The 72089-nt window shown below is 36.8% G+C and overlaps 2 protein-coding genes across 4 annotated transcripts; both read left to right on the top strand.

Annotated features, from left to right (window-relative positions):
• The first annotated feature begins 18392 nt into the window (after positions 1-18392).
• On the top strand, positions 18393-36523 carry LOC124501626 (NKG2-A/NKG2-B type II integral membrane protein-like). Its single transcript, XM_047065973.1, has 6 exons — positions 18393-18579; positions 18984-19061; positions 19543-19596; positions 20117-20268; positions 36076-36179; positions 36412-36523. Exons 1-6 carry the CDS (start codon positions 18393-18395, stop codon positions 36521-36523), a joined length of 687 nt encoding a protein of 228 aa, XP_046921929.1.
• A 14036-nt stretch (positions 36524-50559) lies between these two features.
• On the top strand, positions 50560-65591 carry KLRK1 (killer cell lectin like receptor K1). 3 transcript variants are annotated; one of them, XM_047067169.1, is made up of 8 exons: positions 50560-50640; positions 51874-51978; positions 54193-54297; positions 55489-55581; positions 56838-56873; positions 57253-57404; positions 57687-57790; positions 63705-65591. In XM_047067169.1, the coding sequence occupies exons 2-8, from the start codon at positions 51939-51941 to the stop codon at positions 63820-63822; spliced, it is 648 nt and encodes a 215-aa protein (XP_046923125.1). In that variant the 5' UTR covers positions 50560-50640; positions 51874-51938; the 3' UTR covers positions 63823-65591. The 3 variants fall into 3 exon arrangements, with proteins under 3 accessions (XP_046923125.1, XP_046923126.1, XP_046923127.1); XM_047067170.1 differs by lacking the exon at positions 55489-55581; XM_047067171.1 differs by lacking the exons at positions 55489-55581; positions 56838-56873.
• Positions 65592-72089: the final 6498 nt, after the last annotated feature.

Raw genomic sequence — 72089 nt, 5'->3', positions numbered from 1 at the left:
GCCGCCGTGCACCTTGCCTTCCCACCCCAGCTAATACGCCAGATCCCCAGCATCACAAGGCTGGCAGTGTGCAAGTAGCCCAGACGGGCCACACCACCCCACAGTGAATCCCGCCCCTAGGAGAGGGGAAGAGAAGGCACACACCAGTCTGACTGTGGCCCCAGCGGTGGGCTGGGGGCAGACATCAGGTCGGACTGCGGCCCCGCCCACCAACTCCAGTTATACACCACAGCACAGGGGAAGTGCCCTGCAGGCCCTCACCACACCAGGGACTATCCAAAATGACCAAGCGGAAGAATTCCCCTCAGAAGAATCTCCAGGAAATAACAACAGCTAATGAGCTGATCAAAAAGGATTTAAATAATATAACAGAAAGTGAATTTAGAATAATAGTCATAAAATTAATCGCTGGGCTGGAAAACAGCATACAGGACAGCAGAGAATCTCTTGCTACAGACATCAGGGGACTAAGGAACAGTCACGAGGAGCTGAAAAACGCTTTAAAGGAAATGGAAAACAAAATGCAAACCACCACGGCTCGGATGGAAGAGGCAGAGGAGAGAATAGGTGAACTAGAAGATAAAGTTATGGAAAAAGAGGAAGCTGAGAAAAAGAGAGATAAAAAAATCCAGGAGTATGAGGGGAAAATTAGAGAACTAAGTGATACACTAAAAAGAAATAATATACGCATAATTGGTATCCCAGAGGAGGAAGAGAGAGGGAAAGGTGCTGAAGGGGTACTTGAAGAAATCATAGCTGAGAACTTCCCTGAACTGGGGAAGGAAAAAGGCATTGAAATCCAAGAGGCACAGAGAACTCCCTTCAGATGTAACTTGAATCGATCTTCTGCACGACATATCCTAGTGAAACTGGCAAAATACAAGGATAAAGAGAAAATTCTGAAAGCAGCAAGGGATAAATGTGCCCTCACATATAAAGGGAGACCTATAAGACTCGTGACTGATCTCTCTTTTGAAACTTGGCAGGCCAGAAAGAATTGGCACGAGATTTTCAGGGTGCTAGACAGCAAAAATATGCAGCCAAGAATCCTTTATCCAGCAAGTCTGTCATTTAGAATAGAAGGAGAGATAAAGGTCTTCCCAAACAAACAAAAACTGAAGGAATTTGTCACCACTAAACCAGCCCTACAAGAGATCCTAAGGGGGACCCTGTGAGACAAAGTACCAGAGACATCACTACAAGCATAAAACATACAGACATCACAATGACTCTAAACCCGTATCTTTCTATAATAACACTGAATGTAAATGGGTTAAATACGCCAACCAAAAGACATAGGGTATCAGAATGGATAAAAAAACAAGACCCATCTATTTGCTGTCTACAAGAGACTCATTTTAGACCTGAGGACACCTTAGATTCAGAGTGAGGGGATGGAGAACTATTTATCATGCTACTGGAAGCCAGAAGAAAGCTGGAGTAGCCATACTTATATCAGACAAACTAGACTTTAAATTAAAGGCTGTAACAAGAGATGAAGAAGGACATTATATAATAGTTACAGGGTCTATCCATCAGGAAGAGCTAACAATTATAAATGTCTATGCGCCGAATACCGGAGCCCCCAAATATATAAAACAATTACTCATAAACAGAAGCAACCTTATCGATAAGAATGTGGTAATTGCTGGGGACTTTAACACCCCACTTACAGAAATGGATAGATCATCTAGACACACGGTCAATAAAGAAACAAGGGCCCTGAATGAGACACTGGATCAGATGGACTTGACAGATATATTTAGAACTCTGCATCCCAAAGCAACAGAATATACTTTCTTCTCGAGTGCACATGGAACATTCTCCAAGATAGATCATATACTGGGTCACAAAACAGCCCTTCATAAGTTTACAAGAATTGAAATTATACCATGCATACTTTCAGACCACAATGCTATGAAGCTTGAAATCAACCACAGGAAAAAGTCTGGAAAACCTCCAAAAGCATGGAGGTTAAAGAACACCCTACTAACGAATGAGTGAGTCAACCAGGCAATTAGAGAAGAAATCAAAAAATATATGGAAACAAACGAAAATGAAAATACAACAATCCAAACGCTTTGGGACGCAGCGAAGGCAGTCCTGAGAGGAAAATACATTGCAATCCAGGCCTATCTCAAGAAACAAGAAAAATCCCAAATACAAAATCTAACAGCACACCTAAAGGAAATAGAAGCAGAACAGCAAAGGCAGCCTAAACCCAGCAGAAGAAGAGAAATAATAAAGATCAGAGCAGAAATAAACAATATAGAATCTAAAAAAACTGTAGAGCAGATCAACGAAACCAAGAGTTGGTTTTTTGAAAAAATAAACAAAATTGACAAACCTCTAGCCAGGCTTCTCAAAAAGAAAAGGGAGATGACCCAAATAGATAAAATCATGAATGAAAATGGAATGATTACAACCAATCCTTCAGAGATACAAACAATTATCAGGGAATACTATAAAAAATTATATGCCAACAAATTGGACAACCTGGAAGAAATGGACAAATTCCTGAACACCCACACTCTTCCAAAACTCAATCAGGAGGAAATAGAAAGCTTGAACAGACCCATAACCAGCGAAGAAATTGAATCGGTTATCAAAAATCTCCCAACAAATAAGAGTCCAGGACCAGATGGCTTCCCAGGGGAGTTCTACCAGACGTTTAAAGCAGAGATAATACCTATCCTTCTCAAGCTATTCCAAGAAATAGAAAGGGAAGGAAAACTTCCAGACTCATTCTATGAAGCCAGTATTACTTTGATTCCTAAACCAGACAGAGACGCAGTAAAAAAAGAGAACTACAGGCCAATATCCCTGATGAATATGGATGCAAAAATTCTCAATAAGATACTAGCAAATCGAATTCAACAGCATATAAAAAGAATTATTCACCATGATCAAGTGGGATTCATTCCTGGGATGCAGGGCTGGTTCAACATTCGCAAATCAATCAACGTGATACATCACATTAACAAAAAAAAAAGAGAAGAACCATATGATCCTGTCAATCGATGCAGAAAAGGCCTTTGACAAAATCCAGCACCCTTTCTTAATAAAAACCCTTGAGAAAGTCGGGATAGAAGGAACATACTTAAAGATCATAAAAGCCATTTATGAAAAGCCCACAGCTAACATCATCCTCAACGGGGAAAAACTGAGAGCTTTTTCCCTGAGATCAGGAACACGACAGGGATGCCCACTCTCACCGCTGTTGTTTAACATAGTGCTGGAAGTTCTAGCATCAGCAATCAGACAACAAAAGGAAATCAAAGGCATCAAAATTGGCAAAGATGAAGTCAAGCTTTCGCTTTTTGCAGATGACATGATATTATACATGGAAAATCCGATAGACTCCACCAAAAGTCTGCTAGAACTGATACATGAATTCAGCAAAGTTGCAGGATACAAAATCAATGTACAGAAATCAGTTGCATTCTTATACACTAACAATGAAGCAACAGAAAGACAAATAAAGAAACTGATCCCATTCACAATTGCACCAAGAAGCATAAAATACCTAGGAATAAATCTAACCAAAGATGTAAAGGATCTGTATGCTGAAAACTATAGAAAGCTTATGAAGGTAATTGAAGAAGATTTAAAGAAATGGAAAGACATTCCCTGCTCATGGATTGGAAAAATAAATATTGTCAAAATGTCAATACTACCCAAAGCTATCTACACATTCAATGCAATCCCAATCAAAATTGCACCAGCATTCTTCTCGAAACTAGAACAAGCAATCCTAAAATTCATATGGAACCACAAAAGGCCCCGAATAGCCAAAGGAATTCTGAAGAAGAAGACCAAAGCAGGAGGCATCACAATCCCAGACTTCAGCCTCTACTACAAAGCTGTCATCATCAAGACAGCATGGTATTGGCACAAAAACAGACACACAGACCAATGGAATAGAATAGAAACCCCAGAACTAGACCCACAAACGTATGGCCAACTCATCTTTGACAAAGCAGGAAAGAACATCCAATGGAAAAAAGACAGCCTCTTTAACAAATGGTGCTGGGAGAACTGGACAGCAACATGCAGAAGGTTGAAACTAGACCACTTTCTCACACCATTTACAAAAATAAACTCAAAATGGATAAAGGACCTAAATGTGAGACAGGAAACCATCAGAACCTTAGAGGAGAAAGCAGGAAAAGACCTCTCTGACCTCAGCCGTAGCAATCTCTTACTCGACACATCCCCAAAGGCAAGGGAATTAAAAGCAAAAGTGAATTACTGGGACCTTATGAAGATAAAAAGCTTCTGCACAGCAAAGGAAACAACCAACAAAACTAAAAGACAACCAACGGAATGGGAAAAGATATTTGCAAATGACATATCGGACAAAGGGCTAGTATCTAAAATCTATAAAGAGCTCACCAAACTCCACACCCGAAAAACAAATAACCCAGTGAAGAAATGGGCAGAAAACATGAATAGACACTTCTCTAAAGAAGACATCCAGATGGCCAACAGGCACATGAAAAGATGTTCAGCGTCGCTCCTTATCAGGGAAATACAAATCAAAACCACACTCAGGTATCACCTCACGCCAGTCAGAGTGGCCAAAATGAACAAATCAGGAGACTATAGATGCTGGCGAGGATGTGGAGAAACGGGAACCCTCTTGCACTGTTGGTGGGAATGCAAATTGGTGCAGCCGCTCTGGAAAGCAGTGTGGAGGTTCCTCAGAAAATTAAAAATAGACCTACCCTATGACCCAGCAATAGCACTGCTAGGAATCTACCCAAGGGATACAGGAGTACTGATGCATAGGGGCACTTGTACCCCAATGTTCATAGCAGCACTCTCAACAATAGCCAAATTATGGAAAGAGCCTAAATGTCCATCAACTGATGAATGGATAAAGAAATTGTGGTTTATATACACAATGGAATACTACGTGGCAATGAGAAAAAATGAAATATGGCCTTTTGTAGCAACGTGGATGGAACTGGAGAGTGTGATGCTAAGTGAAATAAGCCATACAGAGAAAGACAGATACCATATGGTTTCACTCTTATGTGGATCCTGAGAAACTTAACAGGAACCCATGGGGGAGGGGAAGGAAAAAAAAAAAAAAAAAAAAAAGGACGTTAGAGTGGGAGAGAGCCAAAGCATAAGAGACTGTTAAAAACTGAGAACAAACTGAGGGTTGATGGGGGGTGGGAGGGAGGGGCGGGTGGGTGATGGGTATTGAGGAGGGCACCTTTTGGGATGAGCACTGGGTGTTGTATGGAAACCAATTTGTCAATAAACTTCATATAAAAAAAAATAAATATAAAAAAAAATATGATTACCCCCTTGTCCCATTATGGCATAGTTTCATATGTGTTACATCCTACATACACTGTATACGCTGGAAAACACTTTTGCAAACTTTGCTCTGAATACTTATGCAGACTGCATAGAAATTAACAGAAGATTGTCTTTCATATTTACCCAGAGATTTATAACTTTCCATGCTCTTCTTTTTAGAAGGATGAAATAGTAAAGATGAGAATGGAAATAATTGGAAATGAGGCTATAAAAACAATAGAAAAGATCAATGAAACCAAAAGAGCTGCTTCATGGAAAAAGTATAGAGAATTTATAAAATATTAACCAGAATTATCAGGAAAAAAAGGGTGAGGACCCAGGTAAATACCTTCAGAAACTAGGAGCAGAAGGGACAACCCACACTTCCGAAATACAGATGATCATAAGAGACATATGTGAAGAGTTATATGCCAACAAACTGGACAATCTAGAAGAATTGGACCAATACCTAGAAATATTCAAATTTTCAAGATTGCATCAGTAATAAAGTCTAAAGAGACTAATTAATAGTAGAGAAATTGAATCAGTAGGCAAAAAACTCCCAATAAAAATACATATCCAGGACCAGATGTCCACTCTTATAACTTTTATTCATCACAGTACTTCTAGCCAGAGTAATCTGAAAGAAAAAGAAATAAAAGACACCAAAATTGATAAGGGCAATGCAAAATGGTCCCTATTTTCAAATGACAGGATTCTCTAGATAGAAAAACCTAAAAGCTCGGCCAAAAAATATACAAAACACTGACAATAACAAAAAAAAAACAAAAACAAAAAACAAAAAACCAAAACCAAAACCAAAATGATTAGAATAAATAAAATCAGTTAGGTTTCAGAATACAAAATTAATATGCGGAAAACTGTGGGTTTTTTTCTGCACACTAGTAAAAAACTATGAGACAGAGAAATGAAGAAAACAATCCCATTTATGTTTATAAGAATAAATTACTGAAGAATAAATATAACTAAGGAAGTAAGTCCTACATTATGAAAACTATCAGACATTGATAAAAGAAATTCAAAGATGACATAAATCAGTAAATGGGAAGATATACCTTGCTCATGGACTGGAAGAATTAATATTGTGAAAATATCCATATTACACAAAACAACCTACGGATTCAATGTAATCCCTATGAAAATACCAATGGCATTTTTCACAGAACTAGATTAAACTACCTCAAAGATGGTATGAAATCACAAAAGACTCTGAATATCCAAACGATACTTTTTATTTAAGTTTTTGTTTAAATTCCTGTTAACTGACATACAGTGTAACGTTTCGTTACAGGTATGCAACGTAGTGATTCAACACTTCCATACATAAACTAGTGCTCATAGGAGCAAGTGCACTCCGTAATCCCCATCACGTATTTCACTCATTCCCCCACCTACATTTCCTATGGTCACCATCAGGTTGTTATATATAGTTAAGTGTCTGTTTCTTGCCTTGCCTCTCTCTCTCTCTTTATTCCCTTTGTTTGCTTTGTTTCTTAAAATCCACATATGAGTGAAAACATATTGCATTTGTCTTTCTCCACCTGACTATTTCACTTAGCATAATTGTCTCTACCTCCATCCATGTTGTTGCAAATGGAAAGATTTCTTTTTGTTGTCTCCTAAAAACATTCCATTGAATATATATATGCATATATGTATACACATATATAATCTCTTTTTTATTTTTTAATGTTTTATGTTTATTTTTTGTGAGACAGAGATAGAGCATGAGCAGGGGAAGGGCAGAGAGAGAGAGAGGGAGGCACACAATCCAAAGCAGGCTCCAGGCTCTGAGCTGTCAGCACAGAGCCCGACACGAGGCTCAAACCCATGAACTGCGAGACCATGACCTGAGCTATAAAGTCAGACGCTGAACCAACTGAGCCACCCAGGTGCCCCTATAAAACCTCTTTTTTATCCAGTCATCATTTTGTGGTTGTTTTTTTGAGATTTTTCTTGCTTCTTGAAGTAGACCCACATTGCTGTATACTTCCCCCTTATGACCACTTTTTCTGCATCCCAAAGGTTTTGCACGGTTTTGTTTTAATTTTCATTTCTTTTGATGTATTTTTTAAAATTTCTTCTTTAATTTCCTGGTTGACTCATTGTTCATTAGCATGTTGTTTAGTCCCCATGAATTTGTGTTTTTTCTAATATGTTTTTTTGGTTGATTTCTAATATCAAAGTGTTGTGGTCAGAAAAGGTGCATGTTATGATTTCAAACTTTTTGTATGATTTGGGGCCTGTTTTGTGAACTAATACGCGATCTATTCTGGACACTGTTCAATATGCACTTGAAAAAGATGTGAATTCTGCAATGTTAGGATGGATTCTGAATATATTTGTTAAGTCCATCTGATGCAGAATGTCTTTCAAAGTCGTCGTTTACTTGTTTATTTTCTGTTTGGTAATCTGTCCATTGTTGTAAGTGGGTGTTAAAGTCCCCTACCATTATCGTGTTACTATCAAACAGTTCCTTTTGTTTGTTATTAGTTGTTTTATATATTTGGGTGCTTCCACTTTGGGTGCATAAATATATACAATTGTTAGATCTTCTTGTTGGCTTGTCCCCTTTATGATTATATAATGCCCTTCTCTGTCTCTTTTTTACTGTCCAGATCCAGAAGGCACAGAGAACTCCCGTCAAAATCAACAAAAGCTAGTCAACACCACCAAGACATATTGTAATTAGACGTGCAAAATATGTTGATGAAGAAAAAAATCTTAAACACAGAAAGACAAAAGAAATCCTTAACTTATAATGGAAAACCCATAGGGGTCACTGCACTTTTCTCAACAGAAACTTGGGGAGTCAGAAGGGAGTGGCCTGGTATATTCACATGCTGAATGAGAAAAGTCTGCAGCTGTGAAAACTCTATCCAGTAAGGCTATCTTCAGAATAGAAGGCGAGGTAAAGACTCATTCAGACAAATGAAACTAAAGGAGTTCATGACCAATAACCAGTCCTGAAAGTAATGAAAATGGATCTGGAGGATTTTATCCTAAATGAAATTAGTCAGACAGAGAAACACACGCACCATATGATTTAGCTGATAGTGTGGAATCTAAAAACAAACAAAACAGAAGCAGACATATACAGAGAGGCTAAAGTTGTGATTGACATAAGGAAGGAGGGAAAAAGGAATGTCTGAAATAGGCAAAAGAAAGTAAGTGGTACAAACTTTCAGTTATACAATAAATAAATCACAGGGATGTAAATTATAACATATGGAATATAGGCAACAATATTGTATTAATTTTGTATGGTGATCGATATAAAGAGCTTTATTGTGATGATTGTATTATAATGTGGATAAATGTGGAATCACCATGACTACACCTGAAACTAATATAATATTCTATGCCAACTCTCATTAAAATCATTAAAAATAAATACATAAAAATAAAATAGCCACCCACCTTTGCAAAAACGAAAAACGAAAACCCAGAAACACAGACCAATAGAAATATACAGGCAAATATCCTCAAAAATTATTCACAAATAAAGTCCAATAATGTACAAAAAAGGAAAAGAATTCCATTGAGGCAAATTAGGTAATTTACATTTAATGTGTTTTTTTTTCTTTTGATGTTCATGTATCATTTAATTGTGTTTTAAAAGTACTTTTCTCTGCGCTCTCCCAATGTTGTCAGTTAAGTGAAATTTTTAAAAAATCACATTCATTTTCCCATCCCACCTACCTAGTTAGACTTAGGCTCTTCTCATGTACAACAAATACTCCTAATTAAATAGACACAATTAGCTATCACTGGAGGATGAAGCAATGAATAATATGAGTGATTATTTAACATTCACATTTCTCGCATGGTGCTGTTGTTCACTATTGTTCAATGTTTTATCCTTCCCACAGGCATTTACTTATCAGCAGCAACCTAAATAACTCATTTCGAATAACATTGAGTACAGGTATATTAAAACTAAGGCAGAAAAATTGAGAAGAAAGGTTCTGAAATTGTTATCTTTGTGCCAGTGACAATAAAATTGAAAATGTAGTAAGCCTTCAGAATTACTGCCAAATACCGTTAAATACCTGTTACGGGGATGATGATTTTAGAATATTCTCCGTATAATAGAAATGACATACCAAGAGCATAAAAAAAGAAGTTGGTAATGTGAAGATGTACCAAAATTGTCTAAAAGTAAAACTTAAACATCGAAGATATTTTACACGAGGCATAAGTTCTCAGTGTTTGTGTCAGATGCAAGCAAATTAACACCCTAAGTGGTCAAGTCTCTGACGTCAGTGTCTTGTGGAACACAAAAAGTTCTCAGAGGCACTTGCCAATGGACAAACTAAATGACTACAAGCTCAAAGTTCCCTACATTCTTGAGGTGTGTGAGGAGATAAAGTGTCTTCAAAATAGCCCAAGGGTAAGAATTTCCTGTCCAAATTTGAAGTGACACACTGATGAGAAATCTACTTTTTTCCACGATTGCCTCCTTCTGAGGTCTCACAGGGCCGGCAGGCTGTGAAGACCACAGATACTGTCTGGTTACAAGAGGAACCTGGTTCCTTCCAGACGATGCATGACTGTCTGGCCAACAGAAGGTATGTGTCACTACTGCCACTATTAGTCACCTCATTTAGTGGGAGATACAAATGCTGGATGGGATGCACCTGAGGCACAACTAATACACAATCACATCGCAGAAAACATTGGTATCTTACTGCAACAACTCAGGGTGAAACACAAGGATGAGTAGGAAACATATTGGAGAATTTCTTAAAATATTTAAATTCTCGCCTGTGGAAAAGTAATTAAGTGCATATACACATGTGCAATTGTGTTTGCAAATCAACATCATTTCATGTGAAACCCATGAGCATCGTGTCAAAACCCTTAATTTGCATTTGCCATTAATTATAGATACAGTTACGTTATTTGATATTTAGCTCAGCCTTAAGAAAGAGATCTTAAGATGAATCCATCAAATCATAATGGTCAAACGTAATTCCTCATACATTTGCTTAGATGAATGAAAGCGGTTTGATTTTTCATAAAAAGCAAGATGAGGCACTTTCTGTAAAATGCTAACTTAAACTGAACTATAAACAATCAAAACACTTCCTAAAAAATTGAACAAAACTTGGCAAAAAAGATATTCAATATTGAAAGACATTCCTGTCTAATGAATTATGTTACATGGTCCAAAGGATATGAATCAGTAAAGTTAATGTGGCTATTGTGTTAAAAATAGTTAAAATAACTGCTATATTATTGAGAGCTTTAAAAAGCCAGATTGACTATTAAAGGCTTTATATGCATTCTATTTAACTTATTTTCATCCCCATTTTATATTAGTAAAAACTAGGTAGCTGGACACGAAGTAACTTTTTAAAGGTCATTCTTTGTACGTTTGAGAGCCAAAAGGAATTCCAGATTTCGTTGCCTGCAGAGCTCATTGACTGAATTATTACATTACAATTATTTGATTTATTAGAATTCCTTATACAACTAAAGCTACCCTCACTGCCTTGAGAGTCATAGATCTTTCTGGAAGTTTGTACCAACAGCATTCTTCCATAAAAGTTCTACAATTTCATTTATTACTTTATGGTGTAATATATTTGCCATTATATCAATTGACTTTCTGGTGTTGTATATAAATCCTTAAAACATATTTTTTGCGGGCAGAACAGCATGGAAATTTTTGTGTGTGTCTCACTTCCATGAAATACAACCAGACCAACACTAAACCATCCTGCACACCTAGAAAACTGGTCTGAGGGGTAACACAGCAATCTGCACAACCTGAACCACAGAATTCAGCAGGTACGCGGCACAGAGAGATGAACTGGGGGAGAGAGAAACTGCAGAGGGCAGGGAGCTGTTTTTGGGTGCAGAGAGAGGATGGAGATGGGGGTGGGGGAGAAGTGGGGGACAGAATACGGGAAAAGCAACCCCCCCAAAAGCAGCTGGAGAGAAAGTGGAAAAGTGGAAACAGCCGCAGGGACTGACTAAAAAGGGAGAAGGGAGAAAGGAGAGGGTTTAAATTCCATTAAGACTATAAACAGGGAGAGCACAGAGGCTGCAACTCTGCAGCTCGATACCTGGTGGTGCTCTGGTGGGAAGAACGAGTCCCCAGGAGCAGAGTGGAGTCCGGATGTCTTCGGGCCACATGGGAAGAGCCGGTTCCCCTCCTGAGAGGACACCTGGTAGAGGGTGCGTGAGTCCCGCAAAGGCAAGGCTCCAGCGGACCCGGGAGAAAAACCACATTCGCTGGTGCTGGAACAAGATTGCTGGGGGTGAAGTCTAGTTGCCGATGCGTGTTGTGATTTGCCTTAATCCCTGAAATGCTGCTGCTACGTGATCGCGTGAACTTTTTCTGAGGCAGGCTGGCACCCGGCTGTAGGCTCTGGGCATTGGCAGCAGCACGGTCCTGCGAACGTTCCTGGGTGCAGCCGACACCCGGCCATTGCTCAGTGAGTCCTTCCCGCAGAGGGGTGGAGCGGGTCAAAGCCGCAATTCTTCAGAAGTAAGGGGCCGGTAAGAACAGGCACATCTGAGATAAAACTCAGTACGGAGATTCTGCCTGGGGCTTGGTCACAGACAGTGTAAAAACGGGGAGTGGACGGAGCCAAAGACAAAGGACAGGTGCACGATTGCTATTCGGGAAGAACACAGTTCCAATACTGGAGATTGGGTGGCTGAGGGACGCCATTTCCACTGCTTCCACGCACGCGCATGCGCATGCGCACTGATGAGCACGGCAGCAATCCACCCCAGTAGGCTAGCAGCGCCATCTAGTGGAGAGCGGAGCTGTTACACTAAGCCCTGCCCAATTGGGCCAAGCTCGCTGTTCAAGAACACAAATCTCTCTGCCTGTTTAGTTTATGGACTATAAAGTGCTTCATAGTTTGACTTTTAGGGCCAAAGAAAGTAATTTCAGTCGTATTTCAGTCTGTTTGCCGGTCCATCTATTCAATTTTCTTTCTTTTTTTTTCTTTTTTCTCTTTTTTGTTTTTCTTTTTCTTGAATACAGGAAAAGAAAAAATTCACTTTTATTTTCAATTTTTATTAAAAATATTTTTCTTTCATTTTTCTTCTACTATATTTTTTACTTTTGTGTAAATTTTTTTCAAATTCTATTTTACTTCCATCATTTTATTTTATTCTACTTCAGTGTATTCCTTTTTTCAAATTTTCTGATTTCATTTTTTTTCTTTTTCTTTTTTTTTCTCTAATCTATTAACCCCTTTCAACACCCAGACTAAAACACACTTAGGATCTAGCATCATTTATTCAATTTTTTTGTGTGTGTCTGTTTTTAATTTTTCAATTTTAATATTTTTTTAATTTTAATTTTTTAATTTTAATTTTTATCTCATTAATTCCTTTTCTCCCTTCAAACTAACAAAACAAAGGAATTTACCCCAAAAGACAGAGAGGAATCTACCCCAAATAGAAAGAGAAACAACAGCCAGGGACTTAACCAACACAGATACAGGCAAGATGTCTGAACCAAAACTTAGAATCACAATAACAAGAATACTAGCTGGAGTCAAAAATAGATTAGAATCCCTTTCTGCGGAGATAAAAGAAGTAAAAGCTAGTCAGGATGAAATAAAAAATGCTATAACTGAGCTGCAATCTAAAATGTATGCCACGGTGGCAAAGATGGATGAGGTAGAACAATCAGCGATATAAAGGACAAACTTATGGAAAATAATGAAGAGGAAAATAGAGGGATATTAAAGCAAAAGAGCATTATTTAGGAATTAGAGAAATCAGTGACTCATTAAAAAGGAACAACATCAGAATCATAGGGGTCACAGAAGAGGAAGAGAGAGAAATAGGGGTAGAAGGGTTATGTGAGCAAATCATAGTGGAAAACTTTCCTAACCTGGGGAAAGACACAGGCATCAAAATCCAAGAAGCACAGAGGATTGCCATTAGATTCAACAAAAACCAACCACCAACGAGGCATATCATAGTCAAATTCACAAAATACTCAGGTAAGGAAAGAATCATGAAAGCAGAAAGGAAAAAAAATCCCTAACCTACAAGGGAAAACAGATCAGGTTTGCAGCAGATCTATCCACAGAAACTTGGCAGGCCAGAAAGGAGTGGCGGGATATATTCAGTGTTCTATATCAGAAAAATATACAGCCAAGAATTCTTTATCCAGCAAAGCTGTCATTCAAAATAGGAGAGATAAAGTTTCCCAAACAAAAATTAAAGGAGTTTGTGACCACTAAACCAGCCCTGCAAGAAATTTTAAGGGGGACTCTCTGAGGGAAGAAAACATGAGAAAAAGAAAGAAGAAAGAAAGAAAGAAAGAAAGAAAGAAAGAAAGAAAGAAAGACCAAAAGCAACAGAGATTAGAAAGGACCAGAGAACACTACCAGAAACTCCAACTCTACAAGCAACATAATGTCAATAAATTCATTTCTTTCAGTACTCACGCTAAACATCAATGGACTCAATGCTCCAATCAAAAGACATAGGGTAACAGAATGGCTAAGAAAACAAGATCCATCTATATGCTGTTTACAAGAGACCCACTTTAGACCCAAAGACACTTTCATATTGAAAGTAAGGGGATGGAGAACCATCTATCATGCTAATCGTCAACAAAAGAAAGCTGGAGTAGCCATATTTATATAAGACAATGTAGAGTTTAAAATAAAGACTATATCAAGAGATGAAGAAGGGAAGTATATCATAATTAAGGGGTCTATCCACCAAGAAGACCTAACAATTATAAACATTTATGCACCAAATGTGAGAACACAAATACATAAATCAATTAATCACAAACATAAAGAAACTCATTGATAATAATACCATAATAGTAGGGGACTTCAACATCCCACTTACAGCAATGGACAGATCATCTAATAAAAAACTCAACAAGGAAATAACGGCTTTGAATGACACACTGGACCAGATGGACTTAACAGATATATATTCAGAACATTTCATCCTAAAGCAGCAGAATATACATTCTTCTCCAGTGCACATGGAACGTTCTCCAGAATAGACCACATACTGGGACACAAATCAGCCCTCAAACAAGTACAGAAAGACTGAGATCATACTGTGCATACTTTCAGACCACAACACTATGAAACTTGAAATCAACCACAAGAAAAAAATTTGGAAAGGTAACAAATACTTGGAGACTGAAGAACATCCTACTAAAGAATGAATGGGCTAACCAAGAAGTTAAAGAGAAAATTAAAAAGTTCATGTAATCCAATGAAAATGATAACACCACAACCCAAAACCTCTGGGATGCAGGAAAGTGGTTATAAGAGGAAAGTATATAACAATTCAGGCCTTCCTAAAGAAGGAAGAAAGATCTCACATACACAACTTAACTTTGCACCTTAAAGAGCTGGAAAAAGAACAGCAAATAAAACCCAAACCAGCAGAAGACAGGAAATAATAAAGATGAAAGCAGAAATTAATGCTATGGAAACCAAAAAACAAAAAAACAAAAAAACAAACAAAAACAAACAAACAAACAAAAAACAGTAGAACAGATCAATGAAACCAAAAGCTGGTTCTTTGAAAGAATTAACAAAATTGATAAACCACTACCCAGTTTGATCAAAAAGAAAAAGGAAAGGACCCAAATAAAGAAAATCAAGAATGAAAGAGGAGAGATCACCACCAACACAGCAGAAATAAAAACAATAATAAGAGAATATCATGAGCAATTATACACCAATAAAATGAACAATCTGGAAGAAATGGACAAATTCCTCGAAACATATACACTACCAAAACTGAAACAGGAAGAAATCAAAAATTTGAACAGACCCATAACCAGTAAAGAAATCGAACTGGTAATCAAAACTCTCCTCAAAAACAAGAGTCCAAGGTCAGATGGCTTTCCAGGGGAATTCTAACAAACATTTAAGGAAGAGTAACACCTATACCCTTGAAGCTGTGCCAAAAAATAGAAATGGAAGGAAAACTTCCAAACTCTTTCTATGAAGCCAACATTACCTTGATTCCAAAACCAGACAGAGACCACACTAAAAAGGAGAACTATAGACCAATTTCCCTGGTGAACATTAAAAAAATTATCCACCACTACCAAGTGGGATTTATACCTGGGATGCAGGACTTGTTCAATATGCACAAAACAATCAATGTGATTCAGCACACCAATAAAAGAAAGGACAAAAACCACATGATCCTCTCAATAGATGCAGAGAAAGCATTTGACAAAATACTTTCTTGATAAAAACCCTCAAGAAAGTAGGGATACGAGGATCAAACCACAAGATCATAAAAGCCATATATAAAAGACTCAACGCTAATATCATCCTCAAGGGGAAAAAACTGAGAGCTTTCCCCTAAGGTCAGAAACAAGACAGGGATGTCCACTCTCATCACTGTTATTCAACATAGTACTGGAAGGCTTAGCCTCTGCAATCAGACAACACAAAGAAATAAAAGGCATCCAAATTGGCCAGGAGGAGGTCAACTTTTCACTCTTCGCAGATGACATGATTCTCTATATGGAAAACCCAAAAGATTCCACCAAAAAACTTCTAGAACTGATTCATGAATTCAGCAAAGTTGCAGGATATAAAATCAATGCACACAAATCGGTTGCATTCCTATACACCAACAATGAAGCAACAGAAAGAGAAATCAAGGAATCTATCCCATTTCCAATTGGAACAAAAATGATAAAATACCTAGGAATAAATCTAACCAAAGAGGTGAAAAATCTCTACACTGGTAACTATAGAAAGCTTATAAAAGAAATGGAAGAAGACACAAAAAAATGGAAAAATATTCCATGCACCTGGATAGGAAGAACAAATATTGTTAAAATGTCAATACTACCCAAAGTTATCTATATATTCAATGCAATTTCTATCAAAATAACACCAGAATTCTTCACAGAGCTGGAACAAATAATCCTAAAATTTGTAGGGAACCAGAAAAGACCCCGAATAGCCAAAGCAATCTTGAAAAAGAAAACCAAAGCAGGAGGGATCACAATCCCAGACTTCAAGCTGTACTACCAAGCTGTAATCATCAAGACAGTATGGTACTGGCACAAGAACAGACACTCAGATCAATGGAACAGAATAGAGAACCCAGAAAGGGGCCCACAAACATATGGCCAACTATTCTTTGACAAAGCAGGAAAGAATATCCAAGGGAACAAAGACAGTCTCTTCAGCAAGTGTTGCTGGGAAAACTGGACAGCGACATGCAGAAGAATAAACCTAGACCACTTTATTACACCCTACACAAAAAGAAACTCAAAATGGATGAAAGACCTAAATGTAAGACAAGAAGCCATCAAAATCCTTGAGGAGAAAGCAGACAAAAACCTCTTTGATCTTGGCTGCAGCAACTTCTTACTCAGCACATCTCCAGAGGCAGGGAAACAAAAGCAAAATGAACTATTGGGATCTCATCAAAATAAAAACTTCTGCACAGCAAAAGAAGTAATCAGCAAAACTAAAAGGCAACCCACGGAATGGGAGAAGATATTTGCAAATAACATATCAGATAAAGGGTTAGTATCCAAAATCTACAAAGAACTTATCAAACTCAACACCCAGAAAATAAATAATCCAGTGAAGAAATGGGCAAAAGACATGAATAGACACTTCTCCAAAGAAGACATCCAGATGGGCAACCGACCAATGAAAAAATGCTCCACATCACTCATCATCAGGGAAATACAAATCGAAACCACAATGAGATACCACCTCACCCCTGTCAGAATGGCTAATATTAACAATTCACGCAACAACAGATGTTGGCGAAGATGTGGAGAAAGAAGATCTCTTTTGCATTGTTGGTGGCAATGCAAGCTGGTGCAGCCACTCTGGAAAACAGTATGGAGGGTCCTCAAAAAATTAAAAATACAACTGCCCTATGACCCAGCAATTGCACCTCTAGGTATTTATTCAAGGGATACAGGTATGCTATTTCAAAGGGACACATGCACCCCAATGTTTATAGCAGCACTATCAACAATAGCCAAAGTCTGGAAAGAGCCCACATGTCCATCAATGGATAAATGGATAAGGAAGTTGTGTTCATTGGAACCAGAGGGAATTATGATAAGCAAAATTAGTCAGAGAAAGACAAATATCTTATGACTTCACTCATCTGAGGACTCTAAGACACAGAACAGATGAACACAAGGGAAAGGAAACAAAAGTAATATAAAAACAGGGAAGGGAACAAAACAGAAGAGACTCATAAATATGGAGAACAAACTGAGGGTTACTGGAGGGGTTGTGTGAGGGGGGATGCACTATATGGGTAAGGGGCATTAAAGAATCTACTCCTGAAATCATTGTTGCACTATATGTTAATTAATTTGGATGTAAATTAAAAAAATAAAAATTAAAAATATATATATTTTTTGCTCTTTTGTTTTCAGTGTTGTTCAGGTTTCAGATACATTTAGTGGGTCATGTAGTATTTTGCAACATATAAAATCTTTCTTTTAAAATTTAACGATGTCACAGACTTCCAAATTTATTTAAAATAAAAGATCATTTGATAGCACATGACCTTGTGGAAAATAAATCTAAGTCCCCAAATAGAAGAAATTTACTTCAGGGAATTTCTATTTGTGCTAAAACTAGTATTCTCCAATCAGAACACTCCATTTTTAACCAATAGTGGTTTTAAATTGTCCAAAAAATCATGCAGCATTCTTTTCCTAATACTGCGTTTTAATTTTAGCCCAGTTAATAGTGTTGAAATGTTTCTGCGGAATCATAAGGACAGTATTACTCATGAATTCCTTTATTCCTCTCTCATTTATTTCTTTACATTTTTCCAACAAATACTATTGTGTCAAACATAGAATAGCATAGTAAAAACCACTTATTCTATCATGAAACACTTATTTCTATCTCTACGGAAGTTAGTACCAGACTTTATATTGTTCAACTGCAAATGAGTAGCATCCCTCACCCTGCACCCCACCCGGTGTCACTGGACTAGCAATGTCATCAGCACATGACACACGCTCTTGATCAAGACCTTCAGGGCAGTTTCATCCACATTGTAGCTGACACTACTCAGCTGCAGACATGAACAACCAAGGCGTGACTTATGTGGAACTCCACCACGCTAAGGGCTCAAAAAGACAGCAAGTGCAACCTAAGGGCACGAAAAGTTCCATTTCAGTAACTGAGGAGGAGATAGCCTATGCAGAATTAAATCTTCAAAATGCTTCTTGGGCCCTTCAAGGGAATGGCAAGAAGTCTCCCTGCAAAGGTAAAACATTTAATACACACACAGTATACCTGTTCTAGAATGTGCAGTTGGGGTACAGGGGTGTAGGGAGTGAGTAGGGAATGATCTTGCATATTTTTCATTTGTGAGAATCCGAACTTAAATTTGGAATACGGTACTGTAATTAAAATCTGAGAACTAACTTTGTTCAGGCATTGTAATTTGTAGTCTTTACCAACATGTCATGGAGTAGTATATTTACTGTAAATGCAAGGGTATATTCTGAGAGAAGATTACAATAGAAGATACAGGTTTGGAGTCCCAAGTTTTTATGTGGGATTCCACGTGCATCGTTGGTTCTGTTTGTAAATTTTCTAAATGATTATTTCTGTGCATCCTTTCTCAGTGTTTTCATTTCTCTTTCTACTATTTATCATCATGTCCAGAGAAGCTCATTGCTGGGATCCTGGGAATCATCTGTCTTGTCTTGATGTCCACTGTGGTAATACTAGCTGTTAATCCCGGTCAGTAAGTGTTTAAATGACGAAAGGGAATATTTCACTTTAGTGGTCCTCAGTGGCTCGAAATATTTCATAACATTATGGAATTTTATTCTCTTATTTTAATGCATATAAACTCTAACTTGGAATGATTATTCTGAAGCTGTCAAAGGTAGAAATAACAACAATTGTCGATAGTATTACATATTTATTCTCATAACTCGGATTTCATAACCCAAAGACAAGGTATAGGAAAGAGACCTTATGGAGAAACACAAATTAATTCTTGAGATTGGTTACCAAATACTGTAAGAGGTGGTGCGGTTTGATTCTTTTAGGCTTTTGAAATGTCTTCCCCCGTTATTCACTTTTTACTGGTAAAAGTAATTTTATTACAGTTTTCGAATTCTAAACCATACACCAAATTTCAAACTAAGAGACTCAGTCATTACGATTTGTTTAGTTTAACATTAAGTTTGTATGAGGATTACTTTAATTGTTCTAGGTACTGACACACCGGAGCAGAATAATTCTTCCCTGGAAACAAGGATCCAGAAAGGTACAACATCATTTTCAAAATTCTGCTATTAGTATAGTTTCTATTTTGTCTCCATCTGAGGCTAGGCAAAGAAGTTAATCGAGTCTATTTGGGTGAAAATCAATTAGAAGTTCACATATAAACTTTCTGAAATAAGGATTGGCAGAGAATATTACTTCTTCTGTAACAATGTGAAGAAATACTCATTTAAAATCACCATACCCATTGTTACCAATCACCTCAAACTTCCTCTTGCTATAACATGATAAGAGACAAATCATTTTACTCTCCATAAAAGTGATTTTGTTCAGTGACTCTCAGGACATGTAGAGATGGATATTTTTGTGTGTTTGCTTTATATGGGCACATAAATTAGGATGAGAACCTGACCATTCTCTGTGAGTGTGTGTGAGCCTATTTTATTTATACCATCCTGGGAGGATGCGTAGATATGTTATGTATACATATGTATATACCCATGCAAAAATTTTAATTTTGTAATATTCAAAATTTTTGATAATATCTCATAATCTTCTTCTAGCACATCACTGTGGTCATTGCCCAGAAGAGTGGGTTACGTATTGCAACAATTGCTATTACATCAGCACTGAAAAAAAAACGTGGAATGAGAGTTTGATGTCCTGTGCTTCTGAAAACTCTAACCTGCTCTCCGTAGATAATGAAGAGGATGTGGTAAGATTTCAAATGCTTCCAGAGTTTATTAAAAGCTTATCAGTTAATATTGTATTTGTAGAGCTCATCCATATTTTTGTAAATATTTGTACTTTATTTGTTTTGAAGTCTGTTTATAGTTTGGGTATGATATTTTATGTATACTTTTATATCGTTACTGCACATTTAATAATTTCCAGTTCTTGCTTTTCATAGAAAACCATGTTTCTATAAATGCCCTTTAGCATGAAATAAACTTTACTATTTAATTTTGACGCATCAAGGAAGGTAAGTACCTGATTGCACAAATTGAACACAAACTAGTTAGAACCACGCAATTACAAGTCAGATCATGATGTAGAAGTTTAGGGTCTTTATTAGCCCTACCTATTTACATTATGAAGTATCTTTGCTTAATTTTGGACTTTTTCTCAATGGAATCATGCAGTATGCATTTTTATGTGTGTCTCCCTTCGCTCTCATATGACATTTGTAAGGCACTTATATTATTGCATTTGCCTATAGTTTGTGAATTTTCACTGCTGTCTTCTATGAATATGACATTTTATTTTTTATTTTTTTTAAACGTTTATTTATTTTTGAGACAGAGAGAGACAGAGTGTGAACGGGGGAGGGGCAGAGAGAGAGGGAGACACAGAATCAGAAGCAGGCTCCAGGCTCTGAGCCATCAGCCCAGAGCCCGACGTGGGGCTCGAACCCACGGACCGCGAGATCGTGACCTCAGCTGAAGTCGTACGCTTAACCCACTGAGCCACCCAGGCGCCCCAGAATATGACATTTTAAAATTTATTTTCACAAATTTAGTTCCCTTTTAGTATGTGGATATTATGAATAACTTTTTATGGAAAGCTTTTCCATGGCTTTTTTCACATATTGTGTTGTATTTATAACTTATATATGATGCATAACTATATAGTATATGACATATTGCATTTGCTTATAAATATTACACTTATCATAAGAAAATACAAATCTAGAAGTATAAAATAATTGTCCTTATGGGTATTTATAATACATTTTCTTCTAAGCATTAGAATGAAATTACACAGTTACGTGTATATTTCAATTTATCACCTTATTCCAACATTTTTCTAATGTATTGCGTAAACACACCGTGTACAAAATAACCCCTTAATCTCACATTCACTAGTGAAAAATTAATGTAATAATTTCTGATGATTATATAACAGTACCATTTCCTGTGAGAATGCTTGAGTGTATCTCTTGCCCATTTCTCCCAGACAGTGTCACTTTTCCCTTCTTCGAAGTCCTTGTCCAATTTTAGACATGAGCTCTTTTTTGAGTTTGTAAGACGTGAATCGATTTTGGATGCTGTGACTATCATTTTTACCCTCACATTGGAGGTTTTAATGACGCAAATGCATTAATGATACTATAGTCCAATTTATCATTTTGAATGGTGGTTATTATTTTGGACCTACTTCAGAAGTTAGTCAATGTTCAGGACTATCCTGTCCTATGTTACTTTCTAAGATTTAACTTTTCTCTTCATGTCTTTATTTTTTTTACTCTTAATTAAGGTTTATGACCTACTGGAACTTTCTTTTTGGTGATGCTGTGTTTGTCATGCTGTAAGAAAAAGGTTATACTTTTCTACATCATGACCTACTTGATGGAGCATAATTTTTAGCAGAGTGGATCTTTTCTTCATAAATAACTTTACATATGTACTTATATGCTTTAATCTGCTTTATATAAATAATGTAGATATCATACATCTTTATATAGATGATTACATTTTCAGAGATCATAGTCTACGCAGTCTATCACAACCCACAGCAGTTTGAGTAAAATGTAGAGCCTTACTTTCCTTTATGGCCCCTAATGTCCCATTCATAATATAATTGTCTTAAATATTTCTCTACTAAAATTTAGAATCAAACTTATTTTATAATTTTGCTTCAACTGATTTTCCCTCAAATATGAAACAATTTAGAAAGCACGAGAGGTGAAGGAAGTCCATTAGAACCAGTGATCTTTTTATTTTCTTTTGTTCTTTCTTCCTGAGATTCCCTGATTCCTTCTGTTATCAGAAAACTGCTAAAGGGAGTTATTTTCAGAGTGGGTCTGGTGGTGACACATTTTTTTAAGCTTACTTATTTCGAGAGAGACAGAGACAGCATGATTTGGGGGAGAGGGTGGAGAGAGAGAGAGAGAGACAGAGAGAGAGAGAGAGAGAGAGAGAGAATCCCAAGCAGGCTCCACACTACCAGCACAGAACCAAGTGCAGGGTTTGAACTCACAAAACTGTGAGGTCAGAACCTGAGCGGAAACCAAGAGTGGTACACTTAACTGACTTGAGCCACCCAGATGCCCCTGGTGACAAATGTTCTTAGTTTTCCTTCACCAGACAATGTGTTGATTTCCCCTGCATGCCTGAGTGATATTTTTGTGGGTTAGTCAATTGTTTTTTTTTTTTAAATAAATTTTTTTTTTCAACGTTTATTTATTTTTGGGACAGAGAGAGACAGAGCATGAACGGGGGAGGGGCAGAGAGAGAGGGAGACACAGAATCGGAAACAGGCTCCAGGCTCTGAGCCATCAGCCCAGAGCCCGACGCGGGGCTCGAACTCACGGACCGCGAGATCGTGACCTGGCTGAAGTCGGACGCTTAACCGACTGCGCCACCCAGGCGCCCCTAGTCAATTGTTTTTGATTGGAATATGCAGTTAGTGTCGAAAACTTTTGCCATTCTGGCATGCCCTTTTTCTGTTATTTTGACTGGAGAGAAAAAAACATTTTGGGGACTTCCTTTATTTATTTATTTTTTTAATTTTTTTTTCAAAGTTTATTTATTTTTGGGACAGAGAGAGACAGAGCATGAATGGGGGAGGGGCAGAGAGAGAGGGAGACACAGAATCAGAAGCAGGCTCCAGGCTCTGAGCCATCAGCCTAGAGTCTGATGCGGGGCTCGAACTCCCGGACCGGGAGATAGTGACCTGGCTGAAGTCGGACGCTTAACCGACTGCGCCACCCAGGCGCCCCGGGACTTCCTTTATTTTTAAAAAATGTTTATTTATTTTGGAGAGAGAGGGAGAGACAGCAAAAGCAGGGGAGGGGCAGAGAGAGAGGGAGACACAGAATCCAAAGCAGGCTCCAGGCTCTGAGCTGTCAGCACAGAGCCCAACTCGGGGCTTGAACCTGTGAACTGTGAGATCATGACTGGAGCTGAAGTCAGATGCTCAACTGACTGAGCCACCCAGGTACCCTGCATCTTGGGGACTTTTGTGTGTATCTATAGGCATCTGTGGTTTTCCAGCCTCTCTGGCACCTGTCTGGGATATGTGAGGTAAAGAAAATTTCCAGGGAGCTCGCTGCCGTGTCATTCCTCAGGTCTCCAGTGCCTGATTCGGTCAGCTTTCTCATCACCTTTCTGAGTCTTCTTCTATTGTCTTCCGTTTAATGCCCAGGGTTGTAGCTGTATTTGGTGAGAGGAATAGAGAAAATTCTACCCTCTCTATCTTTCCAGAACAGGAAGTCTGGTCTGTAGTGGTTTTAATTTGAATGTTCCCAGGCTAGTAGTGTTGAGCATTGTTTCGTATTCTCTTTGCCCTCCATATATGTTTTTCGGTGAAGTTTCTATTGAAATATTTTGCACATATTTTTTACTCTTTGTTATTACATTTTGAGAATTTTTTTATGTATTCTGGCAGCAACTCTTTTATTGGATGTATGATTTGTAAATATTTCTTCCCAAGACGCTGACTTGTCTTTCTTTTCTCTTCAAATAGAGAAATTATCCTGATGAACTACACTTTATCACTTTGTTGTTTTATGGTTCATGTGGCTGGTGTTCTAAGGAATCTCTGCCCAACTTTAGGCCATGTGTTTTTTTCTGTTACATCATCTTGAAATTTTATCTTTCAGACCTATGTATGAGCCATTTTTATATTTGTGTACGTAGTATAAAGTATATATTAATAATTTTAATATCCCATTGCTTCCCAAACATTTGTTGAAAAGACTATACTTTCTCCCCTGAACGAGCTTACATCTCTGTTGAAATGTGCACTCCATATATGTGTGGATATAAATTTTCCACTCTCTAATCTGTTCCATTAATCTCATTGTATATATTTTATGTCAATTTCATATGTTAAAAACCATCATTTTTTTAAACAGTGAGTTTATATCAGTACTTTTTCAGAGTTATCATATCTATTCTAGATCTTTCATGGATGTTTCCTATTATTTTCTATCTTTCTAAAGAAATACATATAGATATAGGTATATACTTATATAGGTATATACCTATATCTATATATCTATATTAAGTATATTTATTTATTTTGAGAGACAGAGTGTGAGAGGGAGAGGGAGAGAGAGATTCCAAGCAGCCTCCTCGCTGTTCAATGCAGAGCTTAATGCAGGGCTCAAATCTCATGAACTGTGAGATCATGACCTGAGTCAAAATCAAGAGCTAGACACTTAACCAGCTGAGCCACCCAGGTGCCCCTCTAACGATATTTTTAAAATGAAGAATGAATATTAGTTTTATCATTTGCCTTCTGCATCAGAGAAATCACATCATTTGACCTTTTTTATCCTGCTAATGTGACAGATAAAATCTATGGAACTTGAAACGTAAATTCAACATGGAATTACTTCAATAAATCTACCTATGTCATTGTCCATTATTTTTATATATTGTCAGAATCTATTTATGATTGCCACTGACATGTAATTTAGGGTTTTTTTTAGTATTCCCATCAAAATGTACTTAATACATATTTCTATAACCCCTTTTTTTCTACCCTAAGGGTTATCTTTTTGTGTTTTAATTGGCATTACATTTTTTTTACTCATAAACTTCTAAATACTCTGTAACTGAGTGTGAAAAGTTTTCTGAATTACAGGTAACATTGTATTAGAAGATATAAGGCAATTCTGATATTTTTCTTTCTTTTTGTTTTGATTTTCACATGTCATGTTTGGTAGGATTTTTTTTTTCAATTTTGTGTCTGGTTTTAAGTATATTTGCCTCTTTTCATAATATTCTTTTATGGATGCACATGGTATACATGCCAACAGGTGGCTGGATTTTCAAGTGTCACCGTTGCATGGAATCAGATAATGAACTTCACCAACAGCGCAAAACGTCCCTTTCATGTTCTTATCTGCACTTAAAAAACACTTTATAGAAATGGAACCATACACTATGCATACTTTAGTACTGGATCTTTCAGGTGAAACTAAACTTGTATGATTCATCCAAAAGTTGCATGAAGTTGCAAATTGTTCATAGTCCTTGCTATCCCATTGTCTGATTTTGCTATAATGTATTCATCCATTCTATTGCCGATGCTCTTGGATATTTGGGTATTGATTCATTTAGACCTACCTTAGTTATGCTAATACACATAAATTCAGAATCAACTTTCAGCTAAATATGTTTATCATTTCTTCCTTCTATAACTTTAGTTGGCTCTTGTCTTTATAGCTTCTTGAGAGGGAAACTACTCAGATCATGCATTTTATAGAATTCTTCTTTTTGGATATAGGTGACAAAGGTACAGAAAGTCTCTAAACACTACTTTCGTTCTACCCCCCCCAAATTTTTATATATTATCATCCAGACAAGGTAATTTCCATCATCCAGTACAAGATATTTTCAAAGACTGCATCTATGAACTGTAAATTTTTCAGAAGTGAATCGCTTTCCACATGCTTGGAAATTCCCCAGATTTCTTTCTGTCGTTGCTTCTCATTGATTCCTTTGTCTTCAGAGAATATACCTTGATTTTTCCAGCCCTTAAAATTAGGTTCCCTATTTATGACCTAGAACACTTTCTATATATGTCAGTTGTCAAGACGGTTCCTAGTGTTTTGACAGTCTTCCATAGTCCTCCTGCTTTTGTGACTAGCTGTTCTATCACTTACTGAGGGAAGAGATTTAAATCTTCAACTATACTTATAATTCTGTTAGTTTCCATTACGTGTGTTTGAGGGTTCTGTTATCAGGTGACTAATATACGTTTATAATTGTTTTATTTTTCTCTTATATTGACACCCCGAACATTTTGAAATGTTTCTTTTAATTTCTACTAATACTTTGTGTTTTAACAGCTACTTTGTCTGATACTAGAATAGCCATCCCTGCTCACTTATGGGATTCCTGTTTGTAAGGTCTATCTTTTGCTATCCTTTTACTTTCACCTATTGGTGCCTTTGAATGTAAAGTGTGTCTGTTCCAGAGAACATGTAGATGGATCTTACTTTTTTAGCCAGGATGGCAATTTCTGTCTTTTGATTGGAATATTTATCTAATTCACAGAATGTCGTTATTGGGATAGTTGGATTCAGGCCTGCCATTTTGCCCTTCGCTTTACGTCTATGTATTAGTTTCTTCTTCCACCTTACCTGGCATCTTTTGTATTAAACATGTGTTATTTCATTGCTCCATTTTAATTCCACTATTGACGTCTTAACTATATTCTTAACTAATTTCTTTAGTACCTGTAAGAAACAAACGCATCCTTTGTTTGTTTTTATTAGGTAAAATTGACATATAACATTGCATAAATTTAAGGCATACAATGTGTTCATTTGATACATTTATGTATTGCAGTATAATTGCTAAGGTAATGTTAGATAACACCGTTCTCATGTCACATATTTACCATTTTGGGGTTTTTTTGTGGGTGTTCAGAACAGCTAAGATTTAGTCTTAGCAACTTCGAAGGTTATAATACAGTAATGCTGACTACAATCACTATGCTGTACATTAGATCTCCAGAACTTACTTATCTATAGTTGTACTTTGTACTCTTAAATATCTCCAGAATTCCCCACCCCTTCCCCTTGTAAACAACATTCTACCCTTAAATTTTACAGGTTCAATTTTTTCAATTCCACATGTGAGACCATACAGTTTTTGTATTCCTTGTCTGACTTTTATCTCTTACAATAATGCCTTCAAGTTTTATCCATTTGCCACAAATGGCAAGATTTCTTTCTTTCTCACAGCTGAATAATTTATATTCAGTGTGTATGAATTTGTATATTGTATATATGTAATACCTTCTTTATAATCTGTTGGCAGATACTTAAACCATTCTAACAGGCATGAGGTGACATCAGCTGGTGGTTTTAATTTTTTTTAACGTTTATTTATTTTTGAGGCAGAGAGAGACAGAGGATGAACGGGGGAGGGGCAGAGAGAGAGGGAGACACAGAATCCGAAGCAGGCTCCAGGCTCTGAGCCATCAGCCCAGAGCCCGACGTGGGGCTCGAACTCACGGACCGCAAGATCGTGACCTGAGCTGAAGTCAGATGCTTAACCGACTGAGCCACCCAGGCGCCCCCAGCTGGTGGTTTTGATTTGCATTTCCCTGATGATTAGTGACCTTACGCAACTTACCTGTATCTGCTTGCCATTTGTATGTCTTTCAAAAAATATCTACTCAAGTCCTTTGCCCATTTTTTAAATTGGATTGTGTTCTTTGCTTTTATTACATTGTAAGAGTTCTTTATATAAATGGATATTATTCCCTTATCTGATATTTGTTTACAGATATTTTCTTCTGCTGTCTACATTGTTCTTTCACTTGCTTGGTTCTTTCCTTGCTGAAAAGATGCTCTTTGGCTTAATGCAGTCCCACTTTTCTTATTTTAGTTTTTGTTGCCTGTGGTTTCGGTATCCAAGAAACCATCATCTACACCAATGTCAAAGGTATTGTTCCTTTTGCCTCTACCAGTGATTCTATATGTTTATATGTTTCATTGTTTCTAATTTTCGTCTCTCTGTTTCAGCTTCAAGAATTCCCTTTAGCATTTCAGTTAAGCAGATCAAATACTTAAAACTTGTTCTGACACATGGTGGTCTAGAGACCACCACGAGAGTCATGGTGCTGCTGTCCTCTGCCATCCGGGGCAAGCTGAACCATTGACACACCATCCTGTGAGAGGCTGGGAAAGCTTTTATCTCTTCTTCGTTTTCGAATGACAGCTTTGCTGAGTAAGGCATTCTTGGTTGGCTGTTTTTTTTCCCCTTTGACCGCCTTAAAAATATCATCCCACTCCCTCCTGCCTTATGTTTGGGAAGAAGATCTTGTCGAGATGATCTTTCTGGTATCAGGTACTGCATGCTGGCCTCAGAGCCCTCAGAGCAGTACTGGAACTGTCATCCAAGGTCAGGCACAGATAGAACTACCATCGCCACAAGGTCTCAGTGCACAGGTTCACTTACTGTGGCTGTGGCTCTGGGGTCTAAGGTGGAGACACTTGCAGATATGCCATGGAAACTGTACCTGGGTCTCAGGGGCTCATCGCTCTGACTCTGGTTGACAGAAGCTATGTAGCGGTGACCACGGAACTTAGGATGACAAGCTCTAGCAAGGATGGGTCAGAGGCTGGAGTTGCCGTGGGTGATGTCAAGTTTTCAAACAATAGCAACCTCGTGTTAGCAATGGCAGTCCAGAATCTAGGCATCGAGTGGGGATGGGGTTCAGAGCAGCAGGAGGACCCTTTACATGAAGATACAGAGTCATGACATGGAACACTATGGGTAGAATCCAGGACAGCAGCAACTTGCACCTAGAGTGGCAGCTAAAGCATTCTTAGGAGCTGTGGGCAGGGTTCAGGGCAGCAGAGTCTGCCCTGGTAATGTTGAGACAGAGCCCCAACCTGGGACCAGGAGAGGGCAAAAATCAGACCAGCTCTAGTCTTGTATAAGGGAGGCACTGTGGCACCCAGTCCCTAAAAGCAGCAATTGGCGGCCCCAAAGGCAAGTCTGACCATAGCAACAGACCCAGGCTCTGGGAGGAGATACAGAGAGAGCACTCTGGGCTGCTCCAACTAGTGGGATCAGGATCAGTATCGGTGGGACATCTCTGTTGCAAAAGCTGCAGATGTCCACATCGTTGAAGATTATTGGGTTCTCCTACTCCCCTTCTCTCCATGAGGTGACTCCCCCTAAGGGGATTCCTCCAGGTGCCAAGTGGCTCTCAGCTGCAGGGATGGGGGATGCAGGTAATATGCTTCCTTTACGTGCTATGGGACCATCCTGGATTTTTTAATTACACCCGGTGTGTGCTGCTTCTCTGTGGTCTAGATTGTTCCCTGAGCAGTTCTCAGTTTGGAGTTGTATAATTATTGTTCTTATTGCTTTTATTGGGATTTGCTCATCTTCTATCTTGCTGATAGCACTCTTTACGCATATATCATTAGCTGATCGCCATCTACTTCAAATTAATTCTAATTTCCATTAAAATATGTTATATTAACACAAATATAGCTCCTTTCCCCCCTCCTAAGTATTACAGGTATTCCTCAGCTGTTCAAAAATTTGCATTATGCCTGCGGCACCTGCGTGGCTCAGTTGGTTAAGCGTCCAACTCTTGATTTTGGCTCAGGTTGTGATCACATGGTCCATGAGATATGAAGCTTTGAGTCCAGCTCTGCCCCGACAGTGGGTAGCCTGCTTGGGATTCTCTCTCTCCCTCTCTCTGTGCCCCCTCCCCCCATGCTCTTAATAAAATAACAAACACACTTTTAGGAGAATTTGCCTTACGTCAGTTTGCTTTTGTGAAAGACCTACGTTAGTACCAGTTTTTGCTGAACAACAGAATCTGAAGGGGATTAACATATTTAGGAGAAAAGATGAAAAGCAAAAATTGTGCTCGCTGCTAGTTTTACTGTTAGAGGCAGCTCACACCCTCCAAGCAGCAAGATTGGCCCTGTCAATTTCATTCCTCAGAAAGTATACTCAGCATCTGAGTTCAGTACCAAGCATAGCTTTCAATTGTGTTTTTGAGCATCTGTGTTCAATTTATTTTTCATATCCATTCGCAAGGTGTGTCTTATATCAGAAAAACGTTAAGGGAGGTTATTTGGGGGTTATTTATTTTAGTGGGGAATGTTTTGGGGATCAGGGAATATTCAACAATTTTTCCACGTGAATTAATGTTATTTACTTCTTTAGTGTCCACCATTTCGGCTTAGGAACATTTTCATAGGGACGCTCAACTTTCAGAGAGAGCCGGAAACCTGTTCTTACAAGGTTGTACTGAAGCCAGCTACCTTCAGATTCCAAACACTGATTTCCCACTGGGGACTTGAAATGACGCACTCTTGGTGACTTTGCGCCACAGAAATTAACAAATGCTAAAAAAATAACGTACATGGTATAGATCCCACCGTACAGTGTTATAATGATTGCTTTAAATAATCTCATCTTTTGAAGCAATTCAGAGAGGAAAACATACACACAGATTTTAAAATATACGAATATATTTACCATTTCTGCCGATCATATTCCGTCTTGTAGATATGCGTTACCAACTGGCATCATTTACTTGTAGCTTAAAGAACGTTTTTAGAGGGCAGGTATACTAAGAGGAAATTGTCTTAGATTTTGTGTTCGTTGTGGGGTCTTTATGCAACTTCTTTTTTGAAAATTTGTTTTACGAATTTATAATTCTTGTTTGACAAGTGTTTTTATTTTGTTTTGTTTTGGGTTTGTGTGTGTGTGTGTGTGTGTGTGTGTAGGGAGTTGGTTTGTTTCTTGCTTTTTTTTTCAGTACTTTCAGCTCTGAATTTGACCTTCCCTGTCTTTTATTCTTTATTGTTTCTGGTAAGAACTCATCTATTAATCATATCGTTATTTTACTAAATGTAATGAGTAGGTTTTTTTTTCTTGCTTCTGTCAAGATCACCTCCTTTCTTTTGTTTGCCTTTTTATTTTATTTTTTTTTAAGTTGTGGCAAAAAAAAATGCACATAACGTAAAACTGACCACATTATCCATGTTAACAAAAATAGACTGTTTTCTTGGAGCAGTTTTAGGGTCACAGCAAAACTCAGACAAAGTACAGAGATTTTCTGTATTCCTCTACTATCTATGTGTCTGTGCACCAGTAATGCATAGACTTTCTCACTTTCAGCATCCCTCAGTGGGGTGGTTTGTTTGCTTCAATTGATACACCTATCTTGACACATCCTTGTCACCCAGAGACCATAGTTTACTTTAAGGTGTACTCCTGATGTTGTGCATTTTATGAGTTTGGAGAAATATATAATGACGTGTATCAACCATTATGGAGTTATACAGAATAGTTTCACTGCCTTCAAAGTCCTCTGTGCTCTACCTATCCAAATTTCCTTCCCCCTAAACCCTGTCAACCACTGATGTATTAATGGTCCCTGTAGTTTTGTTTCTTCCGTATTTTCACACAGTGGGAATCACATGCTATCTCACATCTTACATTGCATTTAACTAGATCATACATCTTAAGCAACTCTAAGCACCCATGCTAGAGGCGCTAACTATATCTAGAACTTCTACCTTGTAAAACTGGGACTCTATACTCATTAAACAATAATTACCTTCTCCACTTTCCCTTCAACCGTTAGCAATCGCCATTCTACTCACTGTTTCTACTAATCTGACTACTTTAGACGCTTCATGTAATTGGAATCATACACTTTTTTTTTTCTTTTTTTGAGTTTGTGTGACTGGCTTGTTTCACTTAGCATAATGTCCTGGAGTTTCATCCATATTATAGAATTGGTTAGATTTCCTTCTTTTTTAAGGCTGGATAAATACATTGTTATGTGTATAGCACGTTTTCTTGATCCATCCATCCATCAGTAGACACTTGGACTGCTTCTACTACTTGGCTTTTGTGAATAATGCTTCAGTGAGGATGGATGTACACATCTCTTTGAGGTCTTGCTTTCAATTCCTTTAGATATTTTGCAACATGTGGGATTACTGATTCAGTTGGTAATTGTATTTTTAATTTCTTGGAGAGGCTCCATACTCTCCTTCATAACAGCTGACCAATTTATGTTCCCAACAACAGTATGCAAGGCTCCTCTTTTTCACCTTCTCACCAAAACTTTTTTGATTCTATCCAGCCTAATGAGAATGAGGTGCTATCTCATCGTGGTTTTGATTTGCATTTCTCAGATTATTAGTGCTATTGAGCATCTTTTCATATGCTTTTTGACCATTTGTATATTTTCTTTGGAGATAAATCTATTCAATTTCTTTGCTCATTTTTTAACTGTGTGATTTGGTTTTTGTTGTTGTTACTGACTTGTAAGTTTCCTTATATATTTTGGAAATGAATCCCTTGTTTGATGTATGATTTGCAAGTGTTTTTGCCACTATTCATTCTGTTGATCACGCCCTCTGATGCATAGAAATGTTTTCGTTTGATGTAGCCTGTTTGTCTACAACGGACTTTTCCTTTGTAGTCTATGGTTTGGGTGGCATACCCGAGAAATCATTGCCAAACACAATGTTGTTTACTTTCCCCCCAGGTTTTCTTCATGCATTTACATAGTTTTACATTTATGTTTAGGTCCTTAGTCCTTTTTGAGTTAACTTTAGTATATGGTGGAAATGTAAGCAGCCAACTTCATTCTTTTACATGTGGATAGCCAGGTTCCCACACCATTTGTGACAGATACTGTTCTTTCCCTTCTGAATGGTCTTGGCACCCTTAAAAAAATGATGAGCTGAATATACATGGGTTTGTGTCTGAATATATCTTTAAATTATTGTTTCCATGGGAGATTCAGGGCCCGGGGCTTCCTATTCCTTCCTCTTGCTGATAGTATCCCACTTCAGTCTGAAATTGTGTGCAGGGCAGATATGGATTCTGTGGTACATGATGTGGTCCGAGGCTGATTGAGGTGGAAAATATGTCACCCGTTCCCTGATTTTCACACTGACTTAAAACACATCTTAATCCACCCTGTTACCTCAAGATTATTTCTTGGTCTATGTTTGCAAGTGTCCCTCGGTCATTTCATTATGTCATGAGATGTGGATTTGTATGCGTTCATGCTATTAGCAGTTTGCTAAGCCTCTGGTGTCCACAAATATTTATTAAACTATATCTAATAAGTTGTTCATTCATTGTGATTTACAGTTGTTCTTTTTTTCTTTTTCTGCCTCTGTTGTTCTTATCAGATTCTACTTAGACCTAAGCTGGTTTTCCTGATCCTGTTTTGAAGATCTCTGAACCCTGTTAAATTTTCTCTTTTTTTTCTCTCTCATCCTCTGGGATGAATAACTTCTGTTACTGTAACCACCATCTCATCAGTTTTGTCTACGGCATCTCCAATTTTCTGCAGAGAAAATTTAGTGAATTTTTCACTTCAGGTATGAATTTATACACTCAAAATGTCTCCGTGGTTTATTCATATAGTTTTATTTCACTGTTGGTATCACCGACTTGCTCTGTTGCTGCCATCACATTGTTCATTTAATTATTTAAAGTAACTTTTCATTATAATTTACATATATTTACGAATATTATTTGAAAATACTTTCTTCTGATAAATGTAACATCTTATCCCATAAGAGGTTTCTAATGGCCTATGAATTCTCTTACTATGGAAGACATTTTCCAACTTCTTTTTATGTGTTTTGACTTTTCAAGTAGACATTCTTTGAAATATACTTTAGCAAACATACATTCTATTTTTTTTAGATTTATTATTTTTATAATTTGCATAAACGTTACTGCAGAATCTTCTCCTCTAAAGTCTGCCTGCTGATATTTTTGTTCAGGTTTTCCAGATTCTTTTTGTTGATTTTTATTTTTCAGCCTATCTTCCTAGGGATTGCCCTTGTAATTTTGTAGCTTAGATGTCAAATACCAATTTTTTTTTATTTTTTTCAATATGTGAAGTTTATTGTCAAATTGGTTTCCATACAACACCCAGTGCTCATCCCAAAAGGTGCCCTCCTCGATACCCATCACCCAACCTCCCCTCCCTCCCACCCCCATCAACCCTCAGTTTGTTCTCAGTTTTTAACAGTCTCTTCTGCTTTGGCTCTCTCCCACTCTAACCTGTTTTTTTTCCCTTCCCCTCCCCCATGGGTTTCTGTTAAGTTTCTCAGGATCCACATAAGAGTGAAACCATATGGTATCTGTCTTTCTCTGTATGGCTTATTTCACTTAGCATAACACTCTCCAGTTCCATCCATGTTGCTACAAAGGGCCATATTTCATTCTTTCTCATTGCCACGTAGTACTCCATTGTGTATAGAAACCACAGTTTCTTTATCCATTCATCAGTTGATGGACATTTAAGCTCTTTCCATAATTTGGCTATTGTTGAGAGTGCTGCTATGAACATTGGGGTACAAGTGCCCCTATGCATCAGTACTCCTGTATCCCTTGGGTAAATTCCTAGCAGTGCTACTGCTGGGTCATAGGGTAGGTCTAGTTTTAATTTTTTGAGGAACCTCCACACTGTTTTCCAGAGTGGCTGCACCAGTTTGCATTCCCACCAACAGTGCAAGAGGGTTCCCATTTCTCCACATCCTCTCCAGCATCTAGTCTCCTGATTTGTTCATTTTGGCCACTCTGACTGGCGTGAGGTGATATCTGAGTGTAAATACCAATTTTTTTTAAAAGACCACATTCCCCAATGTTTATAGCAGTTCTACAACAATAGCCAAATTATGGAAAGAGCCTGAATGTCCACCAACTGATGAGTGGATAAAGAAGATGTGGTTTATATATACAATGGAACACTAGTCGGCAATGAAAAAGAATGAAATCCTGCCATTTGTAACAACGTCGATGGAACTGGAGGGTATTATGCTAAGTGAAATAAGTCAGGCAGAGAAAGACAGATATCATATGTTTTTCACTCATCTGTGGAATTTGAGAAACGTAACAGAAGACCATGGGGGAAGGGAAAGGGAAAAAAAAAATCGTTACAAACAGAGAGAGAGGCAAACCATAAGACAGTCTTAAATACAGAGAACAAACTGAGGGTTGATGAATGGGGGTGGGGTAGCAGGCAAAATGGGTGATGGGCATCAAGGAGGGCACTTGTTGGGATGAGCACCAGGTATTGTATGTAAGTGATGAGTCATGGGAATCTACTCCCCAAACTAAGAGCACACTGTATACATTGTATGTTAGCCAACTTGACAATAAATTATATTTAAAAAATAATAAATAATAATAATAAACAAACAAAAGACTGCATTCAAATACTGCAAATCAGGAGATTCCCCCCTCTGCCATGTGACATGTGTGCATGTGTGTGTGTTTGTGCACATGTGTGAATGTGGGAGGGGACAGCTCATAACTTTACTATGAGTTCTCAAGTCTCTTTCTGTTCTTACTTTCTCCTGGGTTCGTCTTGGCCTCCTCTCCATGTGTGCATATTCTTTTCCATCAGCCAAGAGTGTGTGGAGAGCTGATGTCACCTCTTCTGTTGTATTTTTACAGAACTATCTTCCCATTATATTTATGGGGGGGGGGTCACAGAGCTTGGCACAAAGACCAAAACCTCTGACTAGTAAGAGTATGGGTTTTCTTCAACATTACCTAGTGAAATCAGCACTTGGAGCTGAAAATCAATAGGCTAGTTTGCCCCCAACGCCACCGCTAATCAAGTCTGCCCCTGTGGCACCAACACCATTGTTTTTTTGCTGCTTCTCGAACTGTAAAAACTGTGATTCTTCTTGATCGCTGAGCTAGGGTCAACAGGTGGGGAGGCACGGGAGCATCCCAGGCAAGAAAATGACAAACGTGCTGCTTCCTACTTGAATCTCTAGGATTTTTTCCAATGTGAATATGTCACAAATTATCATTAACCTTTCGTCAATAATCAGAACCCCAAAACTATGACCTTCGTCAGCATGTCCTCCTCACTTAATCCTGCTAAGAGACTTTTATAATGTGTCCAGTGCGTAACATTATATTATAATTTGAAAGATTTTATAAAGTAGGAAAGAATTAACTTTGTTTGGTACTACAAAATCCAAATGAATACAAGAGCTTTTCTAATAAAATTTATTTTCTCATAGTATTTGTTGAATTTATTCATTCCTACTTCGTGGATTAGAGGTTGCCACAGAAGCAATAAAAATTCATCTGTGTGGTCAAGAGGCTCAACTGTCTCTTCCAAAGTGTAAGTTTCCTAAGAACTTATGTTTTTTATGCCTTCGGGGAATTAATCTTAGAAAGAAAACCAGCAATATGTGGACAATTTTATAGACACAATTGTTGAAGTGTTTCCATAGAAAAATGATAGGGGAAATATTTGCATTTCGATGCATAACTATTAATTGAAATAGTTTATCCATCAAAAGATTATTGTATATATTGCTAAGATTAATGCGATATAATTCTCTGTATTTCAGGTTGCCAGTATCTTCAGAGAGTGACCAGAATTGTCCATATTTCAATTTTAAATTAAAGAAGAGCTATTTTGAATCCTGCTTAATCACAAGACCATATGTTTGTAAGCACTAGGCATTTTAGTTACCTCATTTTGGTATAACGCTATCTCACCATCTATAAAGAGCATATCTCACATTTCTTCATACGCCATCCAATTATTTTCTCAGAATACTTTTAAGATATTCTTTGTTTGACCAATATTAGGTTCACAACAAAACTCAGAGGAAGGTACAGGGGTTTCCTACATTGTCCCTGTCTGTACACATGCATGGCCTCTCCCATTATCAAGGTCACTCACTAGAACGGTCCATTTGTTACCAAGGATGAGTCCACAGTGATGCATCATAATCACCCAAGTCCAAAGTGTACCTGAAGATTCACCCTTGGTGTTCTTCAATCTTTAGTTATATTAATGTAAAAAATACGTTCTCAAGGTACATAATATATATTCCTTAAGCTTTTGCTTTTTATTAAAATAAGTTATAAATTCCAAATCATAATATCAAGCACTGTTACTATAAAGCTCTCAATAAAGTAAACAATTCCAATCATATTTCCAAATTAATTGATTTGTCCTAGCCCTTAAAGGGGCCACAAAGGAGGGTTGAACAATGCAGAGTGGCAAGATTATCAGTCAGAATTCAATCAAGAGACAGAAACCAAAGGAAGTTTGATGTATACAATTATTCTCTATTTGTAAGGGAAAGCCTACTAAGAGGAAAGACTACTAAGATGAAAAAAATTTGTAAGAATAATTTAGAGTGAGGGGTGCCTGGCTCAATTGGTTGAGCCTCCAACTTCAGCTCAGGTCATGATCTCACAGTTCGTGGGTTCGAGCCCCATGTCGGGTTCTGTGCTGGTCACTCAGAGCATGGAGCCTGCTTCAGATTCTGTGTCCCCCTCTCTCTCTCTATCCCTCCCTGCTGGCTCTCTGTCTGTGTCTCACTCAAAAATAAATAAACAGTAAAAGGAATTTTAAATAAAAGAATATGTCAGAGTTAAAGGAGAGTACCGAAAGGAGCAATCACTGGGAAGCCAGGCTTACTCTCCGAAGACAGGATTTAGATGTCACTAAAGACATTGTTGCTACGCACAGCTTCATGGCAGACATGCTTCCTGGATTGGCCTGGGACAGAGCAGCTCCACGGTCCACTGGTGAGGATAGATCTCAGGCTGTGACCGGCAGGCAAGAAGAACCCACACCAGAGTGTTAGGAGGCACAGAGCTGAGGGCAGGAAACTGATGGACAGGCCACCAAAACTTCTTCCAGGCTGAATACACAGGACTTCCTGCAAGCATGCGGCTGGCAACCAAGCCACGGTGGCCAAAGGAGGGAAAACACCATGAAACCAGGAAGAAGAGGCCTTTCTGCTGCACCGTCTCTCCATTGTCTTTTACCGACAAAAGTCAACATCGTGTGAGATGATGAGGGCGAGAAGTTTACAGGATGTAACTCCATTATCTGAGAACGGAACACGGAGGGTAGATTTGGAGCTGAGAGTACTAAATTGTTAATGGGCACTCAGGGTTATCATGCAACAACCACAGGGTTGCTGTCTAAGAGCCATTCAGATCTGCCCACTTCCTCAGAGAATGGAACCGAGCTGTACCTTCTGAATCCATTGTAGTGCAGCGTTTTTAGTGATTAGTTTCATTTTTTGGTAAAGACTGGTATCTTCATCGGATAATAACCGGTGTCCTTCGACACGTTTTCTTGTGTGTTGTTCTCCTCACCTAGATTGTACATAGTGTGGAACATATCCTGTTTTCTTAAATGTTCCAGATCCTAACTTTTGCCACTCTTTACTACAATGCCTAGGAAATACTTTAATGGGAAAAATAGTGTTGAATAATAAAGAAAACAAGAATTAAAGGCATAAAGAGTTTTCTGTGGGTCAAGCAGCTGGTTATTGACAGAATTGGGGAGACCCTTGAGTAATTTGATAATCATTCAGAGATTGACTGAATCTACCCTAGTTCGCTCACAAGAGGGAAAGGGTTTACCTTTGATTATTGTTTGCCAAATAACTTACTGTTTCATATACATTCATCTCTCTGAATGTAGCCTTCCTTATATTCTCTGTATGTAGTCCCTGTACTCATATAGAAAAATTATATGAGTATTTAAAATTAATTTCATACAATATGTAAATGACAGCTGTAACTAATTGCTGAAGTCGTGTTACAAAAAACTCAAGATTGCATTGATGTTTACAAAGAATTTAAACTTATTTTTCATTCAACCATTTAGAGTCTGAGGGTGTTTCAGTTGATGTAGGCTGGGTAAACATGAACTTGGCTCCATACAGATTCAGCTCAGATCTTTTTTATATATTTTATTCTTAGAGGAGTGGATACCTGGTATATGACCTTTTATAACAGAGATTAGTAGCTCTCAGAGGAGTCAGCAGATATGTACTTCTTTTTTTTAATGTTTATTTATTTTTGAGAGAGAGAGAGAGAGAGAGAGAGAGCGCACAAGTGGGGGAGGAGTAGAGAGAGAGGGAGACACAGAATCCGAAGCAGGCTCCAGGCTCCGAGCTGTCAGCACAGAGCCCAACGTGGGCTTGAACTCACGAATCGCCAGATCATGACCTGAGCCAAAGTTGGATGCTTAACTGAGTCACCCAGGCACCCCAGCAGATGTGTGCTTCTTAATTCTTGGGCCCTAAACTTGTAAGGTGTCCCTTTCTTACATTATATTGTGAAAGAAGTCACATGACCAAACATGTCACTAAGTGTCTGCGAAGTATATCTCCTTTCAAAACAGTCAGATGGAAGAAATGTAGATCACTGAACTATAACCTAATCTGCTATTATAGGTATAGGAATATTTTTGTCATATTTTATGAAATAGGTAAGCATGTTTGTAAAGACAATATTGGAAAATAGTTAAAACACTTAGTACTTTAAGCAACTTCCTTTCTAGATTTTTGTTTCCTCTGTACCCAATATTCTCATAAGGTAGTTTTGTATAGTGGTAAACATCATCATATAGATGCTTTCACCAGGGTCCTTGATCAATGTAAAATGGGGAGTAAGCAGTAGAGCATAAAGTTTAAGAACGTTGGCAATGAAACCAAGTCATTTCAATGTGCTTTCAGAAGGCACATTGTTAGTCTTGTGACTCAGTTATATAACTACTCTGGCTCAGTTTCCTCTCCAGTAACATATGACAGAAATAGTATTTTATTCAGAGAGTTACTTGAAGGGTATTTGAAAGCACCTGTTGGCACTCAAACATTCACTAGACCTCAGTCATTTTTACTTAAGTCTTTAGTCTTTAGTCTTCAGTTCCACCATCTGATAGGAGGATGTTCCATCATCTGATAGGACTGTAATTGTAGCCACCTAATAAGGCTGATCTGAGGAATAAATAATGTAATGCCTAAAGATTCTTTAAATAAAGTATAACCATACCGAGTTCTTGCTGTATGTCCTCTTTTCGTATTTTGCTTCCCAAATATTCAGTAAACTCTGGTTCCAAGAGGACTCAAAGTCTCAAACTCTGCCTTCCTCTTTTCACCCATCCAAATGTCTGCCGTCAATATGTTAGTTTAATACGGCACCAAAAATATTACCTCATTTGACCAACTCAATCATATACATCAAAGATATTTGCATGTTAAACAAAGTTTTTGAGAAAGTCAACATGCCACGTATGAACACTAAACAAGAGTCGTTTTTTTACTGGGCAGGCAGTCCCATTTTGAAATCAAGTCACATTCACTGTTCCTTTTCTCGGTGATGAAGAACCCTTGTTTCCTTCCACAGTTGTTGTTTTGGATGTATTTTAAGGCCATCTTTTTCTGGAATTGAAGAAATTTGAAAGGAATTGTCAAGGTTGGACAAGATAGCCTAATTTGATTCGTAGATTTAAGAAGCCTACGGGATCCTAGGGGAAGAGGAGACTGATGTGCCCTCTTCTTTCCAATGTTGGAGTATCCCATCCACACATATGTATCTCTTACCATTAAGAATAGAGAAAGGTTAGAGAGAAGCTGCTTAATACATTCTGAGGTGGAATACCTCCCAATTTTCTCCCAGAGTACTTTTTACATGTCTAAAACTGTGCATAAAAAGGTGCCTAAAGTCTTACAAGTACCTGTAAGAATCCATGGAAACCATTTGGTAGCATGAGCTCAGGTTAGGGGATCCACCAAAACCACTGGAGATATATATATAAATATGGAAGGATATTAAGAGGGTGTTAATCAAGAGTGAATTAAGAATAGAAAGAGTCCTGCAGAAGCCAGGGATATAAAAATCAAAACGGTAGTGTTCTCTGTGACTTTCTGAGAACGCACATTAGGCGTTGAACATAATGGACTTGTTATTCTGGATCCCAGAGTGAAACAGTACTCATTTCAGTACTGAAATCAGAGGAAGAGGGGGGGCCCTTTTAAATGTTACTGTTGTCGGGGCAGAGAGGAAAGCATATTCTTTGCAGGCAGCCAGTTCCAGAGAAAATGCAAAAAGAACAGACTTGTGTCTGTTCAATCTCGTGTGCCAAATTCACTAATCCAAAAATTTTGTTTTCTGGTAACTAATGGGTGCAAAGTTAGGGATAAAATAAGACATTTAAAAAGTGTTGCTCTGCCCTGCGTTTTCTGAGGCTCTTCCCTTAATTACAACCATTGTTTCCTTGTTGTTTCCCCTAAGGCAACATGTAAATATCTAGCTTTGCCCCTCTCCTGCCCAATTATTCCGAATTAGATAAGAGTAATCATGCAATCTTTAGGGGAGCAAAAATAATTTTACAAGAGAGTTCAATGTGATAATATCAAAAGCTATGACACCTGTAATTAGGATCTTACAAGGAGAGGAAAACGTGGCAGAAAAATATTTGAAGAAATAATAGCTGAAACTAATTCCAAATCTGTTGAGAAACAAAGTTAAATTCAGGAAGCGCAGCAAAGCCCAAATGAGATCATCTAAATCACAAGTGGGTACATTGTACTCATTCTTCTGAAAGGGAGGAAAACAAAATCTTGAAAGCAACCAGAGAATAATGATACATATATGCCAGAAATTCATTATGAGTAATGAAAATAAGAAAAAATGGAATATTCCCCTGAGGAAAAAGTAATCTGCCAATCCAGAATCCTATATCATTGATAGCCTTCCAGAATGAAGGTAAATTAAGACATATTCAAACACGACTGGGAACATTCATCACCAACAGAACTGCATTACGAGTGGCAAAGGAAGGAAATTCTTTGGTACCAGATAGAAAATTGGGTATTTAGGAAGGTAAGAAGAGCATGAGAAATTATAAATATCTGGGTAAGTATTAAAGACAATCTTCTGTTAATTCTTGCAGTACGCATGACTATTCAAAGCAAATTTTATAACATTACCTTCAGTGTTTACAATATATGTAGGATGTAATACATACAACAACTTATACCATAATGGGTTGCGGAGGTGATCAATAAACCTGTTTGTTACAGGATTTTTTAAGTTGTAGAAAAATAATTCTAAAAAGACTGTGAAAAGTTAGGAGTGTGTACTGTAATCTTTAGAACAACCATTCTAAACAATCTGTTTAGAATATAATGTAAACAGATATAGCCTGGAAGCCAATACATATATATTTTTAGTGTTAATTTATTTATTTTGAAAGAGAGAGTGAGAAAGACGGAAGGGCAGAGAGAGAGGGAGACAGAGGATCTGAAGCAGGCTCTGAGCTGACAACAGAGAGCCTGATGCAGGGCTTGAACCCACAAACCACTAGATCATGACCTGGACCCAAGTCGGAGGCTTAACCAACTGAGCCACCCAGGCTCCCAGGAAGCCAATATATTAATTGAAACAGAATTCTAAAAAAAGTATTCAAATAATTCCAAAGAAGACAGGCACAAAAGGCACAAAGACAAAACAAATTATGAATCTAGAATAATTTAACTTCAAAATTAACACTTATGTAGTATAAAAGACTAAAAATAATTAAGAAAATAATTCATCTACACCAAATTCTTACTTTGTTTCTTCTCACCATAAAGTATGTTGCCTGGATTAAGTTAGTATTCTTAGGGAGATTTGGCTCAAGTCGCCTTTCCCTGAAATAGATGTAATATTTTCCAACCACAAAAAATTGGATTTAGAAACACGACAGATGGTAACTACAGTTGTGGTGAGCATAGTGTAACGTATAAACTTGTCAGATCACTGTTTTACACCTGAAACTAATGTAACATTGTGTATCAGCTGTACTCAAATAACCAAAACAAACAAAAATCTTATGTTTGTTATTTTTAAACCTTCAAAAGTGTATGAGTGCATAAAATCATCAAAACACTAATCTTTCATCCACATAATCACCATCATCATCACTGGAATCATCATCATCTTCATAATAAAACAAAATTCCTCGCCCTTAGAGTTTATCATATGCAAAATGATTTTCTTAGAGGCCAGGGATCATTGGCTCCAAAGATAATGGCGAACCTAATGATACCTCAACAGCAGGAAAATATCCTGACTTAACCTTTTTTGGGGTAACTGCTATTTTTAAATGCTAATTTTTCATTTTGCTAGGTAGATAATCTTAACTTTTTTTAAGAAATCTTTTTTATACAGTTAAATGCGTACGTAGCAGGGATAATAATAAGCCTCTAATATTCTCTCCTCTTAGATATGTAGCTTTTTCTGCAAAGTTTAGAAACGTTGTAGAAGGCTTTCAACTTAACTTACCAGGTCTTACTTGAAGTACTTTTGCTTCCACACTCAAACCCCATGAGTTATCCGTTTCGCATTGATCTCTGTAAGTCTGGACCTCTAATAATACATTGAGTGTGGATCGCTTCTAATGACATAACTTCTACATTCTCTCCGGATTTGTAGTTTTAGTCCTGACATTGGCTGTTTTGGCTGTTTGGGTTTTGGAAATATTCAGATCTAAGACATCGATGTCCCAAGGAAGATTTTCATAACACGTTCACAATTTTTGTACCTGGAATAGTCATTTTCACCACGTTTCTCACATGAAACCAATACTGATGCATATGGTGTAGTCTAGAGGCACGACACGACCTCCTTGTCTTCCTGATGCTGACTTTTCACAGCTTTTAAATTGTCTTGGTCTTGCTAGCATTTATTTCTGAGATCGATCTATCCGTCTCTCTATCTATCTACCTATCTATCTATTTATCATCTATCTGTCTATCATCTAGTTGGCCCTTGAACCATGTAGGCATTAAAGGTGTTGACCCCCACTGCAGTCAAAAATCTTCATAGAATTTTGATTTCCCCCATTAACTACTCATAGCCTACTGTTGACTGGAAGCCTTACCAATAACATAAATGGTCAATTAACACACATTTTGTATGTTATACATCTTATATGTTCTATTCTTATTATAAATTAAGCTAGAAAAAAGAAAATATTATTAAGAAAATCATAAGGAAGAGAAAATACATTTGCAGTATTGTATTGTCAAATATCCACATATGAGTAGACCCTTGTAGTTCCAACTGTGTTGTTCAAGGATCAACTGTGTATATAATATATAATATATATTATATATATATATATATATATCTTTGTATAGACAGTATTTATTTCTGAAATATTTATGTAAATATATATATTTTTTATATATATATAATATATATATATAATTATATATATTATATATATATAATTTTATGTAAATATATATAAATATATATATAAATATATATGTAAATATATAAAATATATATATTATATATCTTTGTATAGACAGTATTTATTTCTGAAATATTTATGTAAATAAATTTTTTTGTTCATTGTTATATGCTTCTAATGTTTTCTTTGTTCCATTCGCCTACTCAATTTAATGAGGCTAGCTGAATTTGTAACCAATTAATTCAGTTGAATTGCTTTGGAATATTAATGTTCCTGGTGAGAGGATTATATATCTTCATGCTGTTGGGCTCAAGTTGGGCACTTCTGAGAAGAAATACTAAGAGGAAAGTTCATGGCTTTCTGTAGCTCCTTTCTCTCTGACACCAGAACCATCAATGTTCCAGATTGAGGCTACTTAAAAAAAACCGTGTCCAGGGGTATAAGTGATCTGGGTGACACCTATATGGTATAAGTAAGAAACAAAGTTCTCTTGCTGCAGATACCTTTTTTTTGTTGATGTAATAAGACCCAATATTCTGAAATTATTTGTTACTGCATGATAACCTCACCTCTCTTGACTGATATACTGGTTTTGAGTGTTTCATTTGCTTTTTATTTCCTTTTGATTCCTGGCCAAGGCAACTAATCTTCCCTAATTGGCTTTCTCAATAACTTTCCATGTAGTAAATGCTACTTTAGTATAGAATCCCCCAAATATGCATATGTATATATATATATGCCTTTTTAATATATTTTATATATATATTTATTTTAATGTAAAATTATATATAGTATATATATGTGTGTATATATGTATATATATGTATGTGTGTATATATGTATATATGTATATATATGCAATATTATATATAGTATATATGTGTGTATATATGTATATATGTAATATTATATATAGTATATATGTGTATATATGTATATATGTATATATATGTAATATTATATATGTGTGTGTATATATACACATGCATCTTTGTTGCTGCCCACTAAAGAAGAAGTTTTCAGACACCAGACTGAGCGGACATTCAGGGCTGCCTCTGTGAGAGAGCAACAGCAACAGTAGAATGCACATAGCCTTTATTTCATATTTTATTAGCTATATGTATCAAAGAATATCAAAGCATGGAAAAAGAACACAAAGGGTCTTCAGACATTAACCAGACATACACCTGGTGGCTATGTGAAGGCATTCAGGAAGTACCTGTTACTTTCAAGGAGTGTCAGGGAGTTACAGCAGGTTTTGTATCTTCACTGTCCTCTGGGGGTCATGGGGATCTGTATCTCATAATGCTATCGCGTTTGACAGCCTGGAGACCAGAACATTGCTCACGTTTCCGCTATTGTCCCATTCACCCTCCAGGACTTACAATACATTCTCTAGAAATAACTCCACATACCCTTTCACACAAGATCTCCATATGCTTTTCCGAAGCAAAGGCATAGTTATGCCACGAGAACATTGTAATACAGGCACTATTTGACTATAAAATACTTGAATATAAAAATAATAAATGAACAAATATGCTTTTCCACTTAAAAATATTACTCCTGTGGGGGCACCTGCGTGGCTCAGTCGGTAAAGAGTCTGACTCTTGTGGTTTTGGCTCAGGTCATGGTCTCGTGGTTCATGAGTTTGAGCCCCACATTGGGCTCCACATTGTCAGTTGTTTGGGATTCTTGGGAATCCCTGCTTGGGATTCAATCTCTCTCTCTCTCTCTCTCTCTCTCTCTCTCTCTCCCCTGCTTCCATTCTCTCTCTCAAAATAAAAAAATAAACTTAAAAAATTATTACTCCTGTGTTGGATCAAGTTGAACCCAGTTAGCATATATGGCTACTTCATAACTTACTGTCCCTTTAAATCATAGTAAAAAATTTTTGTAAAATAGCTAGTTGTTTACCAGACCTTAAAAACAACATAAAATGAATACAGGAAAATATATTGTGAAATTACTTACAATAGTAAAAGCAAATGCAACGGCATTCACAGAAAATTAAAGTAAATATCAAATTAAATTACAAGGCAAAATTAAAGTAAAAGTTAAAGTACAAATTAAGTCATTTATAGGGCAAGTATAGCAAAAACCAGGACTAGGAGATACAAGATTGGCTTAAAGGTAAGAGGTCAGAGGGTATTTGGATGCTTAGGACTAATGTCAGGGTAAGAATTTACAGACTTTAATGAAATTATCTAATTTTACTTCAAGATGATATAGGCTATGTGGGCTTTTCTTGAAACTTAATGAAATAAAAATCAATAGATTTGGTCCTGTTGGTATGACTCTAAGAGAAAGGCACTCAGGAATGTGACTTGGGGGCATAGAAGATACCAGAGTGTATGCTAAGTGTGCTGAAGAGACTCGTGTACTACGTTATGACCACCTGCAGGAAGAATAGAAATCCCATAAGGCAGGGGCATATGGTGGTTCAGTTGGTTAAGCATCCAACTTCCGCTCAGGTCATGATCTGGCAGTTTGTGCGTTCCAGCCCTGCACCGGGCTCTGTGCTGACAGCTCAGAACCTGGAGCCTGCTTCAGATTCTGGGTCTCCTCCTCTCTCTGTCCCTCCCCTGCTCTCATTCTGTCTCTCTCTCTCACTCTCAAAAATAAACATTTTTTTAATTAAAAAAAAATCTTTCAGTATTGTTAACACACAGTGTTATGTTAGTATCAAGTGTACAATATAGTGAGTGATTCAACAATTCTATATATTACTCAGTGCTCATCATGATGAGCATATTCTTAACCCTCTTCACCTATTTCACCCATCCCTCCAGCCACCTTCCCTCTGGTAACCATCAGCGTGTTCTCTGTATTTCAGATATTTTTACTTCGATATGTCCATTAGCATCCAGACTCAGCTCTCTTTCTCTGTCTTGTTTGATTTACTTTCTTGTTTTGTTGACTTTAGAATTTGTCTTTTGGACCTGTCTCTGATCAGTTCAAAAATATTTACAGGAAAGTCAAGTTCCATCTGGTCCTGACCACATACCTTATACTTTCATTTCTGGGCAACTGCCCAGTAAATACCTCTGACCACATCCAGGTTCAGTGTCACATCTTGAGGTAAGCATCCTGCCGAGAGGACAGTTTCTCACCACAAAGTTGCACTGTGGCTCAACACCTCCTCCGCTTAGGATACACAGGAAGAGCTTAATACACGCTCGGCCATGTATGTCAAGACCAGTGGACTGGGGCTTGGAGGATGGTTATTCTCATTTAACAAAAGTAATTTCCCAGTAGTTTGTTGAAGTGGTGATGGGTGCTCTTAAATGACTTGAACCCAGGCTGTTTGCAAAGCACTGGTACTTTCTTTCGCCAATAGTTTTAAGAGGCCAGATAAATAATGTCCATATGAAGCCTATACGTATATTTTTGTAGTCAGATGAGCATTTCTGTATACATTTTTGTGAGTTTAATTTCATTTATTAGAAAGTATGTTTTCTGAAGATTATGTCACATCCTTTTGAATTTTACATGTCACCACATGATCACTGTTGTTCAGCAAATCCTCAATAAATGTTCCAAGGTGACAGATGAGGAGTATGTGCTTAGCATCCATTTACTTTGGAAAGGAGCGAGCTATTAACAGAGACTCCCCTTTACTTAAGGAACTTAACTGCATAACAGGGCAGCCTTTGTTGTTGTTATTCCAAACATCTCCTTTTACCTTCTTGCTAAGGAGTTTTCTTCCTTTTGTATCCTCAGGCCCTCCCCTTCTCCTTAACTTCATATGAGCTTTATGTTGCCTGATTGCCTTTGGAATTTCATATCTGTGTGGATTTCCCATTCCGACGCCTATTAAATTTGATTTTCTCCTGTTAGTCTGTCTCATGTCAATTTGATTCTAAGTTCAACTAGAAGGACCATAGCAGAGGAAGATCTTCCTCCCTGACAATAAATATATCATCAGAAAAAAATAAATAAATAAATTTAAGGCCTTATCTGTTTAATTTCCTATGGTGGTCTTAAATGTGCTGAAAAATCTCCACAATAACATTGAGAAGAAGGGATGTTAGAGACTGCTTTGTTTTATGATTTTCCAAAAGACTATTACTATCTCAAAGTTAAGAACGATATTGATATAAATCCTCTCATATGTCTGCTAATGATTGTTTTTATCATGAAAAGGTGTTGAATTACAGCAAATGTGCTTTCCACCTTGCTGTAATCATATTCTATTTCTTTAATCTATTGTTTATAGCAAATTACATTTAATGATTTTTCTTTCAAAGGAAAACTATTACACTCCTGAAATAAACTCAATTTGATCAACTATATGAGTATTATACACTGTTGGTTTTGGTTTAGTGCTGTTTTAGGATTTTGCAGCAATTTTCATAAATGAGATTGACTTTTCTTTTTCCTTTCTTAACATATTCTCACCTAATTTAGGCACCAAGATAATTCCACTTGTAGTGAAAGAAATAACAACTATTCCTTTTTTCCACACCATCTAGAAGAGTTTGTGTAAGTTATAATGCCTTTTTCTTGAAAGTTTATTATTTCTCTCCTGTAAAACTATTTGGCATTTGTGTTGACCATATGGGAAGATTTCAAATAACCTACTGATTTCATTATTTTTTCTAGCTTTATCAAATTTTGTGGAATCAGTGCTTGTGTATGTTAATTGTATGTGATACATATTGTACATAGCTTGTTACAATGTCCAATTGTTTTATTAGCTAAAGATTATTGCCTAATCATGATCTCTGATTGAATGGACTTAGATGCACTGATTGAAGTTTGTTTTCATGAGCTCATGTTCAGTGAAGAGTTAATGGGAGTGACTGCTTTTTCAGATATTTCTCTCCAGTGTCTTTTTGTTTATTTAAAGCGTCCCATGTGTATTATACTAATGAAATAATAACTATTATTATAACATTATAAAGAAGCCCCAGTACTTGCTTTTAAAATTTTTTTTTTTTCAACGTTTTTTATTTATTTTTGGGACAGAGCGAGACAGAGCATGAACGGGGGAGGGGCAGAGAGAGAGGGAGACACAGAATCAGAAACAGGCTCCAGGCCCTGGGCCATCAGCCCAGAGCCCGACGCGGGGCTCGAACCCACGGACCGTGAGATCGTGACCTGGCTGAAGTCGGACGCTTAACCGACTGCGCCACCCAGGCGCCCCCCCAGTACTTGCTTTTAAATAAACCCTTCATTTTATAATAGTCTTAAATTTATAGAAAAAATGCAAATATAGTACAGAGAGTTTCCATATACCCCATCTCCAGTTTCCTGTATTAACAGCTGACATTATGACCCATTTGTCACAATGAACGAACTGATATCGACATATTTTAAATAAAGAACATACTTTTTTCAGGTTTCCTTAGTTTTTACCTAATATCTTTTTTTCTGTTTCATTAGCCCAGCCAGGATACCATATTACATTTAGTCATTACGTCTCTTTAAGCTCCTTTTGGCTGTGACAGTTCCTTTTATCATTTCTTTTTTTTTTTTTTTTTTTTAATTTTTGGGACAGAGAGAGACAGAGCATGAACGGGGGAGGGGCAGAGAGAGAGGGAGACACAGAATCGGAAACAGGCTCCAGGCTCTGAGCCATCAGCCCAGAGCCCGACTCGGGGCTCGAACTCACGGACCGCGAGATCGTGACCTGGCTGAAGTCGGACGCTTAACCGACTGCGCCACCCAGGCGCCCTCCTTTTATCATTTCTTAATGTAACAAAAATTATGAGTAGCTAAAAACCAGAATACTAAGACATTAGTTGATTGTTGCTTTTTTGGCATACGATTTGGTGCTATTGTTCTGAATAATAGACAGTAATATAATGAGTGACGTTTAAGGAAAATAGAGAAAGGGACTTATTTAATAGGAACAGAAATGGATCTGAGATACCACGTATATCATAAATGAAATCATATTGGCTACAAATTGATAATGTTTGAGCTAGACATATGATGGTTCATCATAGAATTTTTATTTTGTAAACACTTTATATTTTTATAATTAAAAGGTTATGTATGTACACATATATGTCTATTCACATGTATGCATTTATGTGTGTGCATATACTTATACATATATATATGAAAGATATCTTTCTATAGTTCCAATTTACATGAAATATATCGCATACTTGGTTCCATTCAAATTTATAACAGCATGCACACAGGATGATTAAGAAGTTAATTTAATTTTCTTATTTGTTTTCACACCGTACTTACGGCCATATTTTAGAACAATTTTTCACTTTTAATTCAGAAAGAGATTATGTAATCCCATCATAACTCTCTTAACTCTGGGAAACTTCTTGTCACTGGATTAATCATTTTAAGTCATAAAATCGTGTTCACACCTCACATTTATTTCATCTGTTAGCAGAATTTTCTGTGCTGTGATAAGGCGGAAATACTGTGGTTATTTTGTGTTTTTTCACAAGGTGAGATTAAAATAACATCTATCATATCTCCCTCAGGGATCAAAGGTGACATCTCTAGTTTTCATTCTAAATCGGTAACCCAGGACATGTCTCAATTTTTCAGTTGTCTAGGAGGCTTTTATCCACAAGAATCAAGATCTTCCTTCTTGGATCAGGTGTGTTTCTGTGTGTGTTTTTGTTTCTGACAACTATTAGTCCAGAAATGAGAAATTCTTGAGATTTCAAACTCAAGAAAGTTTCCAAAATGATTTACACAATAAGGGAATTATAACTGCTTTTTAGCTGTTTGAATAGAATTGTGGAGGGTAAAGAATGCTTCTTACTTCTGAGGTATATACTCTTTTTTCCTGTATTCAATGATGAATAGATAGGATAAACTTACTGAAGAGTAAGTTATGGTGTTGCTATAAAGAAACATGGAGTGTTTGATGGAGTGGTATCATCAAACAAAACTCCAAGAATGAATCTACTTTTGGGATTAAAGAATGGAATTTGAACTTGAATTCTCACACCTGAGTTTTCTGGGCTGGTGCCAGGCACTTAACCTTCTGTGATACACAGCTTTATTTGCAAAATGAAAAACATGTTGTTACTTCCAACTACCGTGATCAAATATGAAATGGCTTTTTTTTTAACCTAAGCATGATATATAGTTATTAAATAGCCATTTTTTTCCTGAGAGTTCTTCTGGACATGATAAGATGTTACTATATAAATATGAGATTATTTTTGCTAATGATGGTGATGACAACTTATAGGTGATGATGATGGTGGTGGTGATGATATGGACAGAAGTTGAATTCATGTTGAATTAACAACATAAAATAACTATAGATAGAAAATTATGTGTGTTGGGGCACCTGGGTGGCTCAGTCAGTTAAGCGTCCGACTTCAGCCAGGTCATGATCTCACAGTTCGTGAGTTCAAGCCCCGTGTCAGGCTCTGTGCTGACAGCTTGGAGCCCGGAGCCTGCTTCGGATTCTGTGTCTCCCTCTCTCTCTCTGCACCTCCTCAGCTCATGCTCGCACTCTGTCTCTGTCAAAAATAAATAAACTTTAAAAAAAATTTAAAAAAAAGAAAATTATGTGTGTTGTCATTCGATATCAGTGATAAAAAATATTTCTGATTACATATCTTAATGTAGATGAATTAAAACGCCCGTTATTTTTTTGAAATAATTATTTATTATTTTGTAACCAAGAGAAGTTTAAAAAATTAATTTTACTTGGTTTATTTACCTGGCTTTGTATGAACTCTTATTTTCATTTTTTCCCTTTATATATATGAACGGTAAAAATACTGTCATGTTCTCATTTTCCTAATGAAGATATGTCATCTCACCTTAAGGAAAGAAATCAAGAAAAAATGCCCAATTTTATTTTATTCAGGATTCCTTTGTAAAACGAAGTTTTTTTGATCACCACTGGCGTAAAGAAACAGTCATAATTATACAATGAATCTGGTCCGAGATCGGTGGGCTTGTCACAGCATGGGTATGTACTTACCACTTAAATGTGCAGTTTGGTTTGTGTATAATTTTTTTTAAGTTTATTTATTTATTATGAGAGAGAGTGAGAGAGTATACCAGGGACAGAGAGAGAGAGAAGGAGAGAGAGAATCCCAAGCAGACTCTGTACTGTCAGCGCAGAGCCTGACATGGGCCTCAAACCCACAAACCATGAGATCATGACATGAGCTGAAGTCAAGAGCCAGAGATTTAACCGACTTAATCACCCAGGCACCCTGACTTGTATATAATTTTTTAATAATTTTTTTAATGTTTATTTTTGAAATAAATAGAGCACGAACAATGGAGGTGTAGAGAGAGAAGGAGACACAGAATCTGAAGCAGGCTCCAGGCTCTGGGCTATCAGCACAGAGCTGGACGTGCGGCTCGAACTCATGAACCGCAAGACCACGCCCTGAGCCGGAGTGGGTCGCTTGACTGACTGAGCCACCCAGGTGCCCCTCTGTAATTGTTAAGATACCTAGAATTTGATACAAGCACACAAGGCATAAGAAAGCAAATTACTCCAGGGGTGCCTGGGTGGCTCATTCAGTTAAGCGGCTGACTCTTGGTTTTGGTTCCGGGCATGATTTCACAGTTCTTGAATTCAACCCCACATCAGTCTCTATGTTGACTGTGCAGAGCCTGGTTGGGATTCTGTCTCTGCCTGTCTCTCTCTACCTCTCCCCTCCTCATGTTCTGTCTCTCAAAATAAATAAATGAACACTAAAAAGAAGAAAGCAAATTACTCTGATTCACTTATGTCCATTTCATATTATGTTCATGTTATATTTTAAATAAAGTTTTCAAAAACTTGAAAGATTTTTTCCTCCTTTTTTTTTTTATTAACTACCTAAAGTAAAATCTTTCACAATCTGAGGCAGCCTGAAATAGTGACAGCATAATGATTGAGAGCTGGAAGAATGTTCCACAGACTTTCATCAGTCTCTAGCTTTGAGATCTGAGGGCAATCCACAGCTTCTACGCACTTAAGTTTCCTTTTTCTATCGAGTAGAGATATAAAACACGTTATATTGACCTTAGTAGATTTCTATTTCTAGCATTATATTAAATAAGCAATATGATTTTGGCCACCTGTAACATTCAATTTCTTCATCCACAAAATAATACCTACCCTCTTCACATGTTTGATAATTAAATTACATATGGTATGTAAAAAAAATGCTTCAGTATAATTTTAAGTATAAAAGATAATTAGTATTAACATTCCATTTGTAAAAGGTAATGATTGCTATCTCAGAAAGAGAGCAAAATGATTTTTTACTTGTTTTGTTCAGGGACAAGATTCTTTTATGTTTCTTTACCTTAAAATGTTATGCCTTATTATTTTATTCATTGTATATCCCTCACTTTAAACAAAAACTAGGCATTTAGTGTTTACTACATGATGAACATTATTGATACTAAATGCATATTACTTAATTTCACTTTTTAAAATACCCATAACTAATTGTACTGATGTCCTTTGTTCTTTCCTTTTCTCTTTTTTCTTATCATTTCTTCTTCCTTCCTTCCTTCCTTCCTTCCTTCCTTCCTTCCTTCCTCCCTCTTTCTTTCTTTCTTTCTTTCTTTCTTTCTTTCAAGTTGTTAACTTAGCAAATGTGGCTCCATGAGTTAAACAGATATCTAACTCTTTAGGTCCCTGTCTTTCTTATTATACACTTTAGGTCCCTGTCTTTCTTATTATTATTAGGTCCCTGTCTGTCTTTATTTTATTTTAATTTTTTTAATTTATGTATTTATTTTGAGAGAGAGAGAGAGTGCACGTGTAAGTGAGTGGGGAAGGGTGGGAAGAAAGCGAGAGACAATCCCAAGCTGGCTCTGTGCCCCTAACGAAATGTGAGATCATTATCTGAGCCAAAACCAAGAGTCGGGCACTTAACTGACTCCCAGGCACTCCTACACTGTCATTGTTATAATGTTTCATTTCATTGCACATTAAGAATTGACTTATTTTAATAGAATGGAAGATCTTGCTGGAGAGATTTTGCCATAGAATAAATCTAATTTTAATCATCTTAAAAGTACAAAAATCATAATCATGAAGTAGTATAAAACAAAAGTAACTTGATGTTATTGAAAAGGGACATGAATAGAATGGCAAGTGAAGTTGTGAAAATGTGTGACCCAAGTGGCAGAAAGGCTATGACTCCTATTGGCCTGAATTGTTTTCGTCTAGCCATGGACGCAGTCCGTAATTCCAACTCTGAGCTGGTATATCATGGTATTTCCACACGACCAAAGAGAAGGCGTGTATTAAACACAAGCAAATATAGAGAAAACCGTAAGTTCCACATCACATCTATTTGTCTGCTCTCGGTATGTTGAGGGGAATTGTGGAATCCGTATGATTAGATCAGTGGCAAACATTCAGTTTATTTTACCTTCAGGAGGAAAGGAGAAATGAAATTCACTCTACTGTACTATTGGAATATATAATACAGTTAAGCAGAAACTGTTCAGTTTGGGATTTTTTTCATGCTCTGCAAATGATGAGATTATCATTAACATAATAATGACAATTGAGACTGTAGTTTCTTGAGTTTCTTTTCAAGTTTTCATCTAAATTCCAGTTAATTAACATAGAGTGTAATATTAGTTTCCGGTTTGGAATTTAGGGATTCATCACTTCCATGTAATATTCAGTGCTCATCACAAGTGTGTTCCTTAATCCCCATTACCTATTTAGCACGTCCTCACCCATCTCCCCTCTGGTAACTATCAGTTTATTCTCTGTAGTTAAGAGTCTGATTCTTGGTGTGTTTCTTTTTTCCCCTCTATGTTCATTTATTTTGTTTCTTAAATTCCACATATGAGTGAAATCATATGGGGGACTTCTCCCAGAGAGGAACTCAAAAAGATGTGCAATTATGTAAAAATGTATTCATCTTGTGATATCTAATAGCAAAACTAAGAAACAATTTAAATACACATTGGGAAAAAAATTAAAGACTGTCAGGAGATTTTTGTCCATATACCAATGAAAGACAATGCAAGAAGCTATGTATAAAAATTTGACAACTGTACAAGACATGACGTGGAATAATCTCCAAGATATTTCCTTAAGTGAAAAAAACTCACGGGATATTTTGCGCAGTTTCTTAAAGGTGTGTTTTTAAAAAGGGATTGAAGGGAACTGTCTGTATTTGTTATTGTATCTACATGAAAAAGTTTAAAAATTATAACCATGATTTATACTAAGGACGAAACTGGGGGACTTTTGTGGAGAAGCAGGAGGGAATATGTATGCATTTCTATAGTCTCTCTTTTTTTAATCATTTGCAAAGTACCTATGTTACTTATTCTGGGAAAAATAATTAGAGTAAAAGTACTGATACCACCCCTCCTATTAAAAAAAATCTAATGTTTATATTAAACATGAGCATACCAAAAATGTTTAATCCTTATTTTCTCATCTTTCTCACTCTTTTTTTGTTTGTTTGTTTGCTTGTTTGTTTTCTTTTGTTTCTTACAGCATCTCCATTTTTCCTAGTCCATTCCATTGCTATAGCTCTGGGGATCCACTTCATTATTATGGTAATGATATGCGGTGCCATAATCATACATTGTAAGTGACAGTAGAGAAGTAGATAGAGCATTCTTTTTTTCTAATATGAAAATTTATTGTCAAATTGGTTTCCATACAACACCCAGTGCTTATCCCAACAGGTGTCCTCCTCAATGCCCATCACCCACTTTCCCCTCCCTCCCACCCCAACATCAACCCTCAATTTATTCTCAGTTTTTAAGAGTCTCTTATGCTTTGGCTCTCTCTCTCTCTCTCTCTCTCTCTCTTTTCTTTCCCCTCCCCCATGGTCTTCTGTTAAGTTTCTCAGGATCCACATTAAAAGTGAAACCATATGGTATCTGTCTTTCTCTGTATGGCTTATTTCACTTAGCGTAACACTCTCCAGTTCCATCCACGTTGCTACAAAAGGCCAGATTTCATTCTTTCTCATTGCCAAGTAGTATTCCATTGTATATATAAACCACAACTTCTTTATCCATTCATCAGTTGATGGACACTTAGGCTCTTTCCATAATTTGGCTATTGTTGAAAGTGCTGCTATAAACATTGGGGTACAAGTGCCCCTACGCATCAGTACTCCTGTCTCCCTTGGGTAAACTCCTAGCAGTGCTATTGCTGGGTCATAGGGTAGATCTATTTTTAATTTTTTGAGGAACCTCCACACTGTTTTCCAGAGCGGCTGCACCAGTTTGCATTCCCACCAACATTGCAAGAGGGTTCCCATTTCTCCACGTCCTCACCAGCATCTATAGTCTCCTGATTTGTTCATTTTAGCCACTCTGACCAGCGTGAGGTGGTATCTCAGTGTGGTTTTGATTTGTATTTCCCTAATGAGGACTGAGGTTGAGCATCTTTTCATGTGCCCATTGGCCTACATAGAGAGTTCTTGACCTAATGGTTGCAATGCATTACTTTGATTAGCATTCAGATGCACAGCAACAAAAACTAATAATACTGGACATGTCCTTATATTTTTGCTATCTGTCTAGAAATTTGTCAACTACTTTTGCTAGAACCGTAAGTTACTAACAACACAAACCCTTTTACTAATTATCGTTTTTTGTTATTGAAATATGTCTTACATACAAGGTTTTAGATGTACAAGGTAGTGATTCGACACTTGTATACATTACTCAATGCCCACTGCGGAGAGCATAATCACCATCTGTCACTATACAAGGTCATTACAATATTATTGACTATCCTCCCTGTGCTGTACTTGTCATCTTTATAACATACTTATTTTACAACTGGAAGTTCGTACCTCTTAATCCTCTCAATGATTATTTTAATAGCATTATTCCACCAAGAAGCTCCACTTCCTTTACAAGGTAAGTGAAAGTCTTCTAATATTTTGAAGCACAAATTACATGTATCTCTGTATAATTGGGTATAGGCATGTATCCCACAGTGTTAACAAGAGCGTGTATAAGAAAATGATGAATTCTTGTCCGTAATCCGTAGCGTTCCAACATTTTTATTTTATTTGTTCATCTTTTAACAATGAAGGAGTGCTCCTAAAAAGCAGAAAATACTTAGTCTTTGGCATCTGTGTATATATACAAATGTGTGGGGCCATGTCATTGGAGATGATCAGATTGGTTCATCTGAAATGTTAGAGTTGGAATAAAAGGTATTTAATTTGTCTAGACAGAATCTGCTATAATGCGCAGACCTGTACAGAATTAATAATATATTTTCCCTTTCTAGAAAGTTATTGTGGCCCATGTCCTAAAAACTGGATATGTTATAGAAATACCTGCTACCAATTTTTTAATGAAAGCAAAAGCTGGTACCAAAGCCAAGCGTCTTGTGTGTCTCAAAATTCCAGTCTCTTGAAGATATACAGCAGAGAACACCAGGTTGAGTATTTATTTTAATTTCCCTTCCTCTATTTACTCCTAATCACTGGACTATTACCTGAAACATAAGTGGGGCGCTAACCCAGATATGTCTACCCTAAGTCTTTCTGCATTAAAAATAAGAAAGCATTTTGTAGGTATGAGGTATGGTGTTGTTTAAGTCAGAATTAGGCTAGAGGACAGAATCCATTTCCCTGAGTGTGAGGAAGAAAATGATTACATGATTATGGCCTTGAATTAACTAAAAGTCTTAGCACTGGTTCTATTTGTGGTTTCAACCAGGATTTCCTAAAATTGGTGAAGTCTTATCATTGGATGGGACTAATACAAACGCCACCAAATGGATCATGGCAATGGGAAGATGGCAGCATTCTCTTACCCGACCAGTAAGTTTATACCAATCGGTGTCTCTTCGGGGGTTTGTCCCTAAACTAGCCCTGTGGTCTCTCAACGATCACGTTACCTCACACAATCCCAGGATGCTCCCATATTCTAATAGATTCAGCAGAAAGCTCTGAGGGCCTAAATTTAGGATATTGTGGAGCCGAGCAGCCAATACCACAACAATGAGTAACATTAATTGCAATGTGCCAAGTGCAGTGCAAGGTAAGTCTAATACTACACCCTGTTTACAGATAAGGAGACTAAAGCAGAGAGGTTAAGTATCACATATATTCATTCTTTCAAGTTTTACCTGAATTGTTGAGATACAATTACATTCAAGAAACTGCATATATTTGAAATGTGCAATTTGATAAATTCTGAGAAATGTATACATCCACAAAACCGTTAATAACATCAAGATAATCAACATTTATCACCTGCCAAACTTTCCTTTGCACCCTTGTAATCTTTCCTTCCTACTCCTTTCTTTTTTATTTATTTATTTATTTTTTTAAATTTTTTTTTCAACGTTTATTTTATTTTTGGGACAGAGAGAGACAGAGCATGAACGGGGGAGGGGCACAGAGAGAGGGAGACACAGAATCGGAAACAGGCTCCAGGCTCCGAGCCATCAGCCCAGAGCCTGACGCGGGGCTCGAACTCACGGACCGCGAGATCGTGACCTGGCTGAAGTCGGACGCTTAACCGACTGCGCCACCCAGGCGCCCCTCCTTTCTTTTTTTTAATGTGTATTTATTGTAAGAGAGAGAGAGCACACACGTAAACAGAGCAGAGACAGAGAAAGAAGGAGGGAGAGAATCCGAAGCAGGCTATGTGCTGTCAGTGGAGAGCTCGGACTGGCTCTCCATCTCACGAACCATGAGATCATGACCTGAGCCCAAATCAAGAGTTGGACGCTTGGGGCGCCTGGGTGGCGCAGTCGGTTGAGCGTCCGACTTCAGCCAGGTCACGATCTCGCGGTCCGGGAGTTCGAGCCCCGTGTCGGGCTCTGGGCTGACGGCTCAGAGCCTGGAGCCTGTTTCCGATTCTGTGTCTCCCTCTCTCTCTGCCCCTCCCCCGTTCATGCTCTGTCTCTCTCTGTCCCAAAAATAAATAAACGTTGAAAAAAAAAAATTTAAAAAAAAAAAAAAAAAAAAAGAGTTGGACGCTTAACTGACTGAGCCACCCAGACGCGCCTCCTTTCTCCCCCTTTCTACCTACCTCTTTCCGTCCCCAGGCAACTAGTCTGCTTTCTGTCACTATAGATTAGTCTGCAATTTATAGAACTTAGTATCAATGGAGGCACTGCTGTTATGTCTGGCTTTTTCACTCGGCATAATTATTTTGAGATCCAGCCACCTCAAAGCATGTTTTAAGAACTAATTTCTTTTTATTCTTGAGAGGTATCTTATTTATGGGTGTAGTTCAATTTGTCTATCCTTTCGCCTGCTGATGGATATTTGGGTAACTTCCAGTTGTTGACCATGAACAATAAAGCTACTTGCTATGAATATTTGTGTACAAGTCTCTGTATGACCATAGGCTTTCTTTTCTCTTACATAAATATCTAGGAGTGGAATGGTTGGATAATAGGTATGTCTTTGACCTTTTAAGAAACTGCCAAACTACTACCCAAAATGACTGTGCCATTTTACCCTCCCACTAGCAGGGTGTGAGAGTTCCAGTTGCTCTGCATTATGGGCGACACTTGTTACGGTCCGTTATTTAAACTTGTTTTATCCCCTTGATTAATTGACCCCTTTGCTACAACGTAGTGACCTCCTTTGTCTTGTGTGACTGATTTTGACTTAAAGTCTATTTTGTCTGCCATAACTATAGCCACACCTGCTCAGTTTTGGTTATCATTTGCATGGAATATGACTCTCCATCTGTTCACTTTTGGCCTATGTGTGTCCTCAAAGCTAAAGTACGTCTCTTGCAGGCAGCATATTATTGTATCTTGCTTTTAATCCATTTAGTCAGCCCATAATACATCATTTTCCCTCCTTCTGACTGCTTTAATGATTTTTCTTTATAACAGGATTTGAGGAATTTGTCCGTAATATGCCTTGGATTAGTTTTTTCATATTTCTTGTGCTCGTGTTTTGTTGAGGCTCTCGGATCTGTGAGTTTATAATTTTCAAGCACAATTAGAAAATTTAACTACCATTATTTCTTCAACTGTTTCCCCTTCTTCATTTCTCTTTTCTCTTCCCCAGACGCAGGACAATTACAGATCCATTAAGCAAGTTAGAATTGTGATGAACTGGTGTTCTTTTCACTTGTTTTTTTGTGTTTCATTGTGGATATTCTCTATTGTCCCGAATTCAATTTTTTTAATCTTTTTTCCTGCAATATCTAATTTTCACTACCCTTTCAAGTGTATAGTTCATCTCAGACACTGACCTTTTCGTTTCGGAAGTTTGATCTGGCTGCTATTTCATGAATCTTCCATGTATTTCTTTAACTTTTTTGAATATATGGAATTCAGTCATCAAAACTGTCATGATATCTGGGGCGCCCGCGAGGCTCAGTCGGTTGATCGTCCGACGTCAGCTCAGGTCATGATCTCACTGTTTGTAGTTCAAGCCTCGCGTTGGGCTCTCTGCTGTCAGCTCAGAGCCTGGAACTTGCTTCAGATTCTGTGCCTCCCTCTTTCTCTGCCCCTCCCCTGCTCGTGCTCCGTCTCTCTCCATCTTTCAAAAATGAATAAACATTAAACAAACCAAAAACCAAAAAACCAAAAGCCTATCACAATATCCTTGTCTGTTCATTCTAACATCTGTGTTTGTTCTGGGTCAATTTTAATCGATGGATTTTTCTCCTCCTTATGGTCACATTATTTTGTGTCTTCGCTTACAGTTACTTTTCTATTTAATTTCATACACTGTGAATTTCACCCTTGTTTAGTGCTACATATTTTTTGTCTCTAAAATTATTCATGAGCTCTTTTTTTTTTTTCCCAGGACACAAATAAGCTACTTGGAAACAGCTTGGTCTGGTTTGGCCTTGCTTTTAAGCATTACTAGAATGCTCAGTCTACAATGAATTATGCCCCACTACCAAGCAAAGACACTTTTAAGTAATCTACCCAAAGCCTTTTGAAATTTGAAGTTTTGCAATATGGCTGGTGAAGACAGGCATGATTTTAGACCCTGTGCAAGCACTAGGAAAGTTTTCTTACACACATGCATTAATCAATACTCTTAAATACGCAAGTGAGATCTTCTGCATATCCTCAGATCTCTTTATTTGTTCACCTCTCTCATCTCAAGTTCTATGTCCTGTGAACTCCAGCCGTCTGGCTCTTTGTGGACTCTCCAGTATCCTATGTATTCCGTTTCTATAGCCTGCTCTTTTAACCACTTGATTATACAGCTCAACTGGGCATAGCGGGACCACGTGACAACATCCTAGCGCTCACAGAGTTTATGAATACAGGCTTACTCTTTTGGATGAATGCTAGGGTAGCTCTCTTAAAAGGTCACATCTATCACTTAGGATACCTGGCTTAGTAATTTCACCATGTTAGCACAAATCTCAGAAATAAAACCGAAGTGGTTTGTCAGGTCTGCTGCCCTTAAGTCTCGTGATATCACAGAGGAAACAGAAGTTCTTTGGACTCTAAAAGTTTTTAATTCGTTACTTCAAGTATACTTTACTTATTTGAACCTCTAATTCTGGAGTAAGTAACAAAAACATCACAACAACATCCTTGCTAATGTCAGGTTAATTCGGTTCTTTCTGGCAGACAGTTTTAAGCACTTTATATGTATCTTCTCATTGAAGACTCTTAAAAAGCATCCAACAGAGGTCATTTTTAACCTAATTTTGTGGGTAAGGAACAGAATCTTAGAATGTATAATAATTCACTTAAGCTTTAAAACGAGTAATTGTGGTAGAGAGTCAAATAAATCCCTTTCTTACGCTACAGCCAGAATTATCATTAAATGACTTTAAAGAATCTCTTCTCACTGATTTTGAAGTTTACTTTGCTTCTTTAACGCTTAGTTGGCAGTGATCAATGAATGACCTCTTACTGTCATCTTTTTCTTTCAAATGTCCCCTTATATTCATTGTCAGGGACTATTCATTATATATTTAGAATTTGGATGTCCCAGTTTATCTTAGAATTGATCTGGGGTGATCTCATTTCTGTATGGCTGGATTTTATTTTTGGCAAAAAAAAAGTTTATTCTCTGGAAATACTAATAAGTGCACTTGCACAGAGTGCACTTGCACTCTGCAAGTGCAAATGTTTGTTTTGGAAGCCAAAGCAAAACAGCTAGCATATTAAGTTTCGTTTTGTGCATGTGATAAGTATTTGTTGAGCATTACTCAATTTCCAGAAACCATACAGAGATAACTACAGGGATGAATAGCACAGAACTCTATCAAGACTTTCACACTTCAGTCAGAGATATGGTTTTAAACAAGTAAAATCCAGAGTTATGCTGTGGTGGACAAGTGATGTGAATGGTATGGGAAAACAGACACAGAAGCTGAAAGGAATAGAAAAACAAAGTCCGATTTAAAAGTGAAAGTCTAATGTGCAAAGATTGAGACCAACTAAGAGCAGTTACTAAAAATTTCTTAATTGTTTTTTCTCTTATAGTAGGTAGTGGTTTCTATATAGGCTGAGTTTCTTCTCTTGTCCTTTTTTTATTTTTTTCAAAAATTTTTAATGTTTGTTTTTGAAAGAGAGAGACAGAATGTGAGCCTGGGGAGGGGTAGAGAGACAGGGAGTCATAGAATCTGAAGCAGGCTCCAGGCTCTGAGCTGTCAGCACAGAGCCCGATGCGGGCCTCGAACCTATGAACCTTGAGATCATGACCTGAGCCAAAGTCAGTCACTTAACTGGCTGAGACGCCCAGGCTCCCCATCTCCTCTTGTCCTTTTAAATACATACTATCAGACCACAGTCTTTCTTTTTTTTTATTGTTCTGATTCACATCAATTCATCATCACTCTTTGCTCAACCTTCTATTTCTCACCTGTTCCTAGCAGAAAACAATCACCAGATTCTAAGGCAAAATAGACACACAGATAGAACTATCTCCAGATGGAATGCCTACACACACACACATGCACATATATATGTTTAAGTTTATGTTATAAAAACATATATATATTTATATACACCTAAACATATACACATATATGTATATATAATACATATGTATGTTATATATGATATAATATTATATATGTATGTATATATACACACATAAAATATAAAGAATTTTACAATTTATTTTTATTTCCTTACCAGGTAAAGTTGCACATATCTAAAGAAGATTGTTTATTTTTGCATAAAACATGACATCTGCTGACCTCATTGAATTCTAACTGCATTTCTCATTTACTTGTTTAAAAAAACATTTAAAAATTTTCATTTCAGGGCTCCTGGGTGGCTCATTCAGTTAAGTGCTAGACTCTTGATCGCAGCTCAAGTCACGATCTCATGTTTTTGCGCGATCCAGTCCTGCATTAGGCTTCGTGCTGACAGCATGGAGCCTGCTTGGGATTCTCTGTCTTCCCCGCTCTCTGCCCCTCCCCACTGTCTCTCTTTCAAAATAAAAACAAAACTTTTTAAAATAAATATAAACACAAAACTTTTTCAAAAACCTTTCATTTCGCTCAGGTACATATACCAAGAGAGCCTAGACTTCCTAAAATGACAAATTTCCAATGTAGACAAAATAGGGACCTATACTAGAATGAAACTTCTACTTTTATAACCGAGTTGGCTATATTCTGCACATCTTTTAACTAAGAGATACCAAGCATGGTCCTAAAACATCCTGAAATGATATTACTTTAATACTTATTTTTAAATAAACTGTATTGCATTTTTTATATTTATGTATTCATAAAGTAAGTGATGAATATAATTTGTCTTTCTCTCTAATCTAGACTAACCATGGTTGACATGCAGAATGGAACCTGTGCAGTTTATGGGTCAAATTTTAAAGCTTATACAGAAAACTGTTTAACTCCAAACACATACATCTGCATGCAGAGGATTGTGTAAAAGCTGATGATGTATAAAATATAAAAGATTCAAACACACAGAAGCCTTTTGCCAAATGTGCTGTGGAAAAAAGTTCCAGCAGAAAATTCCACCAATAATTATTGTATTATTTTTCCATCTATGACCTGACACAAAAATAACCTTGCAGGGGAATAAAGGCCAATAAGTTAAAAAACTTATCTTCTATAAGAATGTTTTGTTTAATTTTTGCAAAATTTTGGGTAACGAACAGATTCATTTTTACATTTAATAAACTGTTGATGAACCCAGGGTTGAACTAAATTTCAAACTATGAGTTTATTAAATGTACACAAAAATTTACACTAAGAAGGCTTTTAGAAATTTTGAAAATCAAGTAAATCTAAACTGGGTGAAGTGTATATGAGGGTTCGTGAAATTTACTATATTGAAACATTTTCAAAATAAGGGTTGAAAGGTCAACAGATACACCCTCAAAATTTCAAAATGCCACTACCATTTTAATACAGCACATTTTGGTAGAAATTGAATTACTCCCCCTAGTACTGCGCTGACTGCTGCAAAATACAGAAAATGAAGAATTGAGTTTGAAGCGGACTTTCTCGGCTTCAAGGCAAAAATGGCGTTTGAGTGTGACACCCGTGGAGCGACCAAGATGTTTCTCGGCAAACCAGTAGGATGACAGAACTCTTGGCAAATGGAATAATAACGTGCAAGTGAGCAGCATTTGGAAGAGTCTGTGACTCTAAAGGAAGCCACTTTGTATTGATAGGTCTGGTTCTGCGTTTTATTTGTTCATTCATTCGTCTGTTTTAGATTCCACATATGAGTGAAATCCAATAGTATTTGTCTTTCTCAGCCTGACTTATTTCACTTACCAGAATATTCTCCAGGTCCTTCCATGTTGTCAACAAATGGCACAATCTCATCCTTTTTTAGGGCTGTGTGATATTCCATCGTATATGTCCATATATATCTACCATGTCTTCCTTATCCGTCTATTGGTGGACATTTAGGCTGCTTCCATACCCAAAGCGAACGTAACATCGTGTGTCTACTATACACAAACCGAAAAAAGTTACCAAAAAAAAATCCATTTTGATAAGAGCAGAATGATGAAGAAGACAAGGAGCTTAAGAAGGGGAGGAGAGAGAAGCAGAGGCTAAATCCAGAGGTGTGGACCTTTGTGCACCCATTATAATTTTGGTTTTCATTCCAAGTGCACTTGCCATTTTTGTGTTTTGTGACAGGCATGAAGCCATGGATTGAACAGCGTTTTCGCGGAAAATTACGATAAAACGTCATGAAAAAAATCATTTTAAATTTTTTTTAATTTAATTAAATTTTTTAATTTAGTTTTTAAATGCTTGTGTAAAGTAATACGCACCAATCATAATTAACAAAGCTTAGCATTTAGTCAAGTTTGTTTTAAGATTTTATTATTAAATATTTAAATCACAGAGAGTGAAATGTTCTCACCACAACAATAAAATGGTAATTATGTGACCTGCTGGATTTGTTAACTAACCTTATTGTGCTAATCATTTGTATTGTAGATTTGCTTTATGTATCAATTGTATTTTTCAGATCCATAATATTTTATATAGTTATAAAGAGGCAGAAATGTGAAATCAAGCTTATTCAATGTAGTATTAAACTATCTCTGTCTTTAATAGCAATTTTATCCTTGCCAATGTTAAGCTAGCCTATGAAATGTATTTAGAAATGCTTTTTCTATTTTCCAAAACGGCTTGTATAAAATTGAAAAATATAACCATGAAATTTTCAAAGAAATCTTCCTGAAGTCCTCTGCTTCTCTTTATGGAAAGAGTTTTAAAAAATAATATTTTCGGGGCGCCTGGGTGGCTCAGGTGGTTAAGCAGCCGACTACCGATTTCGGCTCAGGTCCTGATCTCACGGTTCATTTCATGAGCTGGAGCCCCGCATCCCTGCTGTGAGGGTAGAACCTGCTTTGGATCCTCTATCTCCCTCTCTCTGCCCCTCCTCCTCCTCTCTCTCTCTTTCTCTCAAATAAATAAACATTAAAAATTTAAAAAAGAATAATATTTTTCATGGTTTTAAAAATATTCAAGCTTGGAATAAGCTGCCTTACCCTAAACATTTCTCTTAACAAAACGTCAACACTTTCAAATTTGTTTGCACTAAAATTATCAGTTTTCTTTTAACTTTCTAAACTATTTCATTTCTATATCTCTATATGTGTCCCCTTATAATGCCTAAAAATATTTATCTGTGCCTTCTAACGTTTTTTCTTTTACAAATTTTGCCAAGTGTTTGTTTGTTTTGTCAGCCTTTCAAAAGAACCAACCTGTTGCTTTGTGAATTCTCCCTACTGTTTACTTATCATAACCATCATAATCTAACTCATTCTTGTATTTATTACCTCCTTCCTTTTACTTGATTTGAATTGTAAGGACAAGTGATTTACTTTATTGTACTTAATCTGCTCCTATCATTTTAAATCTTTTTTTTTAACGTTTATTTATTTTTGAGACAGAGAGAGAGCATGAACAGGGGAGGGGCAGAGAGAGAGGGAGACACAGAATCTGAAACGGGGTCCAGGCTCTGAGCTGTCAGCACAGAGCCCGACACGGGGCTCGAACTCAGGGACCGTGAGATCATAACCTTAGCCGAAGTCGGATGCTTAACCGACTGAGCCACCCAGGCGCCCCTGCTCCTATCATTTTAAATTGGTCTCTTGATTTACTGACTTCCCAGACCTTTTGGTACACAATAATTTCACTATCATTTATTTCTAAATAGCTGATATTTTTAGCTAAAATATCCTAGCAATGAATAGTTATCTTTAATTTCTGTATATATGGAGATTTTAAAATGTATGCCTTTTATATGGATTTCTAAATTATATTCAGTTGTGAAACTGATCATCTTTATTTTTTATACTTTTTTTCACACTTCCTCTCTGTTTTATTCATGCCATGATTTGTCAAAGAAAATAGTCATTTGTTTTTCTTAAAGCCTTACATTCTATATTACCGTGATTGCTTCCTCAGAGTATTGTTTAACTGTTCCCCTACTCCCTAAATTTCCTGTTAACTGATAGTCCATATAGAGGATTGATTATATTCAGGTTCTCTCTGTTTGTTTTTGGTCAAAGAAACCTTCATGATGCGGTTTTGTTGCCAATATTTTATCTCCCAGTGTGGTAAATAATCCTGAGTTGCCCCATGTGTTACATAACTAAGATTATTTCATGGATTCAGATGCCATCAGCCTGGTCCTTGTAATAGAAGTTTCCTCATCAGAATTTCCCCTAATGGTTTTAAAATCAATTGATGCTTCCTGCCTAGCTCCATTATATTATTAAGGTTTGGAAAATGGAAGTTTTCTAGTCCTATCATTCTTTCTGCATTTACTGGGTGGGATTGTCCCCCCAAAACTTCGTTTGTGAACTCTTCAAATTCTTTGAAATGAAATTCACAAACAGAAGGCAGAATAAATGTTTGATTTTTACTAAACTTTCTGAATTTTCAGGCTAATCAGTTTTGTCTCTGATAATCTTTCATTGTGACCATAATTTTTCACATAAAATTATAAATTCAAGCAATCTTTGACATTTGATTTTTTTTCCATCTATAGCAATCATTACCATATTTCTGTTTAAACCTGTCATTATCATTTCAAAATTTAAAATTGCCAGTGGAAACACCTTTGAGTTGATTCCTGAGTCCTTTACACACTATTTCCATCTAAGTTTTGTTTTATAGCTTCTTTTGTGATCTGGCACAACAAATTATCCTAATGGGGTGTGTGTGTGTGTGTGTGTGTGTGTGTGTGTGTGTGTAATGCTTCCTGCTCTGTCTGAAGTTACTTACTTCTCCAAGGAATCCTGGTTGCCATTAATAACCGTTAATATTTGAAATGGTAATGTAGAGACTGGTGGTGTTTATTAGACTGGAAGGCCATTGTTTCTATAACTTTTGGTGTATCTCGCTAAGAAATACATGTGTCATTTTAAAGGCCATACTTCTGTATTTCAATTCAAGTTTAAAATGATGGGCTTTTAATACTAAATACTTTTATTTTTCTAGTTGGATCTTTTTTGTACACTGAATTCTTGTGATACCAATGCAACTGCTTATTTACTTTTTTCTACATCATGCATAAAATAATTTCAAAATGTCTTTACCAATATGATAACTGAAAAGACTGCCACATACTGTTTTTGATTGCTTGCAAATGTTTTTTTTCCTATAGAATACACTGGTTTTACATTAAAAAAAACCAGTAAGAAACCACTGTATTTTAGTCACTTATATTTCTTTTTTCTGTACAATAGTATTACTAATTTGACATAGATTTAATTTGTTTCGGTTTAAGTTTTTGTTGCCATTCATTGTTTGTTGTAGTTATTTGAATGCATTCTTAAGAATGCAAAATGTTTTCATTATTTCTCAACAAATTCACCAAGTGGATAGTCCCATTGTGTCGATGAGAAAATTAAGGCTTTGAAAATAAAATCATTTGCTTGAGGCCTCAAATATAATAGGAATTCAAGTAAGAATTCAAATTCGGCTTTGTCTAAGCCCCTAGAGCCTTTAAATTTGAACTACTTTACCATTGTCACTAATAAACTACTTTTTTTGGAAATATACACTTCTCTTAATGCTAGTGAAGGCTGTACTCTGAGTGAGTTCTAGCTGCATATATAACTTTGTGGATGTGTGTGGGAAAACGGAAGATCTCACGAGAGTCTCCACAGCCAATAAATATGCCAAAACTGAATTAATGGAGGAGCAAAGGGCTGGAAGAGGCCTGGGTTTCTTTCACATAAAACTGATTTATGATATATAAGCCATTTATATTCAATTGTTCCTATGAAAAATACTTGATATTGGCTTTTCCCCCTAAATAACTCAATGTTGTTAGAATGTAGACTCACATAACCAGAAGTTCACGGTCGTGAAGATTGATACCCATGTTAAGAGCATGCTTTTTCTATACTAGAACTTTGTTGATCGTAATGTTGGCTTTTCACCAACATCTATCCTATTTAAGAACACTACCTTTCTCATAATCTAAATTTCTATATGTAGTTGTGACTATTTCTGGGTTCTATTCTTTTGATCTCTTTGTGTGTCATTACCAACCACACTATTTTAACCGGAGACTTTTGAGGCATGTTTCAATAATTAGTAGGTCTAGCATTTCCTTATAGCTATTTGCATTTCCTGTTTATTTTTCCATATGAACTTCAGTGTCAACTTGCCCAGATCCACCAGTCATTGGATCCTTATTTGGATCACTTCAAATTTATAAATCAATTTAAGAAAAGATCCTAGGGGTGCCTGGTGAGTCAGTGGAGCATCCCACTTCGGCTCAGGTCATGATCTTATGGCTTGTGAGTTCCAGCCCCGTGTCAACACAGAACCTGGATCCTGCTTTGGATTCTGTGTCTCCCTCTCTCTCTGCCCCTGCCCTGGTCATGCTCTCTCTCTCTCTCTCCGTCTCTCTCTCTCTCTCAAAAATAAATAAACATTAAAAAATAAAAAAAAAAAAGAAAAGATCTTAACCCAAAATAGGTGTCCTTACCTTTTTAAAGTATATTTTTTGTCTCCCAGGAATGTTTTACATTTTTTTGTATAGATTTTTGAATAGTCCTTGTTAAATTATTCCCAAATATTTCATCTTATTTGTCATTAGTGTAAATAGGGTTTTTCATTCATCATGTCTTCTTACTGGTTTTATTTGTGTAAAGGAATGTTGTTTATTTTTGCATATTAACTCCACAACCTGTTAACTTATTTTTATTTCTTATTATTAGAGGAGTTAGGTTTATCATCAATTTTCTCATATTACTTAGGTATATTACCATACATGTGCAAATACAGAGAGTTTATATATATATATATATATTTAGATTGCTCTAAATATATATAATATGAATATATATATTTAGATTGTTCTAAATATATAAGTATATATTTATATATAATATATATTCTTTAATATATATTAATTAATTTAATATATATTAATATATTGTATATTTATATATAATATATATTCTTTAATATATATTAATTAATTTAATATATCAATTAATATATTCTATATATTATAGATATTTAATAATAAATATCTATAATATAAATATATATTTAATAATAAAATTATATTATATATATATTTAGAGCAATCTAAATATATATATTTATATTATATACATTTATTATTAAATATATAATAGATATTTATTATTAAATATATATTTATATTATAGATATTTATTATTAAATATATATAATATGTACAATATATTAATTAATATATAGTAAATTAATTAATATATAGTAAAGAATATATATTATATAATTAAACATATATTATTTAGAGCATCTAAATATGTGTGTGTGTGTATATATATATATATTATATATCTTTCTATCTATAGTTTTTAGCCTAGGTACATTGGCTATACCACCAGAACAATGTTAGTAAGGAGTGCAGATAATTCCAATGAAATACCTTAGGACTTTTTCTGCAAAGTAAAACCTTTAGAATCCTCACAAACACATGTACATATCCATATGTACATGTACATATCCATATGTACATGTACATATACATATGTACATGTACATATATACATACACATGCATAAATATATGTATATACTTCATCCAGATAAGAAAGTATCCATACATTTCTACTTTTTCCAAATGTTAGATATCCAATATTTGTGGAGGTTTCAAATGCGGTTAAAAAGAAGGCATCTTTTGTACTATCACTATACAGTAGTCAATGCATATCTAAAATATCTACCATACTGATTTAGAGTCTGGCGCTTAACCAACTGAGTCACCCAGGCGCCCCAATTTGCTGTTTTAACAAACAACCATAGCCCATAATAGCTGAAAAAGCACAAGTCTAACAATCCTAATGCAGGGTCAGGTAAAAACGTGCAGAGAAAGAGTAGCACACTGGATCATTTAGAGCATCTGTAGCTTAACTTATTTTTGTGTTCAAACTTGCTGCCTTATATTAAGGGCGGCCTGTTAAAATCACCTTCTATCAATGTGCTACTATTTCTTCTTGCATCAATTGTCATTTTTATATGATATAGTCACTGTTACTGAATAGGCTCATAACTGTTCAATCTTCAGAGTAGCATGTATCCTTTAAGACTAGAAAGTGGTTTTTTTTGGCCTCACGGAATCCTCTTTAGACGTGCTTCTTTGCCTCTGTTCAGACCTCTGAGCAAGGTTCACAGCACCTGCGTTCTTATTGCTTCCGTTTGCCTTGTAAATCTCTGTTCATCACTTTACTTTGGGCAACCTACTGCTTTTCTGAGTTTCATCGACTTCTGCTTCATTTCACCCTTTTTTTTTTTTTTTGTATTTCTGTTCTCTTTTATGACCGCATGAGGATATTGTAGTTAATGTGCAGGGTGGCACTACCATTTTTATCAGTTTTGTGGGTGTTTTCTTTTTTCAGAGATTGACTTTGTAGGTAAAAAAAAAAAAAAAATCCTTTAATCACATCCTTGAATTGTTAAAGAGGTTTCATGTAGATGTAGTCTGTTTTTGGGGTTTTTTTTTTGGTTTTTTGGGGTTCTTTTTTTTTTTTCCATTTTTATTCATTTAATGATCAAGGTTCCTAGTTAGAGAGCTCCCTCTTCTGTCTGCTCTGTGCTTTCCTGTGCGGTTTCCTTTTTGGACGTCGACGTGCAAGGTGCGGTGGGGAGGGGCAGGCAAAGGCAGGTCTTTTTTCTTCTTTCTTCGGGATCCTTAAATCCTCAGAATTCTTCTTCTTCTTCTTTTTTACTTTCAGTCACATCTCTAAGAGGCATCGCCTCTTCTTTATTCTCTTTCTCTCACAGGAAAAAAAAAAGTGTTTTTCCAAGTTTCTCACATGTCTTACGTTCCAAACCCCCTATGAACGACCAAGTCCCAAACTACGTGAAGTGCCCCGGAATTTATGAGTGCAGTTTAATCTTCCTGGATTGATGATGTCTGTGCTTCATCGACGTCTTCTGTTGTCTTTTTCATAGAATATTTTAAGGACGAATCCCCCGGGCGCTGCACCATTTGCATTAAGTAGTAGGCTGGAGAAAGAGCCCTGTTAAATTTCTTTTCTCTACGTACAGCTGATTTGAAAGTGGTGGTGCTCTGAACCATCCGATGCTGAAAGGGCATGGGTCTTGCGTGGTTGCATTGGCTTTTCTTATTGATTTTATGTATCTGTGGGAGGGATGGGGGTGTTTGAAATCAGGCAGTGTCCTTGCAGTATGAAACTGGAGGCTT

This window comes from Lynx rufus, unplaced genomic scaffold, assembly GCF_022079265.1.
Source record: "Lynx rufus isolate CCGP_SWC_20201006 ecotype Redwood Valley unplaced genomic scaffold, mLynRuf1.p SCAF_7, whole genome shotgun sequence".
NCBI classification, from domain to species: Eukaryota; Metazoa; Chordata; class Mammalia; order Carnivora; family Felidae; genus Lynx; species Lynx rufus.
Note: the sequence above shows the minus strand (reverse complement) of the source record. Positions and strands in the feature narration are given on the sequence as shown.

Coding starts and splice junctions, on each gene's coding strand:
- LOC124501626 (XM_047065973.1), top strand. CDS start 18,393: ATGAACAACCAAGGCGTGACTTATGTGGAACTCCACCACGCTAAGGGC. Junction 18,580..18,983: donor CAAGAAGTCTCCCTGCAAAG/GTAAAACATTTA, acceptor CATCATGTCCAG/AGAAGCTCATTGCTGGGATC. Junction 20,269..36,075: donor TAGATAATGAAGAGGATGTG/GTAAGATTTCAA, acceptor ATTTTCTCATAG/TATTTGTTGAATTTATTCAT.
- KLRK1 (XM_047067169.1), top strand. CDS start 51,939: ATGAATCTGGTCCGAGATCGGTGGGCTTGTCACAGCATGG. Junction 55,582..56,837: donor CGGTGCCATAATCATACATT/GTAAGTGACAGT, acceptor TTATTTTAATAG/CATTATTCCACCAAGAAGCT. Junction 57,791..63,704: donor AGCATTCTCTTACCCGACCA/GTAAGTTTATAC, acceptor TCTCTAATCTAG/ACTAACCATGGTTGACATGC.